The sequence below is a fragment of the Amphiura filiformis genome, chromosome 17, assembly GCF_039555335.1.
Source record: "Amphiura filiformis chromosome 17, Afil_fr2py, whole genome shotgun sequence".
NCBI classification, from domain to species: domain Eukaryota; kingdom Metazoa; phylum Echinodermata; class Ophiuroidea; order Amphilepidida; family Amphiuridae; genus Amphiura; species Amphiura filiformis.
In genome coordinates, this window is record NC_092644.1 from 31,747,077 (window position 1) to 31,815,506 (window position 68,430).

The window sequence follows — 68,430 nt, forward strand, 5'->3', positions numbered from 1 at the left end:
CCAATAAAACAATGTTCCCAAATTTTCAGTTTTATTGCTCCAGTGTTTTTGATAATTTTATGATAAGGCCTAAAAAAAAATTGTTTGATTGGCGTAACCCGACCGACCCTAAAAATAGGCCCGACCCTAGACTTTTTTTTTTCTTATTTTTTTTCAAAAAATGAATAAAAAAAATCAAAAAGAAGATTGAAATTAAAAAAAAGAAGAAAAAATTCACGATTTTCAGCTTAAAATGAGTGTAAAAAAAATTTAAAAAAAAAAAAAATTGCCAAGCGATCTACCCTAATTTTTTTTTTTCATGTTACGCCAATCAAACAATTTTTTTTAGGCCTAATTTATTACTTCCAGCTGTGGTTACTACAATTTACCACATTTTTGTTCACACCATTTAAACAAAACATATCTTTGGTGCTTAATTTTTATTATGGTATATATACATAAGAAATATATGAGACACTTCTCAGTTTTGTTGGAAAAAAAAAGGCAGATGAGGCTGTTGATCCGGTCACACTCCTTATAATGACGCCCAAGAACGAACAGGGGATGCAGGGCATGCGTTGTTCTTAGAATATCTTTGAAGTGTCAGATTATCATAAATACTGCTTGGAATCAGAGGAAAGTACCAGAGGATTTGCACGTGTTCGAGTGGATAAGGCGCCCGACTCATAATACATAGGTTGTGAGTTCGAGCCCGCCGTGCCTAACGTGTTGTGTCCTTGGGCAAGGCACTTTATCCTCATTGCCTACAGGGGATAGGGTTGGGTTGGATTGGATGTTTGTATAGTTGTTTGTTTCAATGTTGCAATATTGGCGCTGATTAAGCTGCTGCCTGCAAATTGCATTGTGTCTGTTTAGTTGTGTTTAATGTACAATTCTAGCAATTTGACCTGCGGGTCACCATTACAGTTTGAAATAAAACCTTCCTTTTTTTGTGTGTACTGGTCTTATCACACTCATGTTCAAATACTTCTTGGAATCAGGGGAAAGTACCGGAGGACTGGTGTGCCGGACTTATCACACCCGTTTTCAACAAGGGTGACTATGATATTAAAGCTAGATCCCATCAACTACAGAGCAATTATTACATTGCTCTCCATTCCAGGCAAAGTGTTCTTATCAAGTAAGTCGGCAAATATTAATCATTCAAAATGTTTGTAACAGGACTCATTTGATTTGATTTCCCAAGAGGGACCACTATTATAGTTTCCTCCTTTGAAATATATGTGACCAGATCTGATCCTAACAATTAGTGGGTTTTTAGCGGGTTCGTCGTTGGACAAGTTTAGAACTGTCAAGCTTTCGTCAGGAGTAGCTCTGACTTCTTCAGGACAAAGATCTGATCCTATTAGGCTAAAGTTGGCAATAATGAAACTGAGATAATAGGCAAAAAGTGAGGAGAAAAAAAAAACTTAAGAAAATGGACATATAAAAGGTTTATAGCTTTGTAACCAAGTATTCAAGAGATCTGGGGATTCGACATCAGTAGTGTAGGTACCGAGCAAGTTAGTAATGGTAGCAACTCAATTTTCAAAATGTCTGACTTTGGCCTGAGTGGATCAGATTGGTTCACATATGTTATGGCAGTGGAACTATTGAAGTCTGCACAAATTTTTATAATGATCTATAAATTCTATTCTCCCTATCTATCTTGTTTTCATTTAGTCTGTGACAATAATTTCAGAATTTGATATTCTCCCAAAATGCAGAGGATGCAGATCAAAAAGCAATCAAAATTGTATAAAAATTGTAAATGTCAGTTCCATATATTTTGTGTATTTAACTTTGTTCAACAAGCAACAGGTGCGACATACACATGGATTGATATTGGAATGGTACATGGCAGTAAACAGCGCGTATAAATATTATAACCCCATGGGCACTACTGGCTGTCTCATCAGCCTCTAAGAACTATTTTGATTGGTTACAGAGAGGGCTATATCATGTATTGAACCAATCAGAGATATGGTAAGAATAGTCAGGGCTGAAGGGGATCCAGGATTGAGCTTAAAATTACTGAGAAATATTTTGATTGGTTATTCTGATGATTACAACATGTAATAAACCAATTAAGGGCTCTGTAAGAAATGAGCCCATGGAGTTATGTGCTGCATGCCAGTGTTCACTCTGAGGCTGTATGTTGCCATTTTGGGTAGTATTTGCCGCCATAGGGCCTCAACTACATAACAAACCCTTGTAAAAGTTATAAGTCAGTATAACAAGGCCTCATAATGTAGAATCCTTGTAATCCTTTGTTGACTTAGTCGATGTCTATGTTGACAACAAAAAAAACCCAAACATGTACTTTTTGGCCATTGCATGTTGGACAAAGTCTATGCTTTCACTACTTTCACTCTACACCTATTAAGGCCCATTCATACTATACTGCAGCTGTGATGTAAATCAAAGAACCAATGCAATGCAGTGAAGTGCACTGATGCATGGCCACACAGATGCCTGACTCATGACAACAAGCTTGTGTGACCACAAGCTGCTGATATCAAAAGTATTACACACAAATAATCTATCAGAATAATTATGTAATTATTGTGGAGCCCACCATAATTACGAACCCTGTAATTCTAGTTAATTTTTCTGACTGATATTGTGGCGGTCTTTATGGCATTGTACCTGAAAACAGGCACATTTTATGTAGGATAGTTACTGTATTACCTGCAATAGAGTTAAATAAAATTTACTAGAAAATTGCAGTTGCGGTGTTGCTGTTTTGACCAGCGTTAACCTGAGGTCAATTTTGGAAATAACGATGCAAGTGATGGAATTTTACTGCTTATTTAACCCTCTGAGCAGCACTACCTGCCGATCTAACATTCTCTCTGATTGGTCAAGTACATGATATCTTCATTTTAATCACCAATCAGAATGGAGCTTTGCAAATATTTCACCTCAATTTTTTTGTGTGGTGAAATTATTCTAACAATGTTGCTGATTGGTCCAATTGATAATGAAAACTTCTTTTTGACCAATCGGCAGGTAGTTCTCATGGGGTTAACACAACGCAATGTGGAGCTTGTAAAGTATGAATGGGCCTTTATTTAACCAACCAAACCTGGAATTCTACACAGATTCCTACACAGATATTGATCCATCCCTAAAGTTTGTCTTGCCGATGAGGCAGTTGACTAGTGTTGGCTTGCCGGCCTTGCAGTCTGCTTTGGCTTTCTTGAAGACCTCCACTATCTGCTCAGGGGTCTCATTGGTCAGTTTGTAACCGGTACCTCCGTAACCTTCAGCTACAGTCTGGTAATCGAGGAACTGTGAGAAGGATGGAAAATATTGATAAAATTGGTAAAACATTCCAAAAGTTTACCAAACTTTATTGTATTCTTTTTGTCTACAAAAATCCTCATTCCACTCCATAAATGAATACCAGTAAGTAAAAGTTCAATGACCATCAAGTAACTGAACCTACGACCCCCAGATTTCTACATTGATGACCTATAATCGCAACCAGATATAAAAATACTAGTTTGCATCTGAAGATACATCCCCACTTTTTTGGGCAGTTGAAGGAAAGAAAGTTTCTTATTGTTTCTTATTACTAGACCTACCATTTGAGACAGTTTGTATGTCTGAAGGTTCAAAATTAACCATAAGGCACTCTGTTTTAAAACTATGTTACAAAATGTAAACAATTTATACCAACCAACAAGCTAATGCTATCAACAAGTCAACACATATTATTTTTGTAAAAGCTTAGCCTTAAGTCTGAATGAACAAACAAATCATAATAAATAAACAAACTTACTGATAGCATACAGGCCACATCTGAACCCAGGATTGGAACCTGCTCCCTACAGATTTGTGTCCAACAAGCATCGTTACCAACGACGGCAATCACAGGCAGCTTATGACGTGTAAAGGTGTCGAATTCTGCTACGCTGTAACCAAGGGAACCGTCGCCATAAATGATGACAACTTCTGCATCTGGTCGACAGAGTTTGGCACCAAGAGCGAAGCCGCCGCCTACCCCAAGGGTTCCAAAGGCACCAGGGTCTAACCAGCAAAGAGGTCCTCTGGGTCTGTTGAGGAGAGAGATGGTCAGAAAAGATCACAACAATTGTGACTTCATGTGTAACACTTCCACCAAGACGATTTGTGTTACTTGACATTGCACAAGATATTTATTTCATTGTGTTTTGCACTTGATCTTTCCACTCTTCTGACACAAATTCTGATGACATGAAAAGGTGCTATACTTTTAACTATTAAAATTTGTCCTATTATGCTCAAAAGAAAAAGTATCACAGATCCACATGCTCGGCAGTCCACGCTTTTTAATGCGTACCGGTTCGAAATTCTGTCCATAACTTATCTAAGCTCCATTTCCTTATTTATTATATATTTCTCACTCAGGCATGTATCCTCTGGATCCTCGCATTTATGATATAAAATTGGATCGGTTGAGCCCATACTTATTAGTCGAGCTATGAGTTTTAAAATATTGGGACGAGGCGTAGTCGAGTCCAATATTTTAAAACTCATAGCGAGACCAATAAATATTGGGCGTAAAGCATCAATTTTATCATTATTATGTTTTGGATCCAATATTATCACAACTTGGATCCATCAAAACATAATAATGTCTCATATTGACTGATGTCCTGCCAGGACACAGCAGATAGGCCACCCTCTCTATTTATAGATCCATAACTTGTTACAATAAATGAGAGTTTTGGTTTAAAAAATTGTCACAGCCATTTTATTGCTTTGACATCCACATTATCCAGGCTAGGCAACTACTGAACTGGAAAGATTCTCACCTATCTGCCTAAAGTGTCCACAAGTTTGAAGTTTCCCCCAAAGATTTTTTAGAAATAAATTTTCAAAAAACTAACATTGCTAGCACATTTTGTTTGGCATAACTCGTCCAATGTCACATATTGTTGCATTTGGTCAAAATGGATCATTGTGTTATTATTAGGAAAGATACAGTTTTGAAAGTTGCATTTTCATCCATTCAACTGTCACAAACCATGCAGAAATAACACGTGAAAAGGTCTACTGCACTGTTTGAGAGTTCAGCAAACCAAAGTGCAACTTTCAAAACTACCTCTTTTCTTATGAGGAGCCATTGGGATCAAACACAACGATGTGCGGCATTGTAAATTGCACCAGGTGTGCAAAACAACATTGGCTACCAATAACCTTTATAATTCTTTAATTTAGTAAAAAAACTGTTCATGAAGGACATTAGCTATCTTTTCTCTATGATAATTTATTCTCTACCTGAGAATGTATGCAGCACTACCAACAAAATCTCCTCCATCTGCTACTAAAATACTGTTATCGTCTAATACGTCATCTAGCTCATGTAATAGCTTCAATGGGTTCAGGTATTTATTCACTGGCTCCTCTGCTTTCTTACTGTAAAGTGAATAGGTAAATGTGAAGACAGTCATATAAATGAGGAAGCTGTTATTGATAATAGAAAATATACTCTAGGATGATACTGGACATCATCCATCAAGAAAGACATCAAGGTTACTTTCAAGGTGGTATAAGGAACAAATTTTATTATCATATCGTAGTTTAACAATGTTGCATTCTGATAATTGAAGAGGCTGATCTTCAAATGCCATCATTTCAAGAGTGATGATAAAATTAAAACTCACAAAATATAAGTCATCCTTGGGCAAGAAATACCTCTAATGTACTTGTGGCCTTTGAACATGTATAAAACAAAACTGCCAAGAGGTTACATAGGATGTTCCAGGGACAGTGGCCAATGACAGTGGCCAATGACAGTGGCCAATGACACTGGAAATTTTTCCTACCCAACGACAAAGTGAATTCTCAACCACGGTGTCTTATGAGCCTGCGGATATAGCGCACCATGCAAGTTTGAGCACAAAGCATGTTGAATTGTGCAGTAATGCAGTCACACAATTAACTAGAGCGGTTCTCGGCTTTCGCGGTTCTCAGCATTCGCGGTTCTCGGTGGGTGTTTTCGACGCAAGGCGTCGAATGGGATGCCTCCACCATGGGGCAATTTAAATGTGTACAAATCTTATAACGCTAAAAGTCAACTAAGTGGTAAACAAACAAACATAAAAAATATGGGCAAAAATAAGAGTCACATAAATGAGGTTGAAATAGTGTATAGGGAATTATACGACAGTCTTTACTAATTTGACTTCAGATGACCCCTAGGTGACCCCAGCTGACCCAAAATGACCTTCCAAAAATTCAGCCCTCAATGTTGATGGTACCCACCAAGTTTCATGCCCATACAGCAGTTTTTACTAATTTGACCTCAGATGACCCCTGGGTGACCCCAGATGACCCCAAAATAACCTTCCAAAAATTTGGCTCCAAATGTTGACTATACCCACCAAGTGTCATGCCCATACGACAGTTTTTACTAATTTGACCTCAGATGACCCCTGGGTGACCCCAGATGACCCCAAAATAACCTTCCAAAAATTTGGCTCCAAATGTTGACTATACCCACCAAGTTTCATGCCCATACAACAGTTTTTACTAATTTGACCTCAGATGACCCCGAGTGACCCCAGATGACCCCAAAATAACCTTCCAAAAATTTGGCTCCAAATGTTGACTATCTACCAAGTGTCATGCTCATAGGATTTGAACTGTTCATATGAGACCAAATTTACAAGTTGACCTCAAATGACCTTTGACCTCAGTATATGACATTCAACCCCACCCAAAAAAAAAAAAGTATCCAGGGTTTTTGACCATGACCCTCCTATCCTGTAAATGTGAAGTCAATCCGCCCATCCATGCCCGAGATACAGCATCCGGACGGACGGAAGGACGGACAGTGCAAAAACAGTATGCCTCGCGGTGGAGGCATAAAAATACTGATCTTCTTCTTACCCAATAATATACAAGAGTGATGATAAAATTTAAAATTCCAAAATATCAGTGTATTCTCAATCGCAGTATCTTGAAACCCTGTGGACATAGTGCCAGCACTAAGTATGTTGAATCACACAGAATCAGGAGCAATGCATAACAGATGCACTACTCTTGTCACAATAGACATTGTCTAGCTTCTGTGGTTCAAGTACTACATGTACCTTGTCTCACTCTCCATTTCCTTACTTATGAAGTGAAGCAAAGCCAACTGCAGAATGGCATAGATGTAAACCTGCAAATATATACTTAATGTGGCTGTGCACTCTAGATATTGTTTATTTTGATGCATTACCATGATTGGAAGCGGCTGTAATAAGGTCATTATCATGGGTCATCTGCCCCACCTTTTCCAGATAAGCCACAGGGAGAGTGGATTTAAATATATTTTTTTGTTGGCCCTGTGGAAATTTGAACTTGGAACCTGTCACATCGAAGGCAAAGACCTTGACCAGTGTGCCACACTCAGTTCGGCAAATCCGTCAAAACGAGCATATATACCAAAACGGGATGTACATCCTGAACGGGATGTATAAGCGGGAAGGACATCCCGAATGGGATGTATAAACGCCATGCTTACAACCGGGCGCCCAGCAGGGCCCGCGTAACTTAACTCATTTGCAGTGATTTATTCCAGGACATTAATTATAGCCTTTCTTGCAGCACATGTTCTCAAACGCGATGGAAAGCAATTTATTTTTATTTTAAGGATTGTAATTAATATATTTGTATGCAATATCAGATTTAACCAGGGACTCAAACAGAAGATAGATCAGCCAAACATATTGTTCTCTTTATAGTGCAACGTAGAACCTTCTTTTTTTCCCCGTTTTCAGCGCCTAAGCAATGATACTAAGAACCTTAAAAAGTTACATAAAGCATAGACTGATTAGACTCTACTTTTTAGAGTACATGTACATGCATATAAGAACCTTAAAGATTTAAATAGGCCTAGTAGAACAGCGACTTTCAATCTAATTCTAATTATTTCAAGGACTCACATCGCAAAGTTAAGAAAAGTGAAAAGCAGTAGGCCCTATGTTGTTGTTGTTTTTTTGGATAAAACCATTTGCTTGGCTAGGCTAAAGAAGATTTCTCTTTTTGATATAGAATCTTTGAAGGGTTCTTAATGTTCCATCTTTAGACAAGGAAATGCTTTATTGTAGAACCTGGAACCCTTCAAGGGTTCTAAGTAGAACAGAAAAAAGTTTTTAGGCGAAAAAAATATAGGGGAGACCGGGGCAAGTCCGCCCTCGGGGTAAGTCCGCCCACCCCATGTTTCTGATCTCGTGACAGCTGGAAAAGTACAATGATGATGTAATTAGCTGGCACACGTCATAGCTAAGTACTCAAGAAAACAAGACAGTCCGACACATCTCGCCACAGAAATTATCGTCAAAAAACGTTTTTGAGTCAAGGAAGTTTACATTTTTAAAATTAGTAATATTATAATAATCTCAAGACCTTGCAGAGACGGTTTTCGTTCTTATATTTATTTGGAAGGAGAACGTTTTGCCCAACATATTATGCAATTAAAAGATCAACATATTTTGTTTAGTAGACATAACACGAGGTAAAGAAAAAAAGTACCGTTGGGGCAAGTCCGCCCTGTATGTGAAGGGGTAAGTCCGCCCTGTGTTTTCCCCAGGCGTACTCCCGGGCGAATTCGACCCGGCATCGGCGTATGCAAAATATTGATAATAATACGTTTAAGAAGGGTAAAACTACATGCAAGCATATTTTTTAAAGTTAAGTGGTATCAGTATTACTCATATCACCGTTTATGCCCTAAAACCATAAATGCCGAAGTTGTAAATAAAGGTTTTGCTCATTTTGGACCCCTACATTTATTAGCTTACATTATACCCCTCCATTAAATTTAGTAGACTCTTTGGAAGAGAGTGAGTGCCTAATATACCCTTTACTAAATGTTTTCATTAAATTTATAATTGTTTTGCAATATTATAACCTTTTCTTTTTATCAGGGCGAACTTACCCCACCATAGGGGCGGACTTGCCCCAGCACGGGCCAAGTCCGCCCTGTCATTGTGATTTTTATTTTCCGTTCTCCTGTCGTTACTGAAAGCTCAATGCCCTTACAAATGTGGTAGTATTTAGCTATAGTATACAGCTTTAAAATGTAGAAACTATAGCCTTCTAACATGAGAATTGCCCTCACTAGGCGAGATTGAAGAAAATAGGGCGGACACGCCCCGGTCTCCCCTACATTGTAGAACCAAAAAGGGTTATCACTTCTTTTCACTTTCTGATTAGTCCCTGAACTATTGATTATTATAAACTCAAAACTCGAAATTTGACACTCGATACTCGAACCTCGAAATATGAGACTCGAAACTCTAAATATAAGACTCGAAACTCGAAAAATGTAACTCGAAACTCGAAATATGAGGCTCAAAACTTGAAATATGAGACTCGAAACTCGAAATATAAGACTCGAAACTCGAAAAATGTAACTCGAAACTCAAAATATGAGACTCGAAACTCGAAATATAAAACTCGAAACTCGAGATTCGAAACTCGAGACTCGAAAATTTGCCTCGAGACTCGAAGATAAGCAACACACACGAAGTAGCACTTTTTGAGTAGGCATATTCTATACTGATTTTCATTCAATATGCAGAACAGAAGTCGGTTTTAGTGGTTTTGTAATTTCGTCCCAACCCTATTATAGGCCTAACACTGACCCCAACATTTTATTATAAACTGTAAAAAATAAAAATAAAAACCAAGAATTGTGAAGCAGATGCATGAAATTGCACTATAACATGGGCATAGGCCTATCCTCGATATTGCTTAACATTTAAAGATCTTACCATTTTTAAAACGAGTAGCCTACGTAACAAAAGGCTATATAGGCCAAAAATGGCCAGCCTAAAAATGTTATCTGCATTTTTGTCTGGTCTAAATATCTAACGCATTTCAAATAATCCATGATGATAACGTAGTCAATGAAATAAAGTAAAATTTGACGAAAATGGTCAAATATAGGCTAAAAAGTACATGGGGATCTCAATTTGCAAATCTTAAATCATGGTCTAGATATATGTTGCGAGCGCAGCGAGTAGGAAAATTTGTATATTTAAAGGGGCATTTCGTGATCCACAGCCTCATCCCCCCACTTTTCTCAAAAAAAGTTGAGATTTTTATATCACTGGAAACCTCTGCCTACATAATGTTTATGTACAAAATATTTCTTGCAGATTAATTCGTTTTGCAAAGATATCGTGAAATTTGAATTTCGTTCTGGTGCACCAGAACGAAATTACAAGTTATACAACGCATTGTCTATGGAGCAGTGTAATACACATAATCATGCATAACTCGCAAACGCAAAATCGGAATCAACTGAAATTTTGGGAATAGGCTTTTTTCGTGGATATGTACTGAAAAATGTCATAAAAGAGGATGCTAGGATCACGAAACACTCCTTTAAGTGTTTCTGTACTGTTTTCCTAAGCCATTTTGAGCGTTTTATTCAAAAGGCGCCCATGAATGTTTGCCAAAAATCGCTTGCCCCCCTCCTCTCGGCTTACCAAAAATTGCTTTCCCCCCCCCCCCACCAATGCTTTCCAATGGACATTTTATTGTGAAATGTCATTGTACAAGGAATACATTTAAAAAAAATTCCACATAGCCCCGAATGAAAAGTATTTTTGTAATCACTCAAAAAGCATTTTGTGTGAATTTTACATCGAACTAAGTGCTATTAAATTTTATGAGCCTTTTTATTTTACATGTAAAGTCTATGAGGGTGACGATTAGAAATGGACGGCAATATTGAAAACCCCTCATTTTGGGCCATTTTAGACACTAAAATGCACATAAAAAAGAATAGCAGTCTTAGTTCTGATGTAAAATTCACACAAAATGCTATCTGAGCGAGTACAAACATATTTAAAGACCCATTCAGTGATCCCAGCGCCAGTGCAAAAAAATTAAAAGTTTATAAATTGCTTAAAAGTGAAGGATAAGTCATTCAAATTGTCATTTGGTATTTTTGAAATAACAAATTTGGCAAAAAAACCGATGAAAACAGCAGTACTGACGAAGTTGAAGCGATATTCAAATAGGCCCTACATGTAGCAAAATTAGATACTGTAAGTATCTAAATAATCGTGTAAAATGTCTTTTATTTTGTCTTAAATACACGGCTGTAGGCTGAACCACTCGCATGCTGTGTTAGCACATCTATGACAAAACAAAGGTACCAAAATCTGAATTTTGATGATTTTTACGAATGTCCGGATGAGTAAATCACTGAATGGGCCTTTAAATACATTTATAGCAAAAACTAAAAATGTCCCATACCTTAATGGTTATGGAACAAATGTGCCCCCCCCCCTTCGGCTCGCCAAAAATGGGCTTGCCCCCTCCCCCAATTTACCCTCCCCCAGGGCTCATAATAATTATTACACAGCCCCTTAGTGTAGGCCTAACCAAGAAAATCATGCATTTATTTCAAATCGTGTTTCAAATCTATTAAAAACATAGGCCTACATTCCTAAATCTGGTGTTCGCTCTATTCAATGCCAAAGAAAATCCCTGTCCCTGCTAAAAATTGATTGCCTCCTCGGCCTGCAAAAAAGACCTTTGCATGCATTGACATTTTCTGTAATGTTCAGTTTCTAAATTCTTTTTATAGCTTAGGCCTATAGTAGGCCTAAAGCGTTTTAAAGTGTATCCGTAATATATATCCCCCTTTTGACTTGCACCCTTTCCATTTTCAACTTAAATGTTGATAAACATTTTGAATTTTTGTTCAAAACCAAGTGAATTTTTACTGACTACATAGGGGCCTAATTATAATGTGTCGTCCTACAAAAAATATTGTATAGCAGATTGTATAGTGAGTAAAAATTTACTTCGTTTTGTCAAAAAGCAATCCAAAAATGTGTAGGCCTAAGCCTACATTACTGAACAAACCTGCATGATGAATCTATTCAACGAACTTAAAAGTTGCTTGCCTTGCACAGCTGCACCCCTACCAAAATCCTCCCTTGCTTAACAAAAAAAAAAAAAAAAAAACAACAACAACAGCAACAAAACAAAACAAACGAACAATGAAAACAACAGTAAACAAACAAACAAAAATTTGAATGAAGTAGGCCTATTGTGCGTATGCGATCTGTGCGGTGCGACTTGACTGATCCTTCAACCATTTTTACATCCGAGATCATATCTTCAAAACTGTTTTATCATGAGCTCTATTTTTTGCAAATGATAGATAAAAGTCGTGACTTTCATCTGAATGTTGGAAACACATTTTATAATGTCGCCACATTCGTTTGGGCCTGCTTTTTCTGCGACAACCTAACTAGGGACCCTGAATTCTTACAAAATTAGTTTTTTAACGTAAAATCCAACTTTGAGGCTCTATAACTTTTTTTTGCAACGGTAAACCCCTTTTTTCCCACGGTTAACCTATGGGTAAAATTTTGTAAGGAATCGATTAAACATGTTTAAAATTTTCCGAAACCATGAACAAATTTCCGCCAGCGTGTTTGTCACACCCTACCCTGGTACGCGTTGGCGAATACGAACTGCCCACGTGTTTCATTTCCAAATGCGCCATATACATCCCGATTGGGATGTACATCCCGATCGGGGTATACATCCCGATTTGACGGATTTGCCGAACTGACACTGCTCCCTAAATAAACTGATTATTTGCCCTGTATCTTACTTGTTAGCCATCTCTTTCTCCTGATCTCTTCATGTAAGCAGTTTTCCCCATTCAGAGTCACAATGGTACATGTATCCCAACATAACACCTTATTAAGGCTCAATTCCAGCCCTGCTGAAACACACCTATACCATATTGCCCTTTTAATATATCTTACTTGTTAGCTGTCTCTCTCTCCTGATCTCTACCTTTCAGTAGTTTTCCCCATTCAGGGTCACAGTGGAATCCCACCAGACCACTTTGTAAGGCTACGATGAAGCTACCTGGATCACCCTGAATGGATAGGGTGGCTTTCCAGAAGACGTCTGTGTTCTGTGGTGACAAAGACAAAATGGGCTAATTCATTGAAATCCACAAATTTAATAGTTTAAATAATTCTACAATCCTGGAAAAACAGGTTGGCACACTTTGGCTGTCTTTTGGTATATCTCTGCCCACTGCTCCCCCAATTCAATGTTGAACAAAGCTATCTTATCGACAGGTCTATGAGAAACTCCAACATTGAAAGATGGGGAGTATGGAAGGGTGAGATACAGGGGGAGTTTGTGCTTTACATACACTGAATGAATGTTTCACTTGCTTATCCAATTTTGATAGGGCACATATTTCAATTGTTTAGTACAAGTGTGCCAACTATTTTTTTTCCACAATTGTAGATCCCATCAAATTTTCATCCATAAAAAGTGGGAAAATTGTAGAAAATATTTTCATTTGAGGCCAAATTGTGTAAAATCCAACTGGATTTATAAATTCCAAAAGTTCTCAACTGGAACTTCACATAAAAATTTTCAACTGGATTGAACATAATATGCAACTGGAATTGAGATGGCAGTGAAATCTTACACAGGGGTGTGCAAATTTAAAATGGAATATATGCTGATAAATGTACGAGATTGGTTAAATCAATGTAGTTCAGAAATGCAAAACGTTAAATAAATAAAAAAGTAGTTGAAAGCTCATTTTAAAGCAGTTTCTTTAGTAAAGTACAGACATTTCCGTGAGTGGGCTAGTTTAGCTCTAAAGACCATAATTGTGATACAATCAAGCTAAATGAATAAAATTTAGTTTTTAATTTCATAACATGAGCCATTCTCAGAACCTTTTTTGCTGGAAAACCCATCATAATTAGACTTGTTTCCTGAGATAGGGCCATTTTAGCAATGCTCACAACAATAAAATACAAAGGAACTTGAATACTGTTATTGGCTTTATCTCAAAATGAATATTCCCAACATTTGACTCCTTTTGCTTGATCAAATCCATACTTTTTGACAAGAGTCCAGTTGTTTTAGACACACCCTGTAGGTGTAGACAATTTTGAGGTTAGTGCAAGAAGACCCCATCTGCAATAGCTGCCAGGTGTCATATGATATGTTTATAATGAAAGACAAAGATAAAAAGACTAGTTTGCGTCTGACGTCATCTGTCAATCAAACTCCGAGCATGGTTTGTTTACAAGTGTAGTGATGATATGAGTTGCTGAACACGGCGGTAAAACCGGGCGCCTTATTGTTAATTTTGCACCATCAAACATACAAACCATCTCAAAAGTTAGGTCTTAATAGTAGGAAACTTTCTTTGGTGAAGGCACCATGTCCACAATGCCTAGAAAAGTTGCTTTTTGCCTTGTAAGAGTATCGTATTTTCGCCATTCACTGCTATTCCTTTTCTCCGATCGGTACCAGCCAGATGAATCGAACCTTCCTTATACTGCGCTATTAGCCAATCAAGGATCGAGAGAATTTGATTGACAGTGACGTCAGACGCAAACTAGTCTTTTTATCTTTGTCTTTCATTATAGATGTGTAAAATACAGAATCCAGAAATTGTCAAATGTCTAAAGGGCAGCTATAGCAAATAGCATCCTTGAACAAACCCCTCTAATTTTTTTAGTTAGCCATTCAGCTAAGAACTGAAAGGAATGCCTAAAGAAATTGGGAGATTTATTGAATCTGATATAAACTAAATAAATTCCACCTCACCTTGGTTAGTTGTTCTACATTTCTATTGACGCATATGATTTTGGATTTTTTGCTTAGCACACGACCATAGGAAAGACGAAAATCACACACAGTACCTGAAAAGATTTGAACTCAGAGTTAGTGATTGACCCATGTACAGGTTCATATTTTGACATTTTCACAAGATGGTAGCATGGATGATGGATTGTCCATGATGTACCTTGACTTACACAGTATATGTGTACATCCATATCAAAACGATGCACTTGTCGGCTGCTACATGTGTCTCATTTTACATAATAGCTAGGAATAAATACCAGACTCATATCAAGTGTAGGTCACTTCAAATCATCCCAAGTCAAATTGTAGAAGAAATATTATCTGTATTCCTAAACCACGTGACTTGGGATAATTTGAAGTGACCTCCACTTTGGAGATGAGTCTGATATTTATTCCTAGTTATTATGTGAAATGAGACACATGTAGCAGCCGACAAGTGCATCCTTTTGATATGGATGTACACATATTTAATTATGTTCACAAACAGTTCGCATGGGGCACATGGATGTACAGTTTTGTGTTAAGTTCTGAATATTCATGAATATTGATCTGATTAGCTCATTATGCTAGTAATAGGACAATATGAATGTATAGTTTTGTGTCCAGATCTGAATATTTATATATGTAATATTGAATGGCTTTGAGTGCGATACAGGAATATATCGCACAAGATAGATAAACACGCTGCATTTGCTAGTATATACATGTATGATATGGCAAAAGCATCATCAAGTCTGTGATTGGGCTATTCCAGTTAAAATCCATAATCCCTATGGAAAAAATGACCTTAATCTTCCACACAGGCAATATGAATTTCATATGAGGTTACCTGGATGGGTGACTCCATTTGAAATCTACACCCCCTGGTCATGTCTTCCTGGTCATGTCTTCCACAGGGGGTGTATGGATTTCAACTGGAATAGCCCACAGAGGCACATAACTTTACTTACCAGCTAAAATAACTACATCAGCCTCTTTGAGAGCATCGCTCCTTTTCTGTCGTATGTGCAATGGACTATCCCTACCCAGCATGCCGCGGGCCATTCCTCCTAGAAAACAAGGGATGCCTAGAGCCTAAAAAAAACAAGAAACAAAAACATAATAAGTAAAATTGACATCGCAATTCGCAATGCATTGTGGAAAACTTTCATTATGCCAAATTGCCAATGTTTACATCCTAGCCTAGGATTCCTAGGTGAATCATTCAATGTCAGACACTGTTTTCCATGATGCCCAGTGTAGGGTGTACAGACAACCAGGCATTACATGTTTGAGAACAACTATATTTTTTTGTATTTGCCTCTACCAACAATAGAACTGGCAATCTCTTGTACAAAGCGTCAAACACCTTAACCATTGGACATGCATGCTGCTCTCCGAACTATCCAGTTGAAAGCCATACACCCCTTAATCTTCTACAAATGGAGTGCATGTGAATTTCAAATGGGATCACCTGAATGGGTGACTCCATTTGAAATCTAACCCCCATGTGGGAGATTAAGGTCATGTCTTCCATAGGGGGTGTATGGATTTCAACTGGACCATTGCAAGCTCTCACATGAATAGATGGTGACCTACCTCTAAAGACTTGCGTAGTTGATCTGCAGGTGTGGGAGGTAGAGTGGCTTGACTTCCAAGAAGTATTACTGGCTTTTTAGCTTGACTAACAAGTTGTATAGCTGTCTGAACTGTAAAAGACATAGATACAGAGTACACATGAGGCTATAAACATACAGTGCAAGAGATGAAACTGCTATATGCATATTTTACGGTCTTTTTCGTAAATGTGAAGACACACATGCTATCATATAAGGCTAAACAAATTGTTATGTCTCAAAGCCTATATCAGTTTAAAAAACGAATGGGGAATGATGTTTTTTATATAGTCTCTTTTTTAAGATTTTTTGAGTACTCCAAAGTACACAGCATAAAATTGTGGTTGATTTACAAAATGGAAGTACAAATATCAATTGTAGGTACCTAAACAATGATAGTATCGAATCAAGTAACTTTTCTTCCAAATTTGTCAGAATTTCATGATTTTACTGCAAAAAAACTGAAAAAAACTAAAAAAGGAAAATAAAAAATTGAATTTGTCGTTTCAGCTGACATGGACGCGCCAAGAAAAACAAACGAGCGTGTGAACTTTGAGACACAAAAATTGTTTTAGCCTAACATGAAGTCAAGCAACGCTGGCAATATTTGTTGGACATGCATGATTGAATGATCCACTCTCATGAATATGTGAGAATTCTCAGCATGCAAAGTACCCTAGGAACTCTGAATTTTAGTGAATGGTCTGTATAATTTTTTTGTCTATGTTTACAGGTAATTTTAAAGGGGATCCTGACTTTTAGACCACCCTCGCTATAAAAAGGACTACATTATTTTTTACTTTTGCATCATGGTTAATTTTGTATCATGGGTAATAAGTTGCCAAACACTTTGGAGTCAAGGTATAAATGTATTGGATGGAGGGCAGGGCTTTGATAAAATGAGGGAAATTATGGGGTAAAAAACAGGGTCAAAGCAAAGTTCTTTTACTTGCAATTTCAAAAGAAAATAACTAAAGGGAGAAAATAGGAACACAATAATAACTGTCAACCTCTTTATCCATGACTAAGTTTTTGGTTGAACAAAAACAAGCAAACAAACAAACAAATAAACAAACAGATAAACAAACAAACAAATCTGCTTCAATTTGATTGACTGAAACCTAGATAAAAAAAAACTGGTCATAAGCAGTTTTAAAATTTTATTTTAAATGCCGTCATTATGAATCTTTTAAATGAAATTTAAGTTTCAATATCAATTCCAGGGTTTCATGTTAGCAAAAACATAGATTTCTTCATATATATAATTATATAGATGGAAAAGCTGAAATTGCAGTGTGCATCTTAGTGTATCTGCACACAAGGTCACACTTGCACAATCACAATACGCAAGAATTTGGACACTTTGTTTGTGCTTACCTACACACAAGCAGTGTGTGCTATTTCTTATTACTTCTGGTTGTTACACATTTGATATGTCTGACCTTGCTCATGACCTTCTACATAGTTTCAAAATTCACATGGTTGACTTACTTTGTGAGGGTTGTGCCATGGGCTGTGTAACTGGTAATGGAGTGATGTCTCTCTTATCCCACGCACCAGCAAACATATTGTCTATATGCTTATTTAGATACCTGTTGCACAAAAACAAAATTGGTTGTTATTCACTTAAAATATCTTTAATTTTGAAATTGAAAAGAATTTTTAAATTTTAAAAAGACAGAAATAAGGGAAACAAACAGCCACATTACAGTAGTATTTCAACAGTGTGCACTGCAGCAAGAGAGCAATTCATTGTCTTGGATAATCTGGCTTGTTTTGTTTCTATTTTCGAAATCATTTTATATTGTTTTGACTTTTCATATCTAGTTGTACTATTGGTTTATTATACAGTGTAGACCAAAATATTGTGTTCTTTTTGGACACAACTGAATTTTGCACAAAATGCCATTTATTCCCACACAGAGTATCACAATGCAATTTTATGCTTATTCCTGTCATTCCATTCCAAAGTTAAACAAGATATGTCAGAATAATCTTGTGATTGATGTATGGTTAATTAGAACAACAGGGCTGCAGAAGCCCAATAAGTGTCACATCTGTGCTATTATGACCGCCTCTGACAAAGCATCGCTCCAAATTACCAGGCATCAGCATGATCAGTGACTGTTCCATTGTATGGGAAACCTGACAAAATCTATATTTTTCTTTGTAACACCATTGTGCATCTATATGTATTTCCAATTTGCTTACTAACAAAGCATATGGTCTTACTAATGAAACATATGATCTACATGTATTTAGAGGAAACTGACTGCCCATTTAGTGGCTTCAAGTATTCCACTTAAGAAATGGCCAAGATTAAGCCTACTTCAAGTTGCAAGACTGCTATTCAAATTCTACTTACCATTTTATTACTGTAGTTACTATTGATTTACTTTTTGATGGCATGCCCAATTCTTTGACCACCAATTCATAGCGATATAGTAAGTCAATAGGTAGTTCTACAAATACTGGCCCTGAAAAAAGTACACAAAACAGATGGAGACAACATTTAAAAAAAAAAAATTCAAAACTTAAAAAAAAATTATGTTCATATTGCTGCATAATGTCTCTTACACAAAATCATTTTGTATACAAGTACCCACGCACACCATTTACTGTGAACCAAGGACATCTATTCTATACCCTCCTTGATTTGACACCTGAAAACCGTGGACACACACATTTGAAACTTAATCACAGTGTACCATAGATGTTTTTATCATTGGTTTAACATTTCACAAGAGACTAAAGAGAAGTATTTCACCCAAGGCCTATTTTTAATGCTTTTATATGATGCATATTTATGTTTGTTGCCACTATATTCACCTGGTGTACTTGAGTCAATGAATGAATGAATGAATTAATTAATCAATCATATAAGTGTATTCTGACTCACCTGGTACACCTGATTGTGCTGCAGCTATAGCCTCTCTTAGTGTAATCAATCAATCAATCAATCAATCAACCAATCATACAAGTATATTGTGACTCACCTGGTACACCTGATTGTGCTGCAGCTATAGCCTCTCTTAGTGTTGGCACAATGTCTCTAACCCTTCGTATTGTTGCACAAAACTTGCAGAGTGGTTTGAATAAAACCATTTGATCTATATCTTGTAAAGCTCCACGACCCTGTCATGTCAAGAAAACAGTTTAATATCAAACATAAGGTTTTGAACTATACTGGCAGTGGAGGAAAGAAACTAAACCAACAAACACAAATTACATAGTTTATGAAGGTGTGGCACAGCAGAAAGCAGAATCTTGGACGACTATCCACAGTATCCAGTTACCACAATAGAATTGCTTTATTCCGTGTGGTTGGTAACTGGATAGGTGACCAAGATTCAAGTCGCGTACCACAACATAGTAAGTAATAAGAGCAGGTATTGGAACAGGAACAGGAACAACCAGGGGCGCCAAGAGCCAATACCAACCCAGGCCCCGGGGATATAATAAACACATGGGACCCATATGGTCAGCAATGCTATGCAGGAATTCACCAAGTGGGGAACAGCAGTGGCGTAAATTTCTTTATGAAATGGGAGAGGGGAGGGGAATGGAGGTTGGTGTATTAACATGTTTGATTTTGAACTCTTGTTCAATGATGTTGAAGTGGAGCAAATGTTGAGTCTTGCATTTTTTCAAGCTGAAATCATCAAATATGAACAATGAACTGCACAAATGCATACAAAGCACACAAAAATGTGCAATTTTCAGCTAAAAATGGTTAATATTAGCCTTAATTTGATCGAAATTCATTCACATTGGTAGATGGGAGCCTGGGGGGTCAGCCTAGCTGGAAAGTTCACCAATTTTCATGTGTAAAAAAATGTACTAGAAAATGTTCAGCATAGTTCCAGGTCCTTGAATGACTTCTGCCAGATATTTTCAGTAGTGGGGTGTACCCGCTATGTAACCAGTACCCCAAAATTGAGCTAGATCAGCTGTGAGTTAACCTGATGAAAGTGATCATGAAACCTACTAGAAAATGATCAGCATAATCCCAGATATCATGAATAGCCCCTGCCAGATATTTTCAGTGGTCGGTGTGCCCGCCAGACACTCCCGAATGCCCCCATCAGCTGGTGAGTTAACCGGGTGAAACCTAAATGTTCAGCATAGTTCCAGGTATCTTCTAATTCCACTGCCAGACATTTTCAGTGGTGATGTGTGCCTGCCAGACAACCCCTAATGCCCCCACTAACAAAATTAAGCTAGATCAGTTGGACAGTGAGTTAACTGGGTGAAACCTACTGGAAAATGTTCGGCATAGTCCTAGGTATCATGATTGGCCACTGCCAGACATTTTCAGCTGAAGATATTGAGATAAATGAAAATTTGCACCCTACAGAAATTGTCATACATGCACACTATATGTAGGAAACTTTATTATATGATGTATGATGTCCACATTTTCATGGTTTTGTACACATGTCCCCGTTCTACACCTTTTACAAGAAAGGGGGGGGGGCGTTCGGGTGTGTGGGAGGGGTGTAACTACACTCTTGAGTTCCCATTTCTTACCTTAAGTAAAGTTGCTGCAGCCCCGCCCATAAGTAACACAGGTGATTCGGCCATCTGTGCATTTTTAATAGCCGTTATGGTGTTGGTTAACCCTGGTCCAGCTGTTACTATGGCAACGCCAATTTGACCTGATAATCTTGCCACTGCATCGGCGGCAAATACTGCTGTTACCTGATAATATGAAGAAAAAAGTCAAATTGCATTTTAAAATACGTATATGATTACTTTATAACTCATCTTAAACTGAATTTTGATTTAAATTACAAGTTTAATTGTCTCTTGATAGTTCGGCTTTTGAAAGTTTATCAATGTCATTATTATCCAGGAGCACTCAAATTGCTAAATTTTGCTATAATAAATTTGGTGCGGTATGCATGCATTGTACAATATGATTTTGGATTATGTGGGGATGTGCAGCAGGAATTCCAAAAACATTCCTAGAAAATATACTAAATTTGATGAAAAGGAGACCCAACAATATTAAAATCTGGAATTTTTAATTTACCGGTATGTAAGTTATGGTAGGTATGATGATTGATTTCTATACTAACCTCATGCCTAGTGTCAACTACCCGTATTCCTAGTTTCTCAGCAGCAACATTCACTGGTGATATATGTCCCCCACATAATGTGAATAGGAACTTCACGCCATGTGAGTGCAGAACCTGTGCTACAAGTTCACCACCATTTTGATGTGATTTTTTATCAGCCTATAAAAAAAAGAACAAACAGATTAAAATCATTAAATAGAACATTTAAATACAATATTTCATAGTTTATACCGATTGAGCTAAGTGGGACCAATTTACATATCTATTCCCTATTGCATTGTGGGAAGGAATTTCGGCACAAATTGACTTCCGGTAGAGAAACCCTAAATCCACGTATGACAGCGTTCAAGATTTGACTTACGTTTGGCGGACACACGTGTGAAAAAAGTATTTAGGGGTGAAAAGAACCAAAATTCTTGAATGTTTATATGTTTCCAAGGGTAAAATGTCATCTAGTTTCAGATTTTGGCACTTAAAACTCCCTATCTTTTATAGATTTTGAGAAAAAATCATTTTTGGTCCGATTTTGGCGAAAATGGCCATTTTGGGGTGACAAAATTTTGACTTGCAGATTTCCTGTGAGTATATGAACATGAAAACTATCAAATAGTGCCTAATTTTCTATTCTAATTGTGTAACAAGGGTACAATTGTGATATTAAAAGCATTGAATGGGATCCATATATTTCTTTATTTTTTGTAGCAGGGTAGAAACTTGAGGGTTCGGGTGACAATTGATTTAGAAAAATATACAATATTCGCATCATTTTCAATTTGAAAAGCGCCATATCTCCACAATGGTATGAGCTATAGGCATGCTTTAAGTGTTTATTTGCTCAGTATTTCATTAGCTAAATGGTGATATAACAAACAAGTAAGCTAGATCTACAGAAAATAAAATAACTTGCAAAATGTTACCCCCACCCCTAAGGATTTTGAGGCGTGAAAAAAAGTCACAGATTTTGCAAAAAAAATAAGTCCTTCAAAATTGGGAGGTTTGAGGCTAAACAAAAGACATGTTGCCCTTACCAATGCCTCCCTCTACAGCAACATGTTTTTTGTTTAGCCCTGAGTATCCCCATTTTGAAGGACTTATTTTTTTTGCTCCAATTTTTGCTCCAATTTGGGGACTTCGGGCAGAAATATGCCTGTACAGTGCTATGGGAAAATTTTCAAGTTGATAATTATGCATTTTTTATGTCAGATTCAGTTTCTACACAAAATTTCACCCTAGAAAATGTTCCTTTAAGTAGGGTATCTTTCACTTTAAGTTTCCACCATTCTGTCCGCCAAACGCAAGTCAAAGCTTGAACGCTGTCGTATTGGGCACAGCCAAATAATCACTAGTTAGCGTTCGGTCAAAGCGCTGGTGTACACATGCACACGCTTAAAGACGCCACATCTTGCGCGACGTCACTGCCACATCAGGGTGAAAAATGGTAGGCCTATGACTATGAAACCTCAAACTTGCCCAGGAAGGTTGGCAAATGAAGGAGGCGGCAATACAATGAAAATAAGGTGTATGTAGGTAAAATGTGTTTCAGACGATAAAGAATTCCAGAGTACTTTGAAACAAGATTGGTAACATATGCGTTGGTGCTGCGGTCTGGCGAAATCAGTCGCGCCGGTATTTCTGTTTCTTAGAAATTATTTTTGTGTAGTTTTTAAGACTGTATTTTTAAGTAGTAATTTGTAGTTTTAAGAGTGTATTTTTCATGGTTTGTAAAGCACCTTGAGACCCTGTTTGGGTTAAAGGCGCTTAATAAGTGCGGCTTATTATTATTATTATATGTTGTGTGATGTTTCCAGGTAAGATATTCATCTAATGTGATGCCGAGAAACTTTGTGTGTGCGACACATATTAAAATAAAATTATCAATTTTAATATTACAATCAGGAAAATTGCGCTAAATCATGTTTATTTTTAAATAACATAAAATTGGTCTTGTCTACACTGAGTAATAACTTATGCTTTAAACCAGGATGAGACATGAGAGAGTTTCAATGTTAATAGTATTAATTAAGGTTTGTAGATTTTTGTGTGATGCAATAATGTTTGCAATCATCAGCAAAAATTAAAAAGGAAAACAGTTTTGAGGAATACACAATGTCATTTAAATACAAAATAAATAGTAATGGCCCTAAAATTGAGCCCTGGGGCACGCCACAATTTATATCATGGTAAATAGATTTATGATTATCAAAAACAGTCAATTGAGTTCTACATGTATTGCTTAAGTAGCTTAAACCACTCGAAGGCAATACCTCGTACACCATAATAGGAAAGTTTCGATAAGAGAATGTCATGATTTATGGTGTCGAATGCCTTCGAGAGGTCCAAGAAGATACCAATAACATGCTTTTTATTATCAAGATCGGACGTAATTTTGTTATATGCATCAAGAATGGCCATGTATGTAGATCTACCTGGGCGAAAACCAAATTGATTATCATGCAGCAAATTAAGCCTGGAAATATATTTAAAAAGCCTTTTGTGAATAATGATTTCAAATATTTTTGAAAAAGCAGGAAGGACTGATATAGGCCTGTAGTTGCTGAAGGTATTTAAGTTGCCAGATTTATAAATAGGTGCAACCCTTGCAATCTTTAGTTTGTTAGGAACAATGCCAGAGGTGAGGGAACAATTTATAATGTGTGTCAAAGGAATAGAAATGAAATATTTTAATTGATTTCACAACATCTGTCTTTATATTGTTAAAACCACAACTTATGCCAGATTTAAGAGATTTGCAAATGGAGATAATTTCATGTATCAGTTGGAGAAAGAAAAAGTGAGTTTAATGGGGAGTCAACATGATTTAAATAATGGTGAAAATCAACATTTGAAACAGGAATATTTTGGGCAAGATTAATACCAAGGTTAGCAAAAAAAGTGTTAAAGCTATTGGCAATATTTTGTGGGTCCAAATTTAAAACATCATTAATGTAGAAACTGTGAGGAAGTGAGGACCTACTAGTACGGCCAAGAATGTTATTCAGTATGTTCCAAGTCTGTGTGTAGTACTTCTTTTTTGCAGCTCTAATAAGACAAGTAAGTTTATTCCTATAGCGTAAATACGATGTTTTGTTTGCAGGAGTAGGATGAGAGACAGACTTTTTTATAAAGCTTTTCTTTACGTCTAATCGATTTAAGCAATGCACAAGTTACCCATGGCTTTTGTGGAATGCGGCGACGGCGAGATTTAGTTACCTTACAATGTTTAACAGGAAAGTTAACGTTATAAATTTCAGTGAACTTAATTAAGAGGCAGTCTCCCTTATTATGTACGGATTAATACAGGCGTGCAAATATGTGCGAAAATAGGAAATTTTGACCTTTGACCTCTGTTAACTCGGTGCGCCACTGTAATCCCAACAGATTTTTGCTGAAAAATGAATCTTGCCATGGAGGTCATTAATTTCAAACTTGTTCGGACTTGGGATCTTGATGGCGCAGCCCGTTATGATGCTTTGAAGTTTGCACGAGGGCGCTTTTCATCAAATCATTGGATTTGCTGATTTTGTGCGCCATCAAGATCCCAATTTTTTCTTGGTTTTTGTAATGTAACCATTTGGTACTTTAAAAAATGCAAAATGCAGGTTGGGATGATGATGGCGCACGATGTTATGCACCTCCAAAGTTTACCATTTGCAAGTAAGGCTCAGAGAGGCTGAAATTTCAAGAATTTTTTCAAGCTGAACGACGGCGCTGTGCACGCTCATATTTTACATGTGAGTTGTTGGTGCTAATATGTACCAAAATTATTTTTTAGAGACAATTCTATTTTTTTTTGTATCACAACCCCCCTTATTCATGTACATAATAAGGGAGACTGGCTCTTAAGAAAGTAATATGCGGTATCTGGGCAATCTATGTTAGTAACAAAATCCCAATTTACAAGACTTGTGGTTATAAAAATTGTGAATGGTATTTGCATTGATAGTACAGCGTGTCCCAAAAGTAACTTAACATTGTGAATTGGCCATATCTCAAATATTTCCTACTTCATACCAAAATGGAGAACATATTCATATAGATTGATCTTTTAGAATTATTCTGATACCAAAAACAGCATTATTGATGACCCTTTGACCTTACTGTTCGACTGTACATATGTGTGTATCAAACCCACAAAAGCAAGCTCATGTGTTCTTTGTTCAAGAACATGAATGATGTGCTTCCCTGAACAATAGAGTTGGTTCACTCATTGCGCAGGCTACATTTATGTATGAACATTCATGGATTACATAGCTTAGCGTAAGCGTGACTGCTGTTTTAGATTATAATTAGGATATATTGACAATATTAAACTTGACTTTAAAACAGTTGAAGTGAAGATGAATTTCCTAAAGATCAACGGATTCAGGTCGTATGGTTCTTTGCCGAGACAAAGTCGGACAAACTCACTGAAGCAATGTTTAAGGAACAGTTTAATGTAAATTATGCACTACCCAGCGAAATACAATCCAGCAACTAGTGCTGAAATTCCTATCAACGATCTGTTCATGATCTACTTCGGGCAGGACGTGGAAGAACATAAAGATCGGCTACAAACATTGATGTCATACGAAGAGCGGTGGCGAAAAGCCCAATGCGATCAGTACGTCGACTTTCAATCAAGAACAACGTACCGCGTACAACTGTTCATCGAATCCTCAGAAAAGATCTTAAGTAGCTTCCATATAAAACCCAGATAAAACAGAAAGTGAAGATTACGCATTGAAAACAAACAAACAAACAATCAAACAAACACAGCCAAATTAAACAAAACAGCTTTTAAAATGATAACACGTTATATCGTGTTCACGTCTCAAATGACGAGACTTATTTGGCGTTTATAAAAGTGGGTTTGACGGTACGATAGATATCCATTAATTTCATGCCAAAGGGTCATGACCACATAGGCATGTTTGGTATCATAACATTTCTAAAAGAATTATCTATATACTGTGCAAATTTTGTAACAACACCATTAACCCAACGCAAGTTATGGCAAATTCACAATGTTAAGGGACTTTTGGGACACCCGGTACAAGTATTATTGTATTTTAAATAAGTCTGATCAGTAATTGAAAGAGACTTGGTAATTTAATAAATTAGAAAATGGTCAGTTAGACCTACAACAAAAATACCAGACCATACCAGACCAGACCATGTCACAGACTTCAAGTACTTGGGTTCCAAGATGGGCTAACCGGGCTCTAGTGTTGGAGACCGAAAGAAAAAAAGCACTAGCCTGGGAAACTTTCTGGAAACTGGAAGCACATCCCTGCCATGTGCCAATCGAAACAAAAATCAAGCTGTTTGAGACAACTTGTGTTAACGTCTTTCTGTAATCACCAAAGACATGGAAAACAAGATTAATGCTAGACTGCGGAACTCAGTCTTCAATGATAGTCATTTATCTTTTGGTCGTTATATGACTATCATTTGAGGATTGTGTTCTTATGATACATCTTCCGAGGAGCAGTTTCAGACAATAGCTTAATTGGGATTATTGGGGCAGATGTTATCTTTTGAATTCTTTTATGACCACTGAAGCATCTCAGTAGTCAAACCTGTCAAGGACACTTGGCATGAATTGAAAGACCATGTCACTCGCCACAAAAGCATGTCAAAGGTCATAAAACACCACCAATTTGGTGTCTTCTGCTCCCAAGAATTTGTACCTACAGGCCTATGGCAGGATCAAATTGGGCTATTCAGTTGAATTCGCACCCCTATACTAGTATGCCTTTGCAACATCTTGCTACAGAGTTAAGTTAAACATTAAGTGTGTGGATCGGATTCCAAATGAAACCATATTCCCCCGGGCCATATTCTGACCAACACCACTCCACTGGTTGCCAGAGTCAAGATTCATCAACTCAAATTTCTCGGCCATATACTGCATCTTGAAGACGGCAAGCCTGTGAAAGAATATGCCCTTTATATTCCACCACATGGAATGTCCAGCACCTCCTGAGAGATACTGAAGGGATGATGCAGCCAAATAAAATTGTTTCGCTTGCCCAAGATCGCAGTAGTTGGAGAAAGCTTGTAATTGGGCTCTAAGGATGGTGCTGAGGAACTCTCTCAAGGACAGTTTGGGCATGCACTGATGATTTTAATCCCATTGTACCAAGGTTTGGGCATGCGTGGATGATTTTAATCCCACTGTATTAGTCTATACTCACAAAGTTGAGGTAATTGATCTACGTGTACATTGATCTCATCTTTTGGGTGGGTTCAAAATTCCCTGAGTTGGCAAAACCTGCAATCTTCATGGGAGTAATTTACTTGGTGCAAAAGTGGTCAAATTATTGCTCTGCAAAATGTCTTAATTTTCATGATTTGGATTTATCATATTGAGCAGCATTCTACTTGTGATGTTTCTACACTGTGTAGAGAGGGTCTACAGCATCTCTGAGATAAAACTGACAAATACAAGGTATATTTCTTGATGCTTGAAGTTTGGATTTCTTAAACGTACAGTGCATCCCTATGTACCGTACCACTGCAAGACTTCAGGTCCGTAGATTATGTTTATGATATTGATATTGAAGTCTTGCTGGCAAGACTAAGACTAAGTGAGTCAGATCAGACTAAATGTAGGTATGCCTGGCAAACCTTAGTTAACACATTTGCTAGTCAGCGAAATTCGCCTGGACTGGTCCGGGGACCAAACACAATACATGTAGGCTACATAGTACATATTTACATAGAAATTTCAATTTTTTTCAAGAACAGGTCGGTCAAGGAAACCTACATAAATATGTTTTCTATACTTCACTTGACCCAAATATATGATTTTTTTATGGTGATGAGACACTCACACATGGAATTTTAGAGGGATTTTGATAGCAGTTCCATTAAACAAACTGCTATCATCATGAGACTATTAAGATCTAGAAACACCCCCGTAAGCTGTTTTGGGGAATTTTTGCTAGCACTAGCAGAATCTTTTTGATGAAACTGAAAGTTGATCTTTGAAAAGATGTAACTTTGCCACAGAAAGTGCTATGACAAAAAGGTTTTCAGTTTTGGCTTTCTTTACTCAAGGGCTTTAATTTGATATATAAAATGATGCAGTTTGATGGCAAATTTAAATTCACCACCTGGCATACGTACTAAAATAAATGTAATTCATTAACTTTTAATTTTAAGCTTACCTTGTGCGACAATTGATAAAATATTCCTAAATTGTTTTCAATGAAGATCAACCCACAAACCAATAAAATGATGAGAAATATTACAAACAATATGAGATACATGTTGCAATCACAGAAAAAACAGACAGACTACTCTATCGTATGAATCGTGTGGATTCGTATCTTGTGACTTCTGATCCTCCGATATCCCGGAAGTGTGGCAATTTGTTTACCTTTGACCCCCGCTGGCAACCTAAGAAATTAGCCTACAGAATCCAGCCCCTAAACAAATACGAGGTTTAGAAATACCATGCGTAGACGTCAATTGATTTCAAGGTTTATCTTATCCAATACCTAGGGATGGGCAAATTGGTGCGTGTAAGCAGTTAGGGGCTGTGCAATAATTATGCGGCCGGGGGGGATTTCGAACGGCCCGCCAAAAATCGCCCCCCTCGGCTCGCTAAAACATCTTTGCCATCCCCACTTTGAACATGCCAAAGTTTTGGGATCCCAAATTGCAAACCTTAAAATGGTCTAGATGAGGCCTCAGTAGGCCTAGCTATGTTGTGAGCGCGAAGAGCAGGAAAATTTGCATAGGCCTATCAAAGCGTTTCCGTACTATTTTCCCAAGTCTTTTTAGAGCGTTTAATTATAAAAAGGCGCCTCATGAACGTGCCAAAAATTGCTCCCCCCCTCGGCTTGCCAAAAATTACTTGCCCCCCCCCCTTTGGCGCTAAAATATTCTTGCCCCCCCCCCCCATTCTACCCTCCCCCAGGGCTCATAATTAGTTATTGCACAGCTCCAGATTACTGTTTCTAAAACTAAAGTTTTGTTTTGTTTCAAGAGGAAAATAAGAAATAAACCAAAAATCTATTTTTGAGATCAGATAATAGGAAGTTGAAACACATAATAATTCATAGGCCTACTCTTTTATTCTTGCAATTCATATAAAAGGGTTGTAGGCCTAGGCCTATATAGCTAGCCACTACAGTAGGGCAATTTTTGAAATACTGAAAAAGGGCAGCTCTATGTTCCTATCAAATGATATCCAACTCAAACTGTTCAGTTGATTCTGTTTGTACCAATCATTATTTACGGTTGTGATATTTGGGTTCTTCTTTCAAATTTGAACTTGATTTAGAAATTACATTAATTTGATATTTTCCCGGGGAAATTTTGCAAAATTCTTTTGAAATTGAAAAAAGTACTTGTTCCAGCATATGGCATGGTGAATAGGCAGCTCGCCTTTAAAGCTCATTATAATATCTAGACCATTTAAGGTTTGCTAATTGACTGATCACAACTTAAATTTTTTTTAAGTGTATTAAAAGATTATAGTTGTTTGAACCAAATTCCAGTTGCTATTCTTTCAAAATCGGTCACTTTCACGTTACAAAATGTTGAATTCTGATAGCTTAAGGCGATATAATACCCTGATTTTCATCAGTACCCATCTTCTTTTTTTTGTTGCAAATTTATGAAGTATATAAATATGTTCATCATCTCATGTCCTGAACTTATAAAGTATCTCTACATACAAAGTGGTTTTAAACCATTTTAGAAAATCATGTCCTGAACTTATAAAGTATCTCTACATACAAAGTGGTTTTAAACCATTTTAGAAAATCATAATTTATTCTATTGAACATGTCCAAGTAGAATACATGAATAGAATACATTAAATCCTTTGTTATACTATCTATAGAATAGAAATGTACTCACTGATTATAACACTGAATAAATTAAATAGGCCTAATCTCTTCCACATAGACAATTTAATACTACCATGTATGTATCTTCTATAAATGTGTTGTTAGGAAAAGAGATTAAAAAAGGCTATATAAGGTCATCAAATGTCGGGTTATAGGTCAATTGGTTCAGGTCAAATTCAGGCATCAATTTTGAATACATGTGATAGTCTGTGATATCATACATGTCATAATGAGGCATCAATTTTGACATTTTGTCTGTTACTGGATATATAATGGAAATGTGTGAGGTGGATATACTAAAATACCTTGGGATGTAAATGGTGAGTACAATTTAGATTGCCTAGTTGAGATGGATTGGGCAAATAAATATAAAATAGTTACCAAAATCACAAAAATGAAGCTTACGGAAAACTACCTAATATGGTGGTATAAAAAAAAAAAAATACAATCTTTTTCAACATTGCTGTAGTGTGGTTGTGGTAACCTGTTACCTATGGCTTAATTAAGTTTCAGTGACATAGTGTCGCAAGTTCAAAATACAAAATATAGCTCAACATTGAAAATAGAAGCATTTTAACCGGTTCGTTTTTTGATAGTTGTGGAGCGCCAAGTTCATGAAGTCATAAAAGAAATCAGGGACCACTTATTCCCATTTTACATATCAACATTATTTCCCTAATGTGTTAGCAACACATATCCAAAATTTTAACGAAATCCGTTGATAGTATATAAGCTTTCCAAAATGAAGTGAATTTAAAACATCAGTGATGTACCACTTTTTGGCTTATACCATTAGAAGCATGTACGCGTCATTGATACTGATGCCACCAATTGAACGACAAGATTTGCCCTTCATTTTGCATACCACTTTGTCCAATTTCTTTTCTCATTTCTTCACAAAATGCAAAAAATGCAAAAAAATGCAATGGGTGTAGTACCCCTTAATTGGATTTCTTACGTCATTTGAATTCCACATTATTAGAGACCTTGCGGAATGAAGTTACTTTAACTTTAACTTTAACGTCTAGAGGATTATAGAGGATTATGTATTCAAAACCACTCTGCCATTAAAGCCGCTTGAAGTTAAAGTTAACGCGAGAATCTATAGTGTGCCGTAAATTATGATGAAATACGTCATACTTTAGAACAATAGTTTGCCTATTTCCTCATAGACTACATAATTACCACTTATGTATTATCTAGTTAATAGACCAATTATTGGAAATCTAATTTGGTTTGGGTAAAAAACATGCTACATGTTGCTGAAAATTACTGATTGAATTAAATCAAAATAAATTTTGTTCCAAACGTCACACTTGATATATAATTTTGTGTGTGCTCATGACGTACACCAAATCAGCTTGCGGAACCAAGTTTTTGGCTTGACTTCAACGCCAAGGGGATTAAGTTCCCGTAAAATGGTCTGGTTTTACTTGAGCCAGCAGTGTACGATACTTCTGGAAGAGTAAAGCAGGTGCATAACATTTTTATATAACATGTCATAGGTTGTGCCTGGTAAGAGAGAGAGAGAGAGAGAGAGAGGGGGGGGGTAGGGAGGAGGAGAGGAGGGCATTGGAAGTGGACAGGGAGGTGCTTTGCTGGTAGCCAAGGGGGGCGGGGCTCCCCCGTGGGACATCTTCTCTTCCTTCTTGACCCTTCCCTTTTGGATGCTGGTCGCCGTGATATTTTACGCTTTTAGGCCTTTTTCTGCCATTTTAAGCCCATGTTTGTAAAAACGTTTCCCTTTGAGAATCGGCCCACGCCCTCCTAACAGAAAAACCCTGACAAAATCACTGGGGAGGGGGAAACAGGAGTGCGAGTGGGTAATTATAGGAGGGTCAAGTTTGAGAGAGCGAGTACAGATAGGGGAGAAGGAGGGAAAATAAGGAGAATGTAGGGAAGGGGAAACAGGAGGGAAGGGGAGAGAGATTCAGAAGGAGGGAAAGAAATAAAGAATATGTATTTCATTAGGCTTTGCGAAGTAAATTGGAATATGGAATTGACAAAGCTGACGAGCCTTTATTAAATAATATTATATATATATATATAGGCCTATAACTATCGTAAGAATATTAATTGAAACGTATAGGGCCTAGCTAGTTTCAAAATAATATGATAAGGAGATTAACGCTGGGTCCCGACATAATCCATGTTGAGTGGTATCGCGAGTTCATTCATGTTTACTCAAACGAAGCTCTTAAGGTAGAGTCTTTTGTCTTGAAGTGGGTCTAATAACCATTTGACTAAACAAAAGAGAAACATTTGGATGTAGTTGGTAACAAGCTCTTACACATGCCCTTCTTTTGAACGCACATTGATACACATGTCCCGAGTTTAAGCAACAAGACGCTGTTGGTACAGAAACCAATCTGACGTTCGCGTTGAAGTGAATTTGAGCAAGAAATCCAATCAATATTTTTGAAGTTGCCGTTAAAGTTCCAGTAACTTCATTCCGCAAACTCTCTATTGTATTTTTATGGTCTTTACGGGTCTCTACGGTGTTGCATAAATTTGAAATAACATGCGATCCCTTCTACATCCTTGAGAACAGTGGCGTAGATTTCTTTTTGACATGGGGGAGGAGGTTATCAAAAATGTTTTTACATGTTATGAAAATGTTTTATACCCTTTATACACCATTTATATAACCCGACATTTAAACGTTTTCTGACAACCTTTTTTTAACCTTTGACGAATGATGTCGAAAACATTTTGTGGTTGCTGGGTAAGTACCGGTAAGGAATGCGATTGATTCCTGGAGCCTGTGTCTCAGAGTTTCTTCATTTCATAAGATAATTGGTCAGTTCTGTGCGACTTGGCGGTTTACCATTGAAGGGTTGTTTGGGACGTGGCGGGCTTTTCATCCCTTTCAGTGGGTGATAATTGTAGCCACGTTTCTTGCACAGCCGCCATCGGCGCTGTGCATTGTTTTTACCGCGTTCTTCTTCTGGTTTCTTCTGTCAACATCATGATCAGCCATCGTAGCCACATGCTTTCAGGCATGTTGACCATACTTGGTCAGTAGAACCGTTTGGTGGTGCCACAGATGTCACATGATCAACTTCCGGTCAAATGTCATCCACTTCCGGTCAATGGCGAAAACTTGGATTTTCACTAAAAATGCTACTCCTCCCACATATTACATAGCACCGTGACGTCACTTACACACATGCATCATCTAGAGCCAGTGTCTAAAAGTTCCTCACAGAATTGGGATCAAAGGTCATTAAGGGTCACTTCCGGTAAAAGTCTGAAAATTTGTAAAAATATTTAAAAAATCAGTGTCTTTACAAATTACATAGCAGAGAGTCGCCATTAGCACACATGCATTGCTACTAGCTAGGGTCTTTAGGATGCCTACAGTTTTGGGGTCAAAGGTCATTAAGGGGTTACTTCCGGTCAAAACCAAAATTATCAAAATTTAAAAAATTTTTATCTCAAAATGTAAACAGACCAGAGCAATATAACCATCATAAATGAATTGGTATTACCTGATGTATGCACGGTATTTTTTATTTTGGGGGTCAAAGGTCATTAAGGGTTCACTTCCTGTTTTTAGCTAAATAACTTTGAGAATTTTTATCTCAACAACTAAACATAGGAGAATTTTTTAATTAAAATCAGAACAATGCATTTTGTCGTTGTACATAAGGTTTTTTTTTTTTTCATTGAGGTCAAATGTCATTAAAGGGGTCAAAAGGTCAATCATAAATTTAAAAAAAATCAAAATCCATTTATAAATTCCGATTAAGCTGGAATTCACCAGGAATATTCCTTATGACATCCTGAGCAGTATGTAATATTTTGCGGGGTCAAAGGTTATTAAGGGATCACTTCCGGTTATCAACAAAACCGCCTGGTGGCTGTGCTCGCGGTCGCAGGTGACCGCAACCGATCGTATATCTTGTTATCATTGTTGACAGAATTGAAGTACTTTTATGCAGCAGGTTAAGGAAATGTTTGGTTTCTGTTTGTATCTTGGGTTAGATGTTTCTTAGCAAACTGGTGTGGATTACTTCTAAAATTATTGTGAGCTTTAATACCACTTGAGACATTCTCCAGTTTTCTCAGTTCCAACTTTCGTACTTTGTTATGTAATCTATAATAAGCTTATACAAATCTTTCTTCAGCTCCTTAGCAGTTTTATTATCTCCCCCTGGTGTCTCCCTTATTCCGTCAGAGCTTGTTTGAACTGGCGTTTGGTTTCCTTCTTTAGGTTTCTCAGTTTTCTCTGTTGTCTGGAAGATTTCGGTTTATTACTCGCCTTCCTTGATTATAATGGCTTCACACCAAACCTGTCTACTAATCTCTTGACACAAGGTTCTCAAGGTTGGTAAGTTGTTGCTTTGGTGAGCCACCTGTTTCAGTTGGTAGTTCCTCGTAGAGTTGATCATCCAAGGCTTTCCAGACTTTGCTATCTGATGGATTTGGTATGTTAATGTACTCCTTGACAGTGTTATTCATGCAGTTCAAGTGGGCTTCTTTCTTTGGTCTTTCTTTGGTGATGAAAGCTTTTGCCTGTCGTCCTAGAAGTACTGTGGGTTTTACCCTGTCTTCCCACCTCTTGAGTTGGGTGTGACAACTGGCTCGACTTATACTTCGACACAACACTTCTATTGTGTTTGTACTACATTATGTACGAAGTCTCAACTAGATAGTCCTTATAATTATAGTTACTTGGCAAATTAACTTGGCATAATTGGAAGTATTTACATCTTTGGCCTCGCTTTCAGTTTTCCGCTTAGCTAACTCCGGCATATAGATTGGAGATGGAGTTAACAGAGCTAAACGCCGTCAATGGCAACGAAGTGATCAATTATATACGAAAAAGGTGAATTATGCTGATATCTGCTGACGAGTGTTGATAAACTACCCTAGTGGAATGCTCTACTCTCAGCATGACTTTTTATACGTACTATGAACTTTGTAGGCCTATAAATCACATGGTATTGATGGTGAAGTTTAGTGTTCGAAGGCCTATTATACTTCCGTTGTTTACTTCCAAGTTTAATAATAGGCATGACAATGTTGGTGTTATTTTGTATAGACTTGTTGAGACATGTAAATGACAGGAACAAGTTTGCTTTAACCTTTATTATTGCTGCCCGGGATATGAAATCATACGCAACACAATAGAGAGAGCCTGCATAGGCTACCGGTATATTATAATGTAGGCCTGTGCCGGCCAATTCAGGATCGATCTGTACCGATAATAACAGCTATGAATAAAGGACCCACAGGCTATACAGTAAAGTTGGTCACTTGTTGGGAGTGACAAATTTCTTTTCCTTGATCTCAATCTTCAAATCTGTTTCTCTCTTTTATATGTTTTTATTCTGGCTTGAGCATTTTGTTTCAACCCTGGTCATATGAGGACCCAAGCTCCGCACGGACCAACCGTTAAACGAACGAACAAACAAACAAACAAACAAACAAACAAACAAACGCTCTAAAACAGAAGCTTAGCAAAAGAAGTGATTTCTTGACCAAGAATTGGCCCTTCATATACATGTAGAACCAAGAAAGCCTTTTAGAAAACGTAGAAAGGCCATTTCTGACCTTCACAAAACCCTTTTGGTTATTATGTATTCTTATTATCTTATATTATGAGAAATACGCTTGCACAGCGCATTTAAAAGTTTAATAGACCTCAGTGCTGTGTTCATCAGCGGAGCCATGCAGCGGAGCTGAGCGGCCGAAATTACTTGTCAGCAATACCAAAAGGGAAAATAAAATTAAACTGGTTTGAAAGCCCTCCGAAAATCAGAATTATGATGACACAACACAATATTTTGTTTCGGAAATAATAAGAAATGAGTGTGCGCGCTTATAAACATGCTTTAACATGTTTAACAAGAAACACAATACCTTTTATCATAACAATTCAGTTTAAAAATACCATTGTGGTATTATACAGACATGGACAAAACTGAGGGAAAACAAGTTTGACCCTCACGTGCTGATTACACAGGTATAAACGGATGTTATTGATGATAGTTATGGGCTATAATGTTAAAAATAACAAAATTTTGACGAAAAGACAATTGGAAGGTGATACGGATGAATGATGATATAGTTTTGTTTCAAAACATAAAACAAGACAAAACACGTCCTTGAATTATACAGATTGCATGTTACGACCTGTCAGCCGTACTGCTACAAAGAGGTACTCGCGACACCCCAATTATGCATCCGTTACGTTCATGCCGAAAATACCGAATTTGGGCACTCTGCGTCCTCTTCTGCCGCGCCGATTATCGTCATTTACAAAGAGGTACTCGCGACACCCCAATTATGCATCCGTTACGTTCATGCCGAAAATGCCGAATTAGGGCACTCTGCGTCCTCTTCTGCCGATTATCGTCATTCACAAAGAGGTACTCGCGACACCCCAATTATGCATCCGTTACGTTCATGCCGAAAATGCCGAATTTGGGCACTCTGCGTCCTCTTCTGCCGATTGTCGTCATTTCGACATGAGCTGACTTTCAAACATCACGATTCCACCATATCCATTGCTCGGCGGTTTCGTATAAACCTAACATGCGTGTGTTTTTACTCGAGTCGGGTGCAATGGAAACAAATGGAGGGGGGGGTAATCAGGGTCTAACCGTCAGTTCAATATGAGTGCTGGTCGTCGCTAGAGATATACCCCTATAATTATGTTTAGGGTTAGCGTCAGGGTTCAGGCTTGCGCATATTTACGAACTTGTGTACCTATGTATTCGGACTGGTGCATCATATAAGAAATGTGTTTATTTGGAAAAAATATTCTCATTTGTACTATACGTAGTGTTACAAAAAGAGTATTGACCCCTGGGTCATAAACAATGTAAATGTAAACGTGCTGGAATTTCTGGAATAGCCCAATTATACTGTTTATCTGGGCCAGATTTGTTTATATGTTTCTTTGTTCATTTCACATGACCTCTGATTACCATGATTACGATGCCCTTCATTGTTTTAGGCATGTACCATTATCTTGTGATTAACTCATGTTGTTGATGAATCATTATGGTTGCAATTGCTTAAAGTGACACCAAGGTGTCCAGAATAGATTTCAGTATTAACAGTTTACACTGGAATTGTGAAAAGAACACACGGATTGTATTGTAAAGATGCATGGTCTACGACGAAATTTAAATATATACACGGGTGTCCGCCCATGGGCATGATGGGTGTCCGTCCGCTATGCCAAAGGTCCGCTATGTCGAAAAAAACCGCAGTGATTTAGGCCTATAGTGCACTACGCACAGGCACAACGCTATAGACGTTAATCCACAAGCTTCGGCACACGTTGCAGGTTGTCGCTGACCACTACGACCCCACATCATTCCATGAACCATTTAACTACAATTCAAGGACTACAAAAGCGCACACCCTAGACATTCCAAAAATAACCTTCGTAACCAAGATCAGCTCGGGACGGAGAGGGTTACAACGAGACAATTAGCAGGAAGATCCTTGTCCAGGGGAATTTCAAGATAACTCAATTTTCCACGAGATCGTACCAGGCACCGCTCTGTCAAAAATGAAATAAGGTTTATAACCGAGGGTTAGGTTATGGTAAAGGTTAGGGCTAGGATTCCGGGTTAGAGTAAAAGTTAGCTTTTATAGGGTTAGATTTTTTATAGCGAAACTTATTTCATATTCGACATAGGGGACCTTTATTTCGACACAGCTAACCATGCAACATAGCGGGCTAGTAAATGTACCGTTCATTGGCTCAATGGGTTTTGTACTTTTGTATGATTTTAAGTGTAATTTGGTATACCTGTGGACTTTAAAGACAAGAACTAGTACATACAGGATATAATAATAAATGCAGTTTCGAAATATTTAGGGCAATTGGATAAGTCAAACAAGGGCAACAAATCAACCGTGCCTCCAAAAATTGCCAACTCCCAAAAATTACCAAAGTTTTTGGGAACCACCGGACAGACAGGACATAATTGAAAGGGCTGATATGGGCAATGAGCTCTTTGGTGACCTCTTTCAACGTTCGAGTTTCGAGGATGCCTGCAGATTCTCTTTGAGAGGCCATATATGAAATAGGCTGAATTTACCCAATGTATGGGAAGGGGGCACCGTTTCCCACTTCACCCGCAACACATAGCATAAGAAGCAAACAAAGTCAAGCTTTCCTGAATTAAACGAGAATATAAGTGCTTATTATAGGCGCTAGCAACTCTGGTGTGCCTTTAGCAGACAGTGGTAAACGGAAAGAAGTTTGGTAATCGGAAAAAGATCTTACTTGCACATTTTGATGTCTAGTATTAAGTTGGCCATGTGGTCAAAAGTCATGAAAGTTCAGTCGCTATGCACCAATTTCCATATAAGAAGTGACCACAAAAGGAAGCAACCGTGTGTTTATGTGAGTAACAAAAACAATATCCAAGTGTTACAAGTTTCCCCATAGGCATATGCCTTCCTAAAGCACCAACGTAGTATCTGCTTTTGCTACGTTGCCTTTTTCGATATATCCCACAATCATTTGCATTTTGGACCCCTGATGTCGTCACCTGACGTCACTCCGATGTGCACACCGGCGAACATCGTTACTGCGCACAATGCCGTGATGTTCGTATCGGCGTGACGACGTGATCACCGAGCAAACGCAAAGGTTTATAGGATTGACTGACAACGGATGAATTACAAACATAATACGACATTTTACTTCAAAAGAGACTGGTTCATAAATTTACATCCCAAATCAAAAGGTAGTATCTTCTCTGTTGTTTACTTGCAGATCATGTCGAGACGATACGGGTTTCAAACTTTTAGAGCGGACCGATTCAAAGACATCTGTATCACATTAGGGTAGGCCTAATTTAATTGACTATACGGTTATCGGCACTGCGGTTTCGCGAAAGTCCGATTCGTAATCCAAATCCGCTCGGCGGTATGATGGTATATTGGTGGGGAAACCCCGGTATAGCCCCGGTGGATTAGAATTTTGCCTTGCACGAAGTGTGCGAGCATCATTTACAAATCACCCCATTATTCAGACCAAAATAATTTGTGTTAAAATTGTAGTCGTGTTTTTAGAACTAAGTTCCGAAATAATGGACGCATCGGCGGCCGCCAATCGTGCACACTTATTACAACCATCATAAGGGGTCACGTCACATAATACCAAATCCTAACTCTATCTCTAACTCTAACTCTAACTCTAACTCTAACTCTAACTCTTAACAGGTGTAAGATTGTGACCCATAGTACAAAAAGAAATTACGCGACTGGTGCTACATTACGATCTGGTTACCGTGAAAAGGAAGTAGTTACATTTCATAAGAGGAGTTGATCATACAAGACCGGCAACACTCAACAAGACGACTTTGTGACTTTGTATCTCCCCCTAGAAAGAGTCAGAATTGAAGGACCTGGATAGCTCTAGTCATGTGTTTATTAATCTAAGGCGCTAGTGTAAAACACAAAGTGCTCAGCCTTATTTGAATGTACTTTTCACGCATACCGGTATTACAATGGTCATGGGTCATAACACTTAAAAAATCGTAAATTTCAATACTTTTTGTAAAAACAATACCAAAGATCAGAAGATCAAGTGTATGTAAACAACCCACCCTGTTGTTGTTGTGTCAGACAGCGGTAATAGATTGTCATAGCGGATGACAGCAAATACCTTGTACCGGTATCTTATACTAGTTTTATCCCGGCGGATGTTGAAATATTGTTATCAGTTGTAGTTTCGGGATATGGTGCAACCAAACGTTCCAGACCGGGAAAGTACAATGTCAGGCGCTGCCCAAAAGTTTCGATTTATACATGTATATACCTGTCTCATTAACAAAACTGAAAACATACGATATAGAGACACCAATTGGTGATGATCATGTTCGGGTGGATAGGGAAAGCGATCTGGGAAGCGATCATAAATGTACAATACCACGCGTGTATATGCGACGACGAAGGACCCGCTCTCGGAATGCATTCCGTATGTTGGTGCGCGGAGTAAGCATGATGAATTCATGCAGTTTTATATAACAAAGATAAAAAAGAATATATAACTATACAGGCCAGTGACCTATACAGCTCGGTTCTTGTGCTCCATCCCAACCAGAAAAGGTCATGAAGATGAGATTGAATAATCAGGGCAGGGACATCCACTAACAACCGACCGGGATACCGACTGCAACAGAATTGGATAGTGGCTATACTTCTGTTAATGAGTCTTAAATTATCTCCTGACGCCACTGGAACTATGATCAATCTAGTACTTTAACAACCCTAGACTTCCAACTTGATTGTTGCACCTAAATAACGGAAGGGTACATATAAACACAAGAGATATTTGCCTGCTAATTGAACTCATCCATAGCACCGGTTTGGCGGAGTTAATTCCTATTGTGATGGGATGCTGAGATGGGCTAAGCATGAGTATGGACACATAAGACAAACACACGGTAACATATGCAGCACTTGGCGGGACTACAATGTATCACAAATTCTAACATCATGCAGAATATGACAATTGAGTAGTGATGTGGATGCCACTTTATCTTGAACATTATTTGTTGGACAGCAGGGCAGATTGGAAAAGATTGTTATTGTAAAAATAATAAACAAATTCCAAGAAAGATACGATTACCGCGTACAGTTTTCTTCAACAAACTGTACTAACTTAATCATGGGATTCATTACTGCTTTCGCCACCCCCGCCATCGTCATCATTCTGTTAATCACTCTTACGTCACCCGTGACCGGAATTGAATTCACTCGTTATCCTTCCGACGTAATAGCGGAAGAGGGTGACACGGTGACGTTCCATTGCGCCGTTAGCGATAAAGGTGATACGTATGTCTATTGGCAGAAGAACAAAAGAGTATTTCTTAGCCGGGATCGTAACGTCACGATGTACGCACCGATTCATCCTAAACTTACGGGACGATTGTCTATTGTTGGCACGAATGATAGATATTCACTGAGAATTAAGAATGTGAAACCCTTCGATGATGCAGTGTATCAGTGCGTATACTATACAAATATGTTTTCTACTTATTCTCCCGAGGCACGTCTTACCGTATTACCCAAAAGTCAAACGTCGATTTCTTGCAACGCGAGCCGGTATCGTGAACGTAACGGTACGGACCTTACGAATGCCGAAATTGTCGGCACGAACATAGAGTTAATTTGCGAAGAGTTCTTTTTGGGTGATGTTGAGCGAGATCTATCTACGTTGTATTGGTATCGACAAGGAGAACCTGAGCGATTATATTCTCCTCAGTACTGTATAACAACGTCACTTTCGCAACAATGTTTTTATATAAGAACAATATTAGCGACTGATTTGGACACTCCGTATATATGTACTAAAAATGGTGTTACGACCAATGCGGATGATATGTGCCAGATCACGCCTTTTACTAGTGATATCAATGTGACAGTCACGCTTTTGGAACCAACTAAAATCGGCAAAAGTGCATCATATGTGTGTTCAACGCAGGAACAAACTAATTTTCTACAATTTGAATGGTATATAAATGGTAACCCTATACAGTATACAAGTAACGATATTGTGTATCAATGGAATTTTAATAGAATAACTTTGGAGAATATAAATAGGGCTGATAACGGAACTGTTGTGACCTGTGTTCTATATGGTGACAATGGGTCCTTGGGAGCAGGAAGAGCGGTGTTGTTCATCCAAGGAAACGATAAAGCCACTATCACTCATACGGACTCCACAACCACCACTGACAGTGGCAACACTAATGATATCACCACAAAGTTACCAATATCAAACACGGGTATACCATTTATACAACCACGGTCTAGAGAAACAATGGCGACAGTTGCAACTGATTATGACGATGGATTCTATTATAACGATGGGGTTTTCAGTCCTAGAAATGTTTCAAGAAATGGATTGGATTTTAATGATACGGAAACAAGTACGATGGAAGGTGCCGTGGGAGAAACTGAAATGCCGACACCACCGCCGACCAAAGACGATGACTTGTTGATTCCACTTGATGATTTCTATATGGTTATAGCGACAGCAGCGGTGATATTTGCCGCCATGTGTCTTCTTGTGCTGATGAATATTGCCTGTTATATTATGTACAAAAAACACAAGGCCTACCGACGGCGCAAGAAGAATCGCAGATACGCTTTGGATCAGATAAGACCCGGAATGGATGACAGCGTCATGTTGGACAAACTGTCGCCGCACACTCGCAGGAAACACAAACGTAGTGGTGGTAGTGGTGGTGGGACAATTTCGGATTTATCAGACACTGATGGTAACCGAGTTCCGTCTTTTCCAATATTATCTCGAAACGCAAACGAGGGCAGGAGAGTAGAAGATTCGGCTACGGATTCGGATAATGCCGAAGAATCGGCATTTTTCATCAGTTCGGAGTCGGAAGTGTCCTCAACTATGGGTTCCAAAGCGGGTTCAAGGGCATCGTCGAAAGGATCTTCAAGACGGAATTACAAGCGAAAACTTCCAAGCGCACCACCCGCGACGACTGCGATTATTGAAAACGTGCAATATAGGGTTATTGATCCAATGCGCTCAGAATCATTGATAGATAGTGTGAAAGAACAAGAAAAGGAGAAGGAAATGAAGGAAAGACGACCGAAGCTACGGACTCTGTCAAACTCTAGTAGTGAGCACCAGCTATGTCCGCTTCCTCGATATAAAGACCAAGTAGAATCTCGACGAAAATGTACGTCACTTAGTTATGGCGTCGTTCCACCGTGGCATAAACCGAATTTCGACGGCGAAGATGATCCCGCTTACGCTGTGATAAATCTAGTTGGGAATCAAAAAATGAGACCTTCGCGATCATTCTGTCATAATCGCCCGGCGACGGGAAAACCAAGAATGACAGATAGAGTCAGTAGCAAATCTCTTCATGACGCGGCTCTACGAACGAATCAAAATCGGAACGAACGTCCGATGTCCATTCACGGTGTGCCGTTACGGATGAATCCAAGTAAAGCGGAGCGTCCGGTATCTGTTCATTACTCTGGACCGGATCGCCCGATATCGGTCCACTTCACCGGACCGGATCATTCCGTGTCAGCCAAATATGATCACCATAGCGAAGGTGGGTACGACAATTATCGACATGCCTCTCGTCCTCGCAAGCCTGCCCGTATGCCGCCTCCGCCCCCAGATGGATCTCACTACGACAATTTTCGAAGCGCGACGGCACCAGGCGTGACTCTTATCCCTCCGACACCAGATAACCAACTAAAACATGACCCGTTCGAGACACGCCATGATAACACGTACTCCTCTTCAGAAGATGATATATCTGACGTTAAGCATAATGATCTGGAATGGGATGTCAGTCCGTGCGCACATAATATGTCTCATTCAGACACCGATTTGAATAAGAGATTCTTTGCTGACCAACCTCTCCCGAAGACACCTTTCAGTCCCGATAGTCATGATCGTGAAATTGTTTATTACCCAGAGCGAAGAGCTTCTGGCGAACGTAGACTCTCCGGCGAGATGCGCGATCGTCGTGATCAGTACGTCCAACGTCAGCGGTCTTTCTCCGAAAGTTTTTCGCAACCACAAGCCCACTGTGCACTGGATGCGATCAAAGAATCCTTTAGCTTCAGTTTGGGCAGTGAACCGATATCGTCTAGCGAAGATAATCTAGATTCACCATCACCAAGAGTTTCACCAGTACCCCCTGCGCGTCGCAGTGTGTTGTTACGACAGAAGACATATGTAGTAGATGATAATGTGCGCCCAACGTCAGAACCAGTCCGCGAGACAGATTATGCTAGAGCCATGAAGCCCCGTCTTTATCCAAGACTTTCACAGCAGTCGTCGGAAGATCAATGTCTTGAGCCTGAGTATTTTGATTTTCCACCGTATGGTATACAAGCGGCGAGCCCGTCACCAAAATAATGTACGCCATGCATGCATCGTCTGCAACTAGATAATAAATTGATTGATTGATTGATACTTCATAGGTTATTTTTGCCAAAGCAATGCTATACACCAGCGTTTCTTGGTATTAGTTGGAATAACTGAAAACAAATAGGTGCTATATGACAAATGGACACATGATGGATCGTGGGGTATATTCGATGCCGTTGGAGTGCGGCACGTATTTCGCCTGTGTTGTAATTATATGAATGGTCCGTAGGAACGAAGCGATTGAAACTTTTACGGGTATTACGCAGAGCTTGTAACTGACGTAAATTTGACATTTGTTTGTGTGACCAATAATTATAAACTGGCCAATAAACTCGCGCAGATGATAGATGTCAAATTTACGTCACGGACAAGGACAAGGGCCTCATACTGCTAGCACGAAAAAAATCGTCACTATACTGCAAGTGGTGCTCTGCATTGTGCGGCCGACAATTGGGCAAATGCAACGCTGATACACTAATGGCAAAACCTTGGCAAACTCCCTTTTTTGTAAGGTTTTGCCAATAGATTTGATACAAATATGTAAAAAATATCTATATATAACAATAATTATATTTTTGATTATATTTATACTTGATATTTGAAGTTATATATTGAAGCATTTCGTGTGTACTTTGTAAGTGTATAAATCAAAAAGAGAACCGATATTATATGCAATATATTTTTAGCCACAATTTCCGATATTTACCACAGTGGCCTTCTTGGTCTTTGTTATTTATGATCTTCAAATTTCTTTTTTACTCCTTTTCTTACCATGTAGGGCAATATGGCGGATTTTCATGGTTTGAGCATTTTAAACCAACAAACAGAGCACGGGCCCTAATGTTGACGCTCCTTTTGCTCCTTTTTATATGCCACAACAACCTGATGAAGTAAAATGTCCCGTTGGGTTGGAAAAACTTCCTATTTGTCATTGGCTCCTGAACTTGTTTAAAGCAAAACCTCCTATAAGCAGTTTTGCTTTAATGCTCATTAAGGGCTGCAAATACATAGGAGGTTTTTCCTGCCCAATTGAGGACAATCATTATGTCGCCAAAGTTGTTTTTGAGTAATGAACGGATTTATCATTCAAACACTAAGGTCCGTATGCACAAAACAAGTTGTTAGACCAGGTCTTACGTGAGACCTGGTATGACCATGGAGGTTATAACTCTTTTCTTTTCTCCTTTACTGAGTCTAGCAAAGTCAAAGAGTTAAACTGCGACCATCTAATAATAGGCTACATGTATTTTCCCATAACAGGATCTACAATAATATAGAATAAGGTATGTATGTATATATACCAAAAAGTACTTTTTTCCATAGGACTAATCTCCATAGCTATAGACCAGGTCTACAGTTAGACCTGGTCTAACTTGTTTTGTGTATACGGACCAATATGCTCTTAAATTATAATCATTTATTATTTAAATATTGAATGTTTTCAATGAATAATTTTGCCTTTTTAATATGGCACATTTTGATGACACTTACATAAAAATTAAAGCTATAGACATCCTCATTTTGCTAGATTGGCCCACAATACGTTGCAATAATGCTTTCTTAAAACAGCGTGGTCAACTTGACTCCGTAAGTAGTCAAGTATGCATCCTATATATAATGTGGTCAAATTTTACCACAAAAAGGTCAAAATTTGACCACAATTTAGAGGTAAGGTGCATAGTTTAGGGGCTCCGGAAGATGGTAAATATTGGGGGCCCAATGGTACTTGGCTCAAATTATTAGGGGGGGGGCAATGGGTACTTTTCCATAGGCACCAAAATTATTGGGGGCCTGGCCCCCCTGGTTCCGGAGCCACTGTAATTGACTACTTACGGGGTTAATTATTTTGATCACGCTGTTTTATTAATTTTAAGAGCGTAAAAAGTGACTGCACCATGTTTACTCTATCATAGTAATGATAATACATATATCTTAAAACAAGAGCTTGTCTAAATTTTGTTTGTATATTTTGCAAATAAAATTGTATCACATTGAAAAGAGTATATCATGGCGTATAGCCTACAAGTACACTGTAATCTCTTTTGTGATCTGTACTATCTGTAGCCCGGAAATGACCTGAGGTAAGAGGAAATATTCCAAGTCTGGTCCTGTGTTACTGTAAAACCACTGGAGATACAATTGTTCTGATATATAATGTACGGTATAATTTGTTATATGATCCAAAATTACAGTAAAATATCCTCAATACTTTGATCTAATCGTTCGATTAATAAACCAAAAGTTCGATGACGTCCTATGCACAAAGTCACTTCGTTTGGTCAACAAGTCCGAGTTGGGTCAACAAATCCGTTTGCTTAATTAAAAAAAACTAGTTAAAATATCGGTCAAGTTGTCCTTTCGGGTTGGAATTTTCAGCATTTCATACTTATATATATAAAAAAAAGGTTTCCGAACAGATTTTCGTTTAGGAGGTTGTCTCAAACGGGGTCGATGTCCTACCCTTTGTCACGGTTCAGTCTGGGTCTTTTAGTTTTGATATGGATTGTTTCCAAGACCCTATACGGGGGAAGTCCTTAGACTCCCTCTCCAACACTTTTACGTTTCCCAGTCAATCTGGTGCCCTTTGCTCATGTCAATATATGTTTCTTGATCGCGGACTTGGAACTGGCCGCTTTGGATTTATGTTGTGTAATGCCTCTTTTCAAGCTTGCTGCATCATAATTGGAATTGTCGAAATTCTGGAATTTTGACAATTCCAAGATTCTAACGCAGCCTGTCAAAAACTTGGAATTGTCACAATTCTAGAATTCCGACAGATCAGGTTTCTGACGCAGCCTGTCAAAAACTTGGAATTGTCAGAATTCTAGAATTTCGACAGCGCCACTGTCGTAATTCTGGAATTTCGACAGTTCCAAGTTTTTGACAGGCTGCGTCAGAAACCTGGAACTGTCGGAATTCTGGAATTTTGACAGAGGGCGCTGTCAAAATCTTGGAATGGTGCCTATGGCGTCATTTGACACGAAACAGGACCGAAATGACCTCCGTGCTGTTTGTGTAAATTTAGCAAATTATTCTAGTGGCAAAAATGACATGAACCTGACGTTACAAAATTATTCCAACTTTTTGGCAGCTGTCGTAATTCCGGAATTCCGACACCCGTCAGAATTCTATAATTTCGACACTTCCAACAATCTGACACACCAAGCTTGCGTCCAGACTCACCAATGTATAGGGAGTCACAGTCTTTCCAAGGGATGCTGTACACAACATGTTCACCAGATTGCTTTTCTTGTTCAGTTTTGTCCTATGGGGAGACAAGAGATCTGTGCAGCGTAATTTCTGCGGTTTAAAAGCTGTGCTGACACTAGCAGAGTTAAAAAGCCCTTGCACAACCGTTCCGAGATCGAGAGGCCTTCCACGTAAGGCCAGGCCCGCGACACTCCGGCACTTGTTGGAAGACATGAAGTACAGCAGACAGTTACATGTACAATGTGATTTTCTCATTTATAATTAGGATTACGTCATCGCCAGAATGCCAGAGCTTGTTTCATTTGTTCATTAGAATGATTGACAGCGGTGGGCGGACCGTACTCTTTGTTTTGTGAGCGGTACAAAAATGTGATTCTCCTCATAAATTATAGGTCAAGGTAGGTCAATTTGGACGTCTCTTCCACAGATCTCTATGTAGGACTCTATGGTATCTTCTCATTACACGTTCGTAGTAAGACTTGGCAGGCTGTCTTCAACTGCGGTATAGCATGGTATAGGCAGTTTGCAGAGAGTGTCCTATCTCATTAGTACAGAATCTCTGGTAAGGCAAGGTGACAAAGATGCCCTTCTTCGTCGCTGTTGTTTGGACGAGTCCTGAACAAATGTCCAGTCTTGATAGCCGCTCTCGTGTAACACTTTGATCTTTCATTAGGATCAGTAACAATCGTCTCCGCTCTGTATAAAAGCGTTCTCGTCAGTTTGTGTTCCAGCGGATGGTGTGAGTAAAGTTCATCCGTGTGAGTAGGCTTTCGGTATATTTGGATTGTCACTGATCCGTCTGTTTCCGAGAGATTAGCGTATCGAGAAAAGGCTGCCCGTCTCCCTCTTCCTCGCGCGTGAATTTGATATTTAGGTCCTGACTGTTTATGTGGTTTGTGAACTCTTCCACATGCGCCGATTTAATTACGCAGAAGGTGTCATCCACATAACGATACCATGCTCCACATACGTGGTGGGTGAGGAGCAGACGCAAGAGCAATGCGTTCAAAGTGTTCCATGTAAGCATTCGCTGCCAACGGGCTACATGGGCTGCCCATCGCACAAAATATGCTGAAATCACGATGTTAAATCTTGGACGAAATGGTAAATTTCAGGTTAAGTACTGGGCCTGCGCTGTAATCGCAAAGGGGTGTGATCACAGCAAAGCATCTTTCTTGTACATCATGATTGAAGTCAAAATGAGAGTATACTTTGAATGTTGAGCCTTGAAGGGTCACTAAACCCAATTTAACTAAATGTGAATCGCTCACCCGATTTCAAAGTTCAAAGTTTATTTCTTCGCATAGCTTGTCGTTGCAGAGTTGTCCGATTTCGACCGTTGGTTCTGCGATGGTAAAACAACAGCTAACAACAAACGTTGTCGTCGTCGACTTTAATGCGTCGTCCCCGGGCGTCGTCGTCCAAATTCTACAACACGCGAAGAGTCTGACAACTGTCGTGGCGACGACGACACGGCGTTTGCTGCTTTAATCGAAAACTCCATTAAAACGTTGCTACAACGTTGTAAAACGTTGTGGCCTTACCAGGGTATGGGTAGTGGACTAGTGATTGATATCCAAAAGAGTTAAATATTTCACCCTCGTTTCATTTTGAACGGGCTTTGGAAATTAATGTAACTTCTCTTTCAGACTTTTAACTGAGAATTTTACTAACTTGAATTTTACACACTCTTCCGGACTCCCCTTCACAATTCCATTAAAGGGTGGTCGTTGTAAGCGTCGTCAAATCAGTTGACTCAATTTTATCCAAAGTACAATAGTCCAGTGACAACGCTACGGGGGGGGCAAAGGCCTCCAGTCAGAACTCTTGCCTCACAATAAAAAAAATATATTTTGCGGCAATTTTGCGCAGAATTGGTTGACCCCGGCCCCTGAAATTCACTTTGCCCCCCATGCCCCCTCCCCCCGAAAAATTATTCCTGGCGCCGCCACTGATTTATAGTCAAACTGAATTTCGGCCTACCATATTTGTGACACGATCAAGGGAAATGAGTCGGATTTCGCTAAATATTGATTTTGAGATATTGGCAAAGAAAGTGTTAAAATTGTTTCGTTTTATATTGATAAATTGACATAACTTTGCAAAGAAAAGTCGTATCAACATGGGATTTTCTGTTTCTGAAAGCTCTATACATATCAATACTCTTTATTATAACATTATGTAAAACTCATTTTCGACCAGGGTCGACATGTGACTCATTCCCCTTCATCATGTCACATTTTTGTTTGCCTCCCTTGATTTGGTCTATATAAGTTTGGCTAACAGTTCTGAACAAATTTTAGAAAATATCTCTCATCGAATGACCCTGCTTGGTTCTATAAAATGACCGGAATATTTTTCCCAACAATCTTCCAATGTTTTTTTCTCAATTATTTAGACTCCTCTTTTGGCAATTTTTAGATTTTGGCACTATAGGCCCGAAATTGATGATGCGGTCTCACCATAGACATCTAGGCCTACCACTAATCATGAATGACCCCATTTTTCATTGGGGGCTTCTCGTCACTTCAAAAATCAGAGTGTGTTTGGTGATAAATCAAGATTTTCAATTGGAAAAACCAAGTTTATAGGCGAAAAACTTTTAAAACCCGTTTGCCAAGAGAGGGCGTTATCAGCTTCTACCGACAACTTTTTAATTTTAATTTGAAAAAGCAAGTTTTTCAGTTTGAAAAACCACGTTTTTCGGGATAAACCACGATTTCCAATTGAAAAACCAAGTTTATCGGTGAAAAACTATGATTTTCAATATTATTGAAAAACCAAGTTTATCGGCGAAAAACTTTTTGTTGCTGGACATTGCGCGTCGATAATCCAAGTTCGATCAAAAATCCAAGTTTTTCAACCAAGTTTTTCATTTGAAAATCTAGGTTTATCGTCGAAAATCTTGGTTTTTAAATCGAAAAACTTGGATTTTTTATTAAAATATCGACGCACAATGTCCAGAAATTGAAAAGCTTGTTTTTACCCCGGGGTTTTTACTTCGAAAAACTTGGGTTTCCCTGGTCACTTCAGGCAGCAGGCCCTGCAGGTGGTCAGGGATAGAAGCTGATGACGCCCTCACTTGCTAACGGGTTTTAAAAAGTAGCATGATTTTGGATATGATATTCTATGATACCTTCTGCTTCTTCGGTGCAAAAATCAGCTTTGTACCAATTTTTTCCGGGTTGCACCTGTTTTTCATCTTCAACGACCATACTATTAAGGGATCGGATGGCGACGTTTTATTTGCACAGTATGATTTTTTGTGGGAACTGACTGCACAGACATTGCATTCTGAATACGAGGAATCAGGAATGTCATTCTGATTCTGACATCAAATAAGATAATAAGAAATTCGCGATATAGGCCTAATACAAATTTTATGACATTGACAAATTATTAAAAATTGGTATTTTTGACATGATGTACGCCCAATTAGCTCCAATTGTAGCAGAGAGGAAAAGCCAATCGTTTGAAGATGTTGACCTTTTGTATTGAAGCCGGGTATTGAAGATATACATTTTTACCCAAAAGACCAAAATATGAGGGCGCTGAACGTATAATTTAGGCCGAAATGTGCGTATTTTAGCCAAAATGTGTGCATGGCATCACTGTATCATGTAAAAGCTTGTCCTTGCCCATGGATGCGAATCACTCGAATCTTGTTAGAATGTGTAATCTATAAATACGGGTTGAGTTAAAAAAAGTAAATAGATGTCATGTTCCTGAAATTAAAAGTGTGCCCAATGTGTTTTGCACTTACATTTCGGCCGAGATAAGCAGGCTGTAAATGACTAACTTGTTTTATTTTCGTCAGCCTAATATTGTTCAAGTCATTTTTTGGAATTTGTAACTGTTCTCTTCTCAGGTCGGCCAACTAATGTTAAATGACATGTGCTCGGCGCCGCGCCCCTAGGGCCGCGGGCCTACGTCGGGCCTATAGCAGGCGCTAGGCGCAGCCTACAACACTGCACTCACGTTATATTATGTAAAATTATGAATATTTCTGGAATCACTGACACAAGAATCAAGAAATAAACTGAAGGAGAGTTTGAAATTGATACTGAATTTTGATTTGTTATATATATATCTTTTCTTGCCGTTCCAAAAGTGCATTCACCCAAGGATACATTTATAAATACGATAGTCGATATCGGCACGCGACCGGCACGCGACCACCCGACGACGACAGGCAACTGTGCAGTAAAGCGAGTTGGATGTATTTATGTAGGGCCTGTGGCCAAATTCTTGGCACATTCATGTTCTAGCTGTCAGAGCTGTAGCTACGAAAAGCATGAAAAGAAAGCACTAGCTACGGCTTCTGAATTTGGGTGAGGCGGTGGGCAAAGGGGAGGGGGGCCCGGGGGAGGGGGGCTTCTCACCAGTGACGTAGATTTCTTTTTGACATTGTGGGGGGGTGAAGTATAGTGAATCCAGCACCTTTTGGCGAAAGAATATTTATGGTCGAAATGCGCGGGAAGCGCGCGAACAATTTTGCCATATGGAAGCTAAACTGGTAAAATATGGTGCAAAAGTGGAATAAAATTCGCGTGAAGCGCAAAAATTGGCACTTTGGGGGCTCAAATGGCCAAATATGAGGTTAATTTTGTCAGAAACTCACACAAAGGCGTCAACATTAGGGGGGGGGAGAGGAGATAATTGTATGGAACATTCCCCTGGCAAAATATTAGGGGGATTTATCCATCCCCCCGGGATCTATCCCCATCCCCCGGGATCTACGCCTATATGCTTCTCACAGGAGGGGTGGGGTGGTGGTGTTGGGGGCCCGGGGGGTGGGCTTATGCCATTGTAACAAAGCCCCGGTATTTGTGTAAAGACAAATATATAAACCTGATTTCTGCGCTGTATGAACAGTGTAATAAAACAAAGCCAACTATGTCGGGTCTGTATTTTATTTGTACAGCAGACCATGAACGAAAACATAAACAAACAAACAAACAAACAAACAACAATTGGTGCACATAAACATGCACAGGACCAGATATTTTTCCAAAATCTTAACTTGCCAATACTTTTACATAGCAACTGATTTGTTCCACATTTGTGCTGGGCGAACAAAGACAACCTGTTACCTGCAAACCAAGATGCACCTGCACCTGTCGTATTCAGTAAATTTTGCAAACAAAACAAGAAAAGAGATTTTATTTGCTGGACCGTTATGCAAACTTGAGTCAATAATCTGATTTTATTATCAGGTTAGGCAAACTTGTAAAATGAGCTGAGATTAACATATAAAGCAATGTAAGGAAGTCTTTTATAATTTTCTGTAAAAAAAAAATTGCCATGTTTAGATTTAACTGAGATACGAAATGGACGAAATATTGTAGTAAAGTATTGCTTAGATATTCATTTCATTTACGATCTCATTTATGTATTATTTTTATATTATTATTTTTATTCATTCATTTATTTATTATTTTGATCTCATTTATGTATGTAATAAATATGGTATTTTTTTTTATTTATAGGCCTATTATATTTATTATTTTCATCTCATTTTAATTTAAAATATTAATATCATTATTATTATTAGTATTATTATTAGTGTTAGTATTCTTCTTCTTATTATTATTGTTATTATTATAATAATAATTATTATTGTTATTATTATTATAATAATAATTATTTTATTATTATTATTTTATTATTATTTATTATTATTATTAGTGTTATTATTATTATTATTATTAACATTATTATTATTATTATTATTTATTCATTTAATTTTATTTGTCTAAAAAAAAATAAGGTAATAAACCCCGGCCTTGATTTCCATCATGTTCAAATATAAAAGCTAAAGTTGAGTGTTTCTTTTGTTGATAACAAAAAGGCCACCTTGTGGCTTCTGCCCTTTGTCACTGCCAACATGAGATTACACATGCCACACGACCAGAATCACCAGAGAACAATGGCCTGCCCAATCCCCCTTGTGATGTCAGTGGTGGTATGTTTCTGTCCAAAACCATGTTTCCAAGTGAATTTTGACATTTCCTAAAGGGCAAAATATTCAACTAATACCAAAGTTTTAAATAAATATAAGTGGTGTTACTAATCAATTGCCAACATCAAAAACAACAAAAATCAAGAATATCTGTAGTATTTTCACTATTTTGGTCATAAAAAATATCATCAATATTATTGGTTTTTAAATATCCTCAACTCGGTTCCACCTGTTCGCCTCTTTACAAAGTACTGCTTTGACAACTTATCAATTAGAACCAATCAGCAATCACCGTTATACAGGTTCACGGCACGTGACTGGTATCAACCAATCAGGAGCGTTCTATTTAAATGCCCATCAGTCTTTGTTCAAGGCTCAGTCAACGGATTTACTACGGTTTACTACGGCCCATACACCTGTACGCATTTAAATTACGATAAATTTGCAATCATGAAAATGCAGTAAAAACATCTTGAACGCAGGAGAAAATTACATATTTGGATAGAATAGAATATTCTGCATCTGATGTTATATTTCGATCTTGGAAGCGTGGATTGTACGAAGAGATCTCAGCTGTGTTTTTCTGCACGAGAGCTCGCGGACCGTTGAATATCGCAATTTGTGTTTCCTGTTTTGAATTTTGAGTACTCAATGCACTTACAACGTACATGTACATGTTTACGGAACGAGCTACAAGCAGCATAATTCAAAATGGAGTATACTGATTATAATCAAATGACGGAATTGACGTCTGTTCGTGATGTATTTGAATCAGAAGTACAGACTGAAATGGACCAGCTTTTGAGTTCAGAAGCTGCTCGATTTACCCCACAACCTGAGGATGTTGATGTTGTTGAACTATCGTGCGCTGATGGTGAGGATAGTGGTAGTATATGGGGCCCAACGGTTACACTCGCTGGAAATACATTAGGAGGGACCACCTCAACACACTCAATAACAACCACTAGTACTACAAACACAGTAGATTTTTCACAATTTACATCCCCAGATAAGTATGGTTTAGATGGCAATAACTTACTTGTAGACCCTCAAACTGGACTGCCTGTCAATGCGTTGCATTTAACGACAAGTGGCAACAATGCAGCGCAACAGCAACTTAATTTAATTGTCAGCGCTGAGGACTCAAATGGACAAACAATTCAGCAACAAATACCTGTTTCCCTTAATTTGGGCAATATTAATATGAACATGTGCACACAAGATCAGAGTTTATACACACAATCCGCTTTATTAACTGTCACAGCGCAGCAACATCAACAACAGCAACAACAATCAGCTGCTGCAAATCATCAGCAACAGCAGCAAATAACATTTCAAAGTGCAGCAGCCACGTTACAAGGACTACAAGCTGCTTTCACACAAGTTCCGCTGCAAAATCAGAACTTGCGGACACCACAAACATTAAATGCGAAAGTAGAACCTAATAAGAACGGTTTAATTGAGAAAGTTTGGGCAAAGCCGCTTATTCGTACAGTTGTCTCATCACAATGGCTCTGAAAACAGCAAGACAGGTTGTCTCCCAGTTAGTGAAATTTACCAATTTATGTGGTAGGTTTACTCATTTTATCGTACAGTTTAAATTTTCACTACAGTTTCGCAACATGGAACTACTTTGAAAATGAAATTGTATACAGTACATTTATGCATGTAATTTAACTTGAAATACGGTATATTGTTTCACCTTGAGCAAGTTTGGCAGTGAAGTCAGTGCTTACGCGGGTGCGCTGCAACTTCCGGTACGCTTGCTGACAAGCTACCCTTTTACGCAGACGTATACAATGTACGCTGTACAAGATTAGTTAGCACGCACAATTATGACTGGAGTGATCCACACACCCGGCCACAGGCTTGTGTCACTAACTCGCGCTACCAAACTCGAGGACGAGGTTAAACAATTAAAGTAGGCCTATCTAATGGTTTTTTAAAATATTTTTTTACAGTGAAAATATGTACCGTACCATAAACCTTCGGAAAAGGACATTTGGTTGGAAAATCTAGGAAGTTCCTTGAGTGAAATTTTGGCAAAATTTTGAAATTAGATGGAAATTTAATTTTCCCAATTAATTGGAAAGGAATCTTGGGAAATTTTGCTATCAATTGCAATATTTCCAATTCATTACTAACTTGTCTAAAGTACAGATATTTTATAACATTTTCCAGGTCTAGTCTGTGTATTGTTTATCTCCCAAGGTGGCAAGGATGAAAAATATCTAGACAGTCAAAACACAATTACAATGTCCAGCTCAGATGATCCTTGGTTTTATTTGCAAGGCAGAGAAATTTGACATTTCTAATATTGGATTATATATGGTCATTTTCACAGTAAAGGGTGTAACTTTTGATTTTTTGGGTCAAAATTTCAAACCACTTAAATATGTTTCTGTTTACTGAAATCATGCACAGAAGCAACTTAAATTCCAGTAAAATAATGTTTCAAGGCTTAAACCTTTTGATTTCTAATAAAAATTTGACATTTCCATAACATTTTGGTTAAAATCTAAGAAAAATGTATTTTACATAACCTCAGAAAATTATGACTTGAAAGCTGGAATACATGTGAAATCCCATTCCAAAGTAAGTCAACAGATATAAGTTAAATTTTATACCATGTTTTGCTATGTTTGTAATTGCAGTTTTGAAAATTTTTAACATCAAGTGTCATTTACAATGGAAATTTCCAAACCTTAAACATATTTTTTAAGTTTTAATTGGGTTCCTAAAATAATTTGAATGTCTAACTTCATGTACAAATACTACTTGATGAAAGGAACCTCCCAGCCAAGTTTCACAGAAATTGGAGTTATTTTTTAGAATTGGCAATTCAAGCGATTTGTGTTTCAGAGGCTTCAGTTAAAGGTCCGTAACCCGATCGACAGCATCATCCCACCGATTTTTTTCATTGTTGATGAGGTTTTGGTATCACATAATAGATACTATTTTTCTCATTACTATCCTGAAATTTGACGCTCCAAGTCGATGTATTTCGGAGAAATCATGAAACACAGCGGCTTTTACAGGTATACCAGTTTGTAAACAATGGTAAATACTTTGGATCATGGGCGGGAATTATGAAGCGAAATAGCTCGTAATATCAGTCGCCTCAACAGCTACTTTGGTTTCGCATCATACACATTCTTTGAAAAAAGCGAACCACACTAACTGCTGAGGAGACGCGTCTAGACGGTGTGCCGTATTTAATTATAAAATTTCCACGATGGAGGCAGCGGGCGATTAGCTCAGTCGGTTAGCTGCGCTTCATGTTTTTAATTCTACCGAGAGGTAATCGGTTCAAAATCAGGTGTCGGAATGTTTTTTTCCTCTCCATTTTTAACCCAAACTTTTTTTATATTCATTTGAAATGTACATATTGCAAGGGGAAATATATTTTGTTTCCTTTTTTTTTTTTTTGGTACGAAAAAAACAAATATTTTTCGTTCAATACGGGCCGGGCATTGATTGTACAGCATGTCAGCATTAAATTCGTCATACGAAAGGAAATGGTTGTTGTTGCTTGCCTACCCAGAATGCAATTCACGTATACCAAGGTATTGGATTGCAAATTTGGCTATTTATTCACATTTACGCCGAAAATGCTCTCGTTTTTCACAAAGCAGCATAAAGGGGCGATATTTGATATTATTATGTAATTTTAAAGACAATCCATATCCAAAACCAATAGGGTTACCCCCCTTTAACAACACAGGTGATCATAAAAGTAAAATATTTGGCTAACCACTACAAGTTGACATAAAAAAATAGGTAAAAAATATCACAATTACCAATTTTCATGCTTTGCTTCTAAGTATTGAATTTCAGTTGTGACAAAAATTAAATTATCACAGCAAGTCATTTTTTTTTGTTTCTTTTTTTTCATGTTAACAATTGTTAAACATTGCAGTTAAGTAGTTTTTTTGAAAACAACAGTGTTGTGATCATCTAAGCTGTTATTTTCTTGTGTATATTGAATCAATGATTCTATGCGGCAGATATTGTAGATTTATCACATGTTAATTTTTTCACCCATTTGTTAAGCATGGTGTTTTTTGCATGTGAAGCCTCCGAAACAGGCTTTTTTGGATATCAGTATATTTTTCAAACATTAACCATAATGTCAATTTTTTTTAAATTTATGACATTCTGCACATATCAAGTAATAATTACAATGCAGATATCAGTATGAAACACACCAATTTAGATATATGCATAGATGATAATTAATCTTATTGTTGTTTCGGAGGCTTCATTTGTTTCGGAGGCTTCAATTGTTAACGGAAAGTTTGTATTGGGTCCCATTTTCTTCAAACGGTGATATATATCTCCACGATTTAAAAACATGTGACTTGAGGATCTACTTTGCTACATTTTGATAAATAGATTGGATGAGCTCTTTTATTTATATTTGCACAAGCTTCCTGAACAGTTTGTTTCGGAGGCTTCAAAAAAGTTAACGGAAAAACGGCTCTTTGAAGTCAAGATTTTATAAACATTTTAAAAGCTTGCAAATCGACTAATTTTGTTACCCATTTCAAGTTAAGATAACAACTGTTATGAATCAAGAAGAAGTGAAGAAATAACCAAGAATTATGAACCAAAGCTACACCCACAAAGTTTGTTAACAATATTGTTAACGGAAAATGAAGCCTCCGAAGCGACAAATATCAAGTCCGGTTCTCAAAAATACAGGGCTGTTCACAATTAAATCTAATGTGGCAGTGTTTACTGAACATATGACTGTACTTTCAGGATAAGAAAAATTGTCCATGAACTAACTGAAGAAAACACAGGGTTTTCAAAAATGTTACTGTTTTTTATAGTTTTTCAAAATGGCAATATTAAGTACATTTAAGCCTGCTAAAACTGAACGCAGTAACTCCCAAAGCTGATTATGCTACCCAAGGTAGCTGCTAACTAGATGACTTATGTGGCCAAAAATCATGGAATTCTGTGGCTTTATTAGAACACTACGGATTAAAATGTTAAAAATCCAAAGTTACACCCTTTAGGCCTACCGTGAAAATGACCATATATTGAAAGGCTGATGTATTCTGAAGGCTTGAACTAAACTTAAAAAAATTTTTATTTTCAATATCATGGAAAGGACAAGTCAGTTTGAATGTAAGTTTGTGTCCCAGTGACTGTCCCACAAGCATTAATGATTTGAGTTCGAGTGGTGGGTGGTAATTTAAGGTGGTAATGTACACCCCTTGATAAATTTGTGACTATTTTTGCATTTTTCTCAAAAAAATAACACACTGCCAGTAACAAGTTATGTACATACGGGGCAAGTAATCCAGTTACTACACTGGAATTTCAGTGACTCAAGACAAGCGGTACGTTAATTATGATTTAAAAGAAGTAAGGTACCGCTAGAATGTACATTTGTGCCTCATTTTAGCAAGATACAAGTGATACCAGGTAGTGGGCATTTTTTAGGAAAATGTGTACATACATGCTCTTTGGGTGGTGCATGGGTCCCACTACCATGAAATTAACCAAATAGTAAAGATGAGGTGGTGGGCTCCAGAGAAGAGTGGGTGGTGGGCTCCAGCGAGGATTAGACTGATGAGTGGGTGGTGGCCGGTGGGCTCCACCCACTGTTCTGGATACAACCCTGCCCACATTGCCCCACAATCATGGTACAAAGAAAGAGGCTAGAACTGGTTCCAGTTCCTGTGCGGCCATTGAGCAGTTTCGGACTGGTGTGTTACTGTTGTAATGTCAGAGATGGTGTGTCACGGTTCCCTACGCACTGAACAAGTGCTAACCTAGGCCTGCTAGCAATTGAATGTATACCTGAGTGGAAGAAGGGCCCAACTCCATGTTTTTGAGATATTAAGAAAAAACTTAATATTTGGAAAATTTTTATATCTAAATAGGCAGAATGTTTTCATCTTCAGGGTACCTTTAATACACAAACATTCAATATTACATATCGATATCGTGTTGGGCCCTTCTTCCACTCAGGTATTCAATTATCCTAAACATATATATCTTGGGCGTTAAATTTTACTGGGGTACGGTAATGGGAAAGTGGGGAAACCATGCTGGCGGTCTCTGTTGTAGATGCGTAGAGAAATGTACATTTTTAGCCGACCATAAACTTTAATTTTGAGGAGGTGCAAATAAAAAAGTGTAAATTTGAAAACATAAAATTAGAAGATTTCAAACTCTTCATTTTTTATGGGTGAAATTCATTGCAATGTTGTTGGGTGTTTTTGTGCACAGAAAGGTCACACATGAAGGCAAAATGTGTAGATAATGTCCCGATCATTATGTACAAAAAGTGTAATATTATTACCAAACCAACTTCCAGAAAATCAAGACTGCAGATTTTCCAGAATGCGAAAACATCAAAATCAAAAATATGTCACATTTTTGGGACAAACAAGGATTCAATGACCAGGGTTGTTGATTTAAAAAAAAAAAAAAAAAAAAAATCGGATTTTTTTTATTTCAATCGATTTTTTTATATTTTGTTTTATTCCAAGAACTGCTATACCCCATGATAAAGTCAAAAGAGTAGCAGTGGAATATGCACAAGCATACCAGGTACAAAAAATCAAAACATGTTTTTACATGTGAAAATTTCAAAGAAAAAATTTGGTATTAAAATCATGGGGTAAAAACCTGTTGAATTCTGCACCTTGAAGCTGATTTTTTAGCAATAGATAAAGTGACATCAAAGAGGTATTTTAATTGAATCCAAAAGTTGTAGAAACAAAAGAATGAAGTAAAACAGTCAATTTAACGTGCAGACTCTGATTTAAGCCAGAAATTAACTTATTTATCAAAAATGGAAAAAAAAGTTGATTTAAATTGATTAGTGATTAAAAAAAATCAAGTGATTTAAATCAAACAACCCTGGTTCAATCTATGCTTTCAGGTTGCCCACAGCCACAGGACAATATATATTTTGCTTATCAGACACTGATTGTTCCGGGTCTCGGGCGCAGTGGCGTAACTTTGGTTCAGGGTGCCCGGGGGCGAAAGTAAATCGGGTGCCCCTAACCAATGGTGTGCATGGTGCAAAGCCCCCCCACCCGGACAAAAAATGAAAGAGAAAAGTGCTCTTCCGACAAAAATTGAAAGAGAAAATCGGAACGCAAAGGAAAAGAAAAGGGACAAGAAGCCCGTTTTCCACCAAAATTCATCCCGATCATGGGCCAAAATAGTGCAAAATACAAAAGATTTGCGCGCTGAAATAGTACAGTGTTTCCGATCAAATTAATTTCATCTTTCAATGAACTTCATGTTAACAAAAAATGTTTTCATCTTCTCCAATGGCTTTACTTTTCAAGATTTATCACTAGCTGCAGTGACGTAGCTAGAGGTTGTGGGCCCGGGAGCAAGAGTACAAAATACCCCTTCTTCCTAAAACAATTGCGCGCGGGCGCGAAATGTCAGGCTTAAATACCACTAATTTGGTATCAGTTGAATTTCGGTCTTTCAAATGACAAGTTAAGGTGCACTGCGCAAATTTTGTGTTGAGGGGGCACCCAAATGAAGATTAATTCTCTCCATGGTAGGTAAAGGTGTCCACTTCGTTCCTATAACAAAGTATTATCGTGTCGAAATGCATGTGTATCAAGGCCTGGCCAGGGTGCCCCTTAGCCCGGGTGCCGGGGGGGCGCGGCCCCCCCAGAGCCCATACGAGTTACGCCACTGCTCGGGCGGTGGTAAATTTTGAATTGACATTATGTTGAAAATTAAATTTGCACGTACAATATAATTTTGTTGTTTGTATACAGATATAAATTATAGGCCTACAAAATAAAATGTAGATATTGAATCATTTCATTGGGTGGGGCAGGGTGTGACCAATGTTCCAAAATTTGTATTCACACTCACAGTCATTGATGATTGATGATAATTTTGTACCCAGAGTGGCCTTGAGAATCATGACTGATAAGTGATATAGTTGACATTGGGGTTGGAGATGGGTGTGTCGCTATAGACCATGGGCTACTATTGGTAGACATTAGGCCTGGCATTTTCGGGTAATTTTGTACCCGGGTACCCGCCGCAATTTTCGGGCGGGTAACCGGGTACCCGAAATTGCAAAAAAAAAAAAAAATTTGTTTTTTTTTAAAATTTTTTAAAATTTTTTTATTTTTTCGGTTTTGTAGTGTCTCTGGACCTAGACCTAAATGCCAGGATCATTCATGGTTGACCTAAAAAAAAAAAAAAAAAAAAAATTTCAAGATATTTTGTTATTTTTTATATGAAAATTGATAATTTGTATTCATGTCATAGTCTATTAATGATTTCAAAATGTATTGAATTTGAATGCATTTTGAAATCATTAATAGACTATGACATGAATACAAATTATCAATTTTCATATTAAAAATAACAAAATATCTTGAATTTTTTTTTTTTTTTTTTTTTTTTGAATTCGGTACCGGGAGGGTATTTCCTACCTGGTAATGTAATCTCGGGCGGGTACCCGTTTACCCGACCGAAAATGCCAGCCTTAGTAGACATTGATCAGTCATCAGAAAATAATCAATTATTTATCATGATTATTCACATGCACAAAACATTCATTCATTCACTATTCACTCAGTGATAAGATTGAAAGGCCAGTCACTGTATCTTGTATTGTTTACTTTTTGACTGATTGTGCAAAATGTCTTCTCACAAAATGGTATGGAAAAAATATTTACAAAAAAAATACATGTATAGCCTACACACATACATTCATAGGAACTTTAAATCTGTTGTTTTAAAACCATTTTCGAGTGAGAACTGACTTTCAAAATCTTATACCATCATAATTTAAAAATGCAAAAATTCTGACAGGAAAAAAGTGCAATGCACAGCAATTTTGATAATTTTGTGACTAATTTTGCATTTTTCTCAAAATATAACTACCCGCTGCCGTGACGCTGTAACAAATGTACATTGTAGGGCCTATATTATACATGTAGGGGCAAGGAATCCAATTACTTCACTTGAAATATCAGTGATTCAATACAAGTGGTTCTTCAAGAAATGAGGTACATAACATTCTAGCGGTACGGGTACCTCTTTTCTTATTATGAATAACGCACCGCTTATCTTGAGTCAAGTCTATGTCCAAGACCGAGACCTGCCCATCCAAGACCAAGACCAAACCATCCAAGACCCAATACGAGACCGAGACCTTTTGTCATTCTGCACTGACTGAGCAAACAATTTTGCCATTTTATATGATTTAGGGGCAAATTAGGGCAAACTATGTTTTGTCAATTTTAGGCATGGTTACTCTCACTTTATAAAAAGCCATTTAAATTTTTAAAATGTGCAGTCAAAATATAAAAGTTGGGAGCATATTTTGCTTTATTTGTAGACATTAGAAAATCATTTTTTTCTCAAAAAGTGTGAATTTACAGTACTGCTCTTGTTTTCCTGAATTCCTATAATTTGTAACATTTTGTGTACATTCCAGTTGGACAGTTCTTACATTGAATGCTGAATCATCTAATTGTTTGCAATGTATTTTAACTTCCAAACTCGCATGATGTTTAATTTTATAATTTCTTTTCTCTTTCAGTGAAAATTTTCCATATTTTAAGACGGCACCAGATGGTTGGAAGGTGAGTGTTTTGTGTGTTTTTTTAGAAACGTTCCTTTCCTTTTCCAAAGTTTCTTTCTCTTTCTTTTTTTTTTTTTTTTTATTTGACAGTTGACACTTCTCAACACATTGTATCACTAGAGGTAAATTATTAAAAAAGCAAGTCTGAATTGGAGGGCCAAAATTCTGCACGTTTTATTTGTACAGTATTTTCGTTCCCTGCAATTTGTGCAAATAGGTCAAGTACACGTATTATCGGTATCATCATTTTATTATTTTTCTAATACTATTGAATGAAAGCAATATTTACTAAATTGTCAATACTTGTTTAAAAAAGGCATACACTAAAAATTCAACATCTATGATTTTTTGTAAAATGTATACATGTGAATCATGGACTTGCCACTTCCCGGCGTGAATTTATTTCCATATTCTTGGATTTTAAAAATGGCCTCCAAATAATATGCAAATTGTACATGTACAAAGGTGCAGGCACAACACAAACAGTACATTGCGTTGCTGAAATGTTTTCTGCATTATTGTGTTCAGATCCCACAACTAGATCTGTTCATCATAGTGGAGATTTTTCTTTTTTGCCCCACGTAACAATAATGCATTTCACACAAATAACATTTTGTGCAATAATACAATTAAATACCAATTTATACATGTATTGCAAGAGAGCCTTCTATAAATTTTCAAGTGGAAAAACCCTGTTTGTTATGATATGAATTTTCCTTTTCATATGTAAATATGGCTATTCCACTGGTGCTGATGTTCACAGGGGTGTTTTCATTTTCCAAAACACAGATGTGTCCAATTTTATCCATCCATTTTGAAACAATTCACTAAATTTTATGCAAAATCAAGGCACTGGAATTTATCAAGCTAAAAATGTACAATATTTTAAAATTAAAAATATAATTTTCAAGTACTGTTTTCATGTTTATTTACTTGTTCACACCATAACAAGAGTACCTCCTCCCTACATATATAGTGTATTGATCCACATTCCCATGTGCTGACATTCGTCAGTTGGTGACCTTTGGCATTATCAAGCTTGAATGAACTCTGGCCTGCCTGTGCAGCTGCTCTACAGCACAAATCATAATTTTTCAGGCACAGAATATTTTCACAAATTGAAAAACAGGGTTTTCATGTATTGGCTTATAGATTCTTTACTTAAAAAATCTCTATTTTATACATTTTTGCTACATTTTATACCTTTGTAGCACTCAATTTACAAACCAACCGCATCATTCAATCATGAAAATAAAATCCATGTCAAAATTAGAGCTCCCTCAGGGTGCTGTGCTGTGTGGTTTTGTGCCAGGCTTGTTTACCAGAGACTTGTAGTACAGGGATCGCCTCAACAAACTCTCAAATTCAAATTTCATTGATTTTACTTCCTGGACTATTCCATTTCTGTTGCCTTGTGGAGGTGGTATATTTTTAAACAAGCATGAATTAATCTTTTTCCTAAAGATTTGGGTATTTTTTTTACAAAAAGAATCCTTGTTTTTGCAGCAAAATGGAATTTTTTATAAATGTGATTTTTAAATGATGCACAGGAAGGTCTTTTAAATTGGGCAATTGGGCAGCATGCCAATGAATGGGAGTTGTGAAATGCACATGGCACTACCCTGGAAATACTTCATGCATTAAACATGGTTATTCAGTGGCAGACTAATTTGAACTTTCATTATCCATTCATTGAATAGAAATGAAATTTCAAATAAATATTTTTGATCTAAATCATATGGGATTTTAAATAGATTGAATGGGTGTGAAAATTGTGTGGTAACTGTAAAAGAAAAAATTACAGTAAAATAGTTGTTGATTTAATGATTTCCAGAGCTTTTTATTTAATTTTTATGAACAAGGAAATACAAGTTTTGTAAGTACTGGTGTACATTGTACATATGTACAGTAGCTGTAACTTAAGTTACAATAAATTTTTAACTCCTCAAGTTGTGATCTTTTTCCCCTTTGAATAATTTAACATGTAGGCCTACATTGTATTTTCCCAAGTTTCTATTATTCAAAATTTGGTTTCAAATTTAAATACACGTTCCCTGTACTTTTTTTCTGTGTTTAATTTTAATTCCAGTTCATTTGTTTTCTTCTTTGTAGAACTCTGTTAGGCATAACTTGTCCTTGAACAAGTGCTTCGCGAAGATTGAGAAACCAGCCACCAGTAACACAGGAACAAGGAAGGGATGTCTGTGGGCCCTGAACCCAGAGAAGACCACCAAGATGGAGGAAGAAGTAGCAAAGTGGACCAAGAAAGATCCTGCCGGTATACGCAGAGCTATGGCTAACCCAGGTGAGAGGCATGAATCAATGCTTTGTTCCCTGCTTTGTTCCCATTTTCTCCCCCAATTTACATCAAGCAAACTTGTCTGGATGTAAATGTACAAGGAAGGGAAGTACACAACTTACGATTTAGAATCCGCCACCAAGGGTTTGGTTCCGATATGTAGGAATTTAGAGTGCCGACTTCATCACTGCTCTGAATTCTACCTTCCGCACCTATAGATGGAGTATCATCCTGATATTCATTCCCTGTTGATATGGGAGTCAAAAATAATGAAAGATTTGAATACTTTATATGAAATCACAGTACTTAGTACTACGATGAACCCACTTTTAATGGTTGTGCTTCCTACTTGTTATTCCCTTGTGAATATCATAAGAGGCTGACCCCCAATGACACATGTATGCATTTTTGGCTTTGCATTAGTAACAAAACATATTTGAGCCCAAGTAATTAAGCATGAATATACCGTGGGTAATATTTCACAGGGTCAATAATAACATGGCTTTTTCATTGATTTGAAAGTAGAGGTTGTGGATCTGAACATCCTTCAAAAGGACCATTTATAAAGACCAAATTGTTGAACCTTGCCAATTTGTTTTATTTTTCCATCTTACAGATGAACTTGAAAGGATAGAGGCAGCTGTTACTGGTAACCACCACAACCCCTACCTACATGTACAAACCATGCATACCACGCCTGTACAGAGGATCGAACCCAAAGTCACACCTACCACCGCCACATCAACAAGGACCACACCCAAAATTGAACCCAAGATCACCATCGCGGACGACTTTGCCAGCAGCAACCACATGACCTCCGACCTCTTCAGCGGAGACATCAACATGCCCCTTGACCCGGGTTGGTGACCTTTGAGGGAGATTTTAATCTCCAGGTATATGCAGTACGTTATGCATCTTTTTATTATGGTCTGAATGTTGTTTGCATGTTGCCGCACATTTTGTGAATTCAGAAATGGTACCACTTTGTTCACTTTCTGCAAGGAAGTTTTCTTTTGGCCTTTGATTTTGACTCTAAATTATTGTGAGATAAATTTGTAATGCAGATTGACTCGGAGAATGAACACATGTGGTACGATAGTTTGTTTCATTTCTGATATTTTGTTTTGAAACCATTTTGTTGCACATTGTAGTTAGCACTTTGTACTTGTAGCCCATTTTGTTACAAACTACAAGGTACATACCAACTTGCACTGTACATGTAATCAACAATTTAGAAAAGTAGTGTTGTCATAGAAGACTAGGTGAATGTTGCCAAAAAATGATTGGAAGAGCACAGTGCATCTTACCACATGTAGACATCAGGGTTTACTTGAATGCACAAATCACATGAACAAAGGAACCACTTTTTCATGTTAAACTCAATGGGTTAAATTGTTACACGGGCCTGATATCTCAAGTCTAGAAATGTACTTACTCATACCAGCCCATTGAATTTCTGCACCTTGCATTTTAGATAGCATAGAATGTTCACTTGTGATAGTTAATGCGTAGATGCTGTGTCTGAACTTTCTCATCTTTAGATTTATCTATGTTGTCTAAGTTTATATAGTCAAATTCCTAATTGTTCAAAGTTCTGGGTGATCATTGAGCAGATAGAAGATGTGGTTGGTGAGATTGTCGATCAGCCAATCAAGGTGATTGTTTATCACCTGTGTTCGACGCACAGAACATAACTCTGAACAATTAGGCAATGTACTCTTGTTGACTGTGTCAGTGTTTGTGTTGTGTTTCCTGTTTTCGTTGCATTGGGTCGCCTTTTTAAACAGAAAACCTCTTTCTAAAATTTATCCTTTCAGGAGCAGCTGGGCTTGGATCCATTGACCTGCAGCGACATTATGAATCTGGACATCCCCATGATGACTACCACCTCTCTTCCTAGCAACCCTGTGATGAGCAGCTTCTTGGACGCATCACCCATCAAGGACACGTCCCTCAGCACCTTAAATGGGTTAGACCCCCAGCAGTACGCACAATCACAATTTTGTAGCCCCAGTAGGACTTCCGTCACGGCGCTGATGTGACAATCACAGAAACCCGTAGAACAACATAAATAGCAATAGAAATTAGTACTATTAGCTAAATTAAAAGAAAAAAGTTGCAGGCACTGACCTTTGAGAAGTTCCGAAGAGTAGCCACATGCGCAACACAGCTCATGTGTGTTTTTTTTTAAAATATCAACTTGCCCAGAGTGGGCTATTCCAGTTGAAATCCATATCTCTAAGGAAGACATGACCTTAATCTTTCACACAGGTAGTGTGAATTTCAAATGGGGTTACCTACACTGTAAATGGGTGCCTCTATTTGAAATCTACACCACCTGTGTGGAAGATTAAGGTCATGTCTTCCAAAGGGTGTGTTTACTGTGTGTAAAAGATTGTTGACGTCTTATAAACACAACTAGTTTTGTTTTTATACATGTAGCTGGCCCCTCCCTCCCTGTCTGTAACACACCGGTAGTTGGTGAACATTGATCAATGTTTTTTTAAGAACTAATACTATACTAGGAGAAATGTAATCAACATTTTAACCCTCTCCCTTTGTTTATAGGATGTCATTAATCTTTTGGGTTGTTCCATGTTCCTCTTATTGCCCTGGTACAGAGGTTCTCAACTGGTGGCACTAGTGTGGCACTCCGAAAGTGTTCAAAAACAAAGAAAATAATAAGAACTATGTGCCCATTAGGCACTTCATGATGGTGAAATAAACTTGAACTTGAACTTGAACTTGACTTCAGACCTCATCTTCAAAGATAATGTGGCACTTGAGCCATAATAGTTGAGAACCCTTGCTCTGGTGATTTGAAGGCAGTTCATCATTCCTTGGGACCAGTGTTTACTCTCTGGAAATTGGATGCGCCAAATGAAGCATTTTCTCCCCAAATTGGCCCAATTTTGGCTCATTAATTCCTTAAATTGACTATTACAACATTGCAAATTTGTGTGAGCCAAATATAATTTTCATTGGGCCAAAATTGAGACATACAGCCTCTGAGTAAACACTGCTTGGGACAGTTTCCAATCCTTTTCATTTTGGTGAATTGCCCATGGGCTAGTATTTGATATGTTGCTACTTAACAGCAACTTTGCTGCAGCATGGGACGAGGAGCACAGCCAGTCCTTGAGTAGAATCTTAAAAAGCAAAAGGTTGCAGCAGACATGTTGGACTGTACTGGCCCTATGTAGCTACCTCTTCCTGTGACTGTCAGGACTCCTGAAGTTCTTCTCAAAAGTTGGTGTCTGTGAATATTTTTAATATATGTGAGATGATCAAGCATAATTTGGTGTCTGTTG

The 68,430-nt window shown here is 37.8% G+C and overlaps 2 protein-coding genes across 2 annotated transcripts; one reads left to right on the plus strand and one right to left on the minus strand.

The window, feature by feature from the left end:
• Nucleotides 1-2,254: 2,254 nt before the first annotated feature.
• On the minus strand, nt 2,255-28,631 carry LOC140137633 (2-hydroxyacyl-CoA lyase 2-like). Its single transcript, XM_072159370.1, has 13 exons — nt 28,453-28,631; nt 21,302-21,460; nt 20,751-20,921; nt 19,217-19,355; nt 18,586-18,697; nt 17,712-17,812; nt 16,204-16,313; nt 15,576-15,699; nt 14,587-14,681; nt 12,762-12,916; nt 5,248-5,385; nt 3,767-4,040; nt 2,255-3,273 (listed from the first exon to the last, which is right to left on the minus strand). Exons 1-13 carry the CDS (start codon nt 28,552-28,554, stop codon nt 3,088-3,090), a joined length of 1,866 nt encoding a protein of 621 aa, XP_072015471.1. The 5' UTR covers nt 28,555-28,631; the 3' UTR covers nt 2,255-3,087.
• A 24,954-nt stretch (nt 28,632-53,585) lies between these two features.
• On the plus strand, nt 53,586-67,824 carry LOC140137634 (uncharacterized). Its single transcript, XM_072159371.1, is given in 8 exon segments — nt 53,586-54,702; nt 54,705-54,737; nt 54,740-54,791; nt 62,779-62,821; nt 64,933-65,125; nt 65,736-65,975; nt 65,978-66,012; nt 66,937-67,824. Coding segments are annotated over 8 exon segments (1,590 nt in total). The 5' UTR covers nt 53,586-53,933; the 3' UTR covers nt 67,162-67,824.
• The last annotated feature ends 606 nt before the right edge of the window (nt 67,825-68,430 follow it).

Coding starts and splice junctions, on each gene's coding strand:
- LOC140137633 (XM_072159370.1), bottom strand. CDS start 28,554: ATGTATCTCATATTGTTTGTAATATTTCTCATCATTTTATTGGTTTGT. Junction 17,813..18,585: donor GTAACTACAGTAATAAAATG/GTAAGTAGAATT, acceptor TTTGTGCAACAG/GTATCTAAATAAGCATATAG. Junction 14,682..15,575: donor TGATGTAGTTATTTTAGCTG/GTAAGTAAAGTT, acceptor AAATCTTTTCAG/GTACTGTGTGTGATTTTCGT.